Source organism: Phragmites australis, chromosome 7, assembly GCF_958298935.1.
Source record: "Phragmites australis chromosome 7, lpPhrAust1.1, whole genome shotgun sequence".
Taxonomy (NCBI): domain Eukaryota; kingdom Viridiplantae; phylum Streptophyta; class Magnoliopsida; order Poales; family Poaceae; genus Phragmites; species Phragmites australis.
In genome coordinates, this window is record NC_084927.1 from 38,566,212 (window position 1) to 38,635,982 (window position 69,771).

A 69,771-nucleotide genomic window follows, 5' to 3' on the forward strand; every position below is an offset into this window, starting at 1 on the left:
GTCCTACGACTGTATCTGTATCTGTACCACCATCCATGACCAAAGAATTGAAATGCCATATATGATCATCCTGCTGCCTGCAGTTTTGAAGGAGAGGATGGAAGAGCTAGAGAACTGACTGAAGGAACTAGGGAAGTAGTGACTGAACTTGACTGTGTCATGCATGGTTAGCTTGGTTCAGTTTTACACGACGATAAAACATATATACACGTACTGCTGAATTGTCATGGAGAGCAATGGCAATGTAGCATGTCTCTGTCCGTGGTCCTTTTTCAAGAGATGGATGGGATGTCTCTACTTGTACTACACACAGATGATCTTCGATCCTCCTCCAAGTGGAGTGGATGTGGATGGTCGTCTGAAGCAGTGGCGGAGCCAGGTCTGAGTGGAAGGGGGGGCTGATCTCCTTCTTCCTCCTCCAGCCCTCCTCCTTCCTCCTCCAGCCCCCCTTCTTTCTTCCTCTCCTCCTCAAGGGCAGCACAGCGTAGGGGGGGCTTGAGCCCCCATAGCCCCCCCGGTGGATCCGCCACTGGTCTGAAGCAACCAGTAGACGCGTCCAAGTTGTTGTTTTCCTCATCCATCCGATCCATCTCTGTGCTTGTTTGGTCGGTTTGTGCGCGCTCTCTCTCCCTCCTACAGCTAGCTAGGTAAAGCTGCGGGGCTTTCGGTGACTGGATTAGAGCATCTTTGTAACATTGGAGTGTTTAGAGGTGGTGCTTTGGTTTTTTTTTTCCTTAACTGTAGTAGTATAGGTGTTTAGATGAAGAGTAAGGTGTTTACTTAAGTATCGATATTTATTAGTGCTAATAAGATAGTGAAACATATTTCAGTACATAGTTTTTGTTTGTTTTGAAAATTACAATTTTTAAATATCTTTGTAGTCTTTGTTTGTTTTAGAAATTACAACTTTAATATAGATAATTAACACTCTTTTTTCTTAAGCATCTAGCATTTTTCGTGCCCTTCGGCTACCATTAATTTTCTGAAAAACAATTGACTATTACCCCGTAACATTACATTGTTTAGGGGAGTTAAAAAACTAGATGGTACTGGTGAAGTTTGTTGAGGGGCCGTAAAACAGAGGTCAAGGGCCTTGTTTGCAAGCAAGCCCATAAGGGTTCCTTGTTGGAACTTGTGTTCTCATACTGGGTTCCATCCATAAAGAGATGAGATAGAGTGGGCTGCTAGACTCCTTGCTGTTGGCCCATAAACAAACCAAGCAAGCAGGAACCTTATCACAAAGAAAGAAAGAGACAGGCAGGTAGATAGGAAATCAATTTTATTCTTTCTTATAATGACACGTGTTATATCTTTTTTCTCTTGGATTTAACTATTAAATTAGATGATATGTGATTGAATCTTTCATAAAAAAATCAAATAAAAATTGCTTCCAGAGAGATAGGCAGGCACTAGTAAGAAAGAAAGCAACCAACCAACCAAAGCAAGCCAAGTACTCCTCATTCATCCCTGTGGGCTGTGGCCGCCATGGACCCCTTTCTCGCCGTTGCCCCCCTCCTCCCCACCACGACGGGCAAGCCACTCGCCGGCGTCTCCGACTACCGCGGCCGCCCCGTGTACCGCCGCAACTCCGGCGGATGGCGATCCGCGCTCTTCGTAGTCGGTTGGTACGCCCACCCGTGTGTGTGTCTGTCTGTGTGTGTGTCTGATTCATTTCCTGCAATTGACCAACGGTGGCCGGATGGATGGATCATCAGCGGTGGAGATCGCGGGGAGCTTCGCCTACTTCGGCATCTCCGCCAACCTCATCACCTACCTGACGGGCCCGCTCGGCCACTCCAACGCCTCCGCCGCCGCCGCCGTCAACGCCTGGTCGGGGACGGCCAGCCTGATGCCGCTGCTGGGCGCCTTCCTCGCCGACGCCTACCTGGGACGCTACCGCTCCGTCATCCTCGCATGCTCCCTCTACGTCCTGGTAACCAACTGCTCTGCCCCTTCCTTCCCTTCCCTTCAATTTCAATTCCCAGACAAGCGATGCGATGCGATGCGAGGTCTTCAATCACATGCATGACGATTTACTTCCCAAAGTTTATCCCATCGAAATCGAATCACATCACAGTAAGATGGTACAGTTGTTGGACAACCACAGCAGACGTCAACGCGAATCACGTCGTTTCAATTTCTAAATTCCCATCTCCCTCGGCCAATCAATCCCTTATTATATAATAATAAGGTGACGCAAACAATACTCGAATGCGCTACTACGAGTATTACACATATACAAATAAATACTACTGATGGCTGTTGGCTGACCAAGGAGTACAAAATGACTGGCCAACCGCCTATTATCCTGCTATCCGTCCGTCGTTGTTGCCACGTTTTCGTTTCGATCTCATCCGACCCAAAACCAAATAGGAGTTTTTTTTTATTTTTATATTTTTTCGATTAAAAATTTAAATAAATAAATTCCTCGTGGAAACAATTGCAAAACTAGACGCCTACCGTCCTCTAAGGGGGCGGTAAGCAGTCCCGAAGTCTCTTACCGCACTCTCAGGGGGCGGGTAGCCTTACAGCCCACTGAGGGGGCGGGTAGCTACAGTACGCGAACAGTAAACCTCACTGAACAGTACTTCGAAGTTTAATTTTGTTATTATCTTCTCTGTTCAAAACAATGAACAGTACTTCGAAGTTTAATTTTATTATTATCTTCTCTATTTAAAATAGTGATGTTCTGTTGCTCCAAAAATCCTAAAACTTTTTGTACGTGTTACATAATACATGTGCAACCCATTTTAATTGAATTCACCCAAAAATCCTATGTAAAATTTAAACTAAAATTATCCAAAAAAGACTACTTTTATAAACTCTAGCAATTGTTAACGCCTCAAATAAATTTCTAAAAATCTGTTAAAATTCACTAATATTCTTCTTATGTGATGTGATAATTTCTAAAATTATTTTTAGCTCTAGGTTTATATATGTTTGAATTCAAATTAAGTTAAAAGAAGAATATCACATGAAATTATAAAAATACATATAAATAGTGCATCACAAAGGAATCCACTTTTTTACCATATAATCAGGCTAAAAATAATTTTAGAAATTATCACATCACATAAGAAGAATATTAGTGAATTTTAACAGATTTTTAGAAATTTATTTGAGGCGCTAACAATTGCTAAAGGTTATAAAAGTAGTCTTTTTTGGAGAATTTTAGTTTAAATTCTACACAGGATTTTTGGATGAATTCAATTAAAATGGGTTGCACATGTATTATATAACACGTACAAAAAGTTTTAGGATTTTTGAAGCAACAGAACATCACTATTTTTAATAGAGAAGATAGTAGCAAAACTAAACTTCGAAGTACTGTTCACTGAGGTTTACTGTTCGCGTGCCGTAGCTACCCGCCCCCTCAGAGCTACCGCCCCCTGAGAGGGCGGTAAGAGACTTCGGGATTGCTTACCGCCCTCTCAGGAGGCGGTAAGTCCCTTACCGTCCCCTCAGGGGTGGTAGGCGTGTAGTTTTGTAATTGTTTTCACGAGGAATCTATTTATTTAAATTTTTAATCGAAAAAATAAAAAAATAAAAAAAACTCAACCAAATAGACCTCCACCGTCCCTACTTTCTGCAATTGCAACTGGGCTTCATGGATCCATGGATGGGACTAAGCTAAGCCCATGCATATCCGCTCTTTATCACTTTCATGATGCTCCTAGCTGCTGTAATATTTACATTGCCGAGCGCTAATTAAACAAAAGATAAAAAAAATAACACACAAAAGACATATGATGTAGTCCGGTATCATGCCTCTTTATTATTCATTATATGTATAATTTGAGAATCACTCCTCTTCTTATATGGGTGCGCAGAGACTTCTTTTACATGAACTAACCATATGTGGACTAAACTTCCTACCATTAATGTTCTTAAGGCTCACGCACTTAGAAGGATATTTCTATTGTCTTATATTATCAAAATCATCGTTTCTTGATTGGGGACGACTACTTTCTCGTGAGTTTCAATGAACACACGAACGGCGCAAGGGAATAAGATTCTCTAACGTAACTATACCGTGACGTGACTACTGACATATGGGCTAACTCTTAGTGGACCCCATATGTCAGTGAAGAAGTCATCACGTGCAATTACGTTAGAGGAACCGCTTACAAACATAAGGTATAGTCTGATACCACTACTCTTTATTGATCATTGTGTTTGCAACTTGAAACCCCCTGGTCTCCTAGTATGAGATGATGTAAACCTTTTCCGTGGATAGGTTACTATCATTGATGGACTTGAAGGCCACTAATCCTGTTTCGCGGGTGTTCGTGCGTGCTAAGTAACGGACGATGGGCTGTCGGGATGCCCGGAAACCTAGGTAGAGGCAGGGAGGGGGGTAGGTCAAGATGGGGAGTGGCCTGCGGACTCAGCCGGACCTTGCATTGATTGAGCCGCGCGCAGTTGAATTTTTTTGCTGAAAAAATTTGTTAAAAAAAGCTTGTATTGGAAATTTTGTTCCAAAAAGTTTGTGCTGGAATTTTATTCTAAACTTTTCTCGTGCAAACTTTTTCTCAAAACTTTTGAGCTAGGCATTTATTAGATAGGCTATATTATGAGAACAGCGACCGCGTGTTAATATATTTAGCCACTTCCATGTCCTTCTAGATATAGCAGCCTACTCTACTCTATCTACCTTCACATTTTGGTAATCAATCAACAGGCACTCTGTAGCGTACGTACCTAATTGGACGTGCAATTAATCGAGGATTAGATTACCGTAAGAACGAGACTAATTACCACGCAATGCAGGGGTACAGCATGCTCACACTGTCGTCGACTCTGCCGGGGCTGCGGCCGTCGCCGACGTGCACGGACGGCAACTCCTTGCTCAGCTGCAAGCCTGGGTGGGCGCAGGTGGCCTTCTTCTACGTGTCCCTCTACCTCGTCGCCCTGGCGCAGGGCGCCGATAAGCCCTGCGGCCTGGCCTTCGCCGCGGATCAGTTCGACGCCGACCACCCAAAGGAGCGCGCCTCCCGCGGCTCCCTCTTCAACTGGTGGTTCTTCTGCATGGCCGTCGGCATATCTGTCGCCGTCTCACTCGTCGGCTACATCCAGGAGAACGTGGGATGGGGCGTCGGCTTCGGCACTCCCTGCGCCGTCGTGCTCTGCGCCTTCACCGTTTTCCTGCTCGGCACCCCCACCTACCGCGTCTACGCGCCCACGACCTCTGGTGGCGAGTCCCCCTTCGTCCGCCTCGCCCGCAGCCTCGCCGCCAAAACAGGAGGTCGTCATCTCCTTGCTTCGGACTCCCAGTCCCAGGAGGAAGAAGAAGAAGAAGCAGCAGCAGCAGCAGATGCCCGTTGCGTGCTTCGGCTGCTGCCCATCTGGGCGACGAGCCTGGCGTACGGCGTGGTGTACGCGCAGATCATGACGCTTTTCAACAAGCAGGGCCGCACCCTGGACCGCCGCATCGGCGGCGGCCTGGAGCTGCCACCCGCGGCGCTGCAGACGTTCGGGCCGGCGAGCATCCTGCTGTTCGTGCCCATCTACGACCGCGCGCTGGTGCCGGCGCTCCGCTGGGCGACGGGCAACCCGTCAGGGCTGAGCATGCTGCAGCGCGTGGGCGCGGGCATGGCGACGTCCCTGGCGGCGGTGTCGGTGGCAGCGCTGGTGGAGGGCCGGCGGCTTGCGACAGCGCGGGAGCACGGGCTGGTGGACGATCCTGGAGCGACGGTGCCGATGAGCTGGGTCTGGCTGGTGCCGCAGTACGCGATGATGGGGGTGGCGGACGTGCTGGCGGTGGTGGGGCTGCAGGAGCTCTTCTACGACCAGATGCCCGACGGCCTCCGAAGCCTGGGGCTGGCGCTCTACCTCAGCGTCATGGGCATTGGCGGCTTCATCAGCAGCTTCCTCATCTCGCTCATCGACGGCATCACCGGGAGGAGCGGCGGAGACAGCTGGTTCGCGGACAACCTGAACCGCGCGCACCTGGACTACTTCTACTGGCTGCTGGCGGCGCTGAGCGCCGTGGAGCTCGCGCTCTTCCTCTGCTTCGCGCGCTCCTACGTCTACAAGCGCTACAGCCTCATCTCCTCCTCCGTAAACCAAAAATAACTAGCTGGTACCCCGTCCGTTGCCACGGGTGTTAGGAGTTGTCCACATATTTATGTATCAATAATATTTTGACTAGCTACAATATATCCTATAATATACATGACAAAAGGTCCGTTGATATTAGAGGGATTTTTGGTCCATTGATATTGGGGGTGGGGGTCATGACGTCAGCTTTTCATTTCATTTGCGATTTAGAACATCATGCATATTTGATCCTGGTGATTGCGATATGACCATGATCCATAAATGCTGAAAAGTGTAGTCGTGCAAAAAGCATCACTGAATACTGAACCAAAGACTTGTTAATGGAGAAGCTAACTTTGGCAAATGCAAATAGCCAATCTAAGCTGGCCAATAGGCACTGAAGATGATGTCCGTATAATGATCTAGTTTTAATGGCTGTTCACCTGTTTCGTGACTACAAAACCACTGCTAGTAGTGAAGTAGCAACTTGCCGATTTGAAGCTGACTTAAAGATGTCTAGATATTGACTATATAATGAAATTAATTAACAGTACCATGACTACAAAACCCACATTTCAACATGTTTAAAAATCTCAGATATAGACATGATGTATTAGTTGACTAATTGAAGGAATATAATTGGCAGACAAATCCTCAATAAAAACTATATCTTTAATATATAAAAACTATATACGTACATAAATATGAGTGAGGCTCTAAGGAACTATTTCAAAATAATACAAATTTCTTTACTCAAATTTGAGTGTTATATAAAGCGGAATAAATATTTTGCGGCTCATTTTAAGCAAAAATCTCAGATAAAAACATGATGTATTAGTTGAGTAACTGGAGGAATGAAATTGGTAGATAGATCCTCAATGAAAACTATATCTTTAATATATAAAAACTACGTACATACACAAATATGAATACAAATATGAATGATGCTCTAAAGAACTATTTTAAGATAATACAAATTTCTTTACTCGAATTATCTTGTTATATAAAGCGGAAAAAATGTGTAGCTCATTTGAAGTAAAGAGACTAATGACTACCTCTATGCAACTTTATGATGCTCATGTAAAGACTTGATGCCAGTTGGCACTCAGATTATTGTCCAGGACATCTAGTGTACCTCTAGTACCATACCGATCCTAACGGATTGAGCCAATAATCTCATCATACGAATATCTAGTCTATATACTCACTCATCAAGATACACGCATTCAGAGTCTAATCAAGCGTGATACTACAATTGTTACACTGTGCGTATCAGCTAATTGATCCAGAGATTGATACATGAGGCCAAGGAGATCTTGTGTTTGAGGATCTTACACAATAGATTTAGCTGCAAGTGGACTTGTAGTGTCTGTCATGTGTGGAGGTGTAGCGCTAGAGTGGAGTAGTTGTAAACTTGGAATTTTTTATGTACGTTTTTTAGGTGTGTATGCTTAGTTGAGCGAAGTTGAATGGGGTGAGATGGTACTGGATGGATGAGATGAGATGGAATTGAATGAGGTGGTATAAATAGGCTGTTTGATTAGATGTATGAGATGATATGAGAATGTGTTTGGTTGGATGTATTGGATGCTACGAGAATGTAATTAGTTGCTTAAAAGTAATGTATTATATCAATTTATAACTTAATTATTTTATAGAAATGATAATTTTTATATTTATCAGCAAACTATGCTAATTAGTACTAATCATTACTAATTCCAGTTAGTTGTTAATAATTATCACTAAATACCTAAAATAATAATTAGTTATGGTTAATAACATTTGATTGCAACTAATGATTAACTAAAAGTCCTTAATAACCACGGATAGTTACTAATCATCATCAGTTGCAAGTGATTAGCGGAGTTGACGAAACTTGTACGTGATTGTTCGGCCGATTTTGCCGCATAGCTCAGTATCATATCTTCTTGATATATTTTAAAAATCTAAATCATCTTATCTAAACGAACTGATACCATTTAACAAAACAGATACTAAAATATACTCAGATCTCATATTAACTCATACATATATCAATTCATTCAACCAACTAAGCACATTAGGGAAGTCGGCTGTCATGGATCCATCCATCGCTCCAGAGTCAGACAAATTAGAGCCCCACACCAACATAATTCAGCCAGCCTCCTTGGCTGTCTGGCTATTTTATTGAAATTTGTTTCGTGATGCATACACACTCGTGATCTATTTGGCTATTTTATTTTAGCGTCAAAATCATGAGCGGATGTTGATTCTCTCACGGTCTCAGAGCATATCCGTTTGCACCAAAGGACATCTTCGGAGCATATTCATTCCATCCATTTTGAATAGCAAAAGGGAGTTACTAGTCAATCACTATTTGGTGCCAACATAAAATTAAGGAGGTTAATCATTATGAATTTAACGCTCTTTTCTTGTACTACTAGTCAGCAAAAGAAGGCAATAGTAAAAGAAGCTTTTCTCCACTGAAAAACTGATTTAGTTTCTGCCAGAAAAATGAAGCAAAAAAGGAAGAGAGAGAGAGCGATTTTTGTAGGAGTTGGCGGCTGGATGGGTGACAGCGGATAGATAGGCTCAACATCCACCCCGGTCCAGCTCACCACTGCGCGACGCGGCTCGACCCCGCGGATAGCTGCCGACTCGCTCCCCGACTCGTCCTTCCGGTTGCCATCCTCCTCCCGGGCGGCCGCCGCCTCCTGCTCCGCTCGTCTCCTCCACCACTGCAGCCCGTTGTCTCATGGCAGCCGACGTCCCCATTGCCGCTGCTACTCCAGGTCCGCATCCGCATCCGCATCCGCATCGATTCCACTTTTGTTGTTTCCATCGCCAGCTCTGTCGGATCAAAATCTGTCAAAGATTCGTGCTTTCCTCGTCAATTTCATGCTCTACAGGTTATGGTTTGCTATCCACTATCCAGGATGATTCTGTCATGGGCGATGATTTGGCTACTGGTTCCGAGGGTCAGGGCTTGGTTCTAAACGAGATTAGATGCGCCCACTCCTGCTGCGCCTCTGGAGGCTCGGATTCGAGATGCCTTCTCTAGCCTTCTCTTGCCTTAGGTTTCCGTTGCCGTCGAGCGAGCCCCCGCTTAGTTATGGTCATCTGTTCACCCGAATTTCCCTCTTCTGTGGTAATTATCCTACTTTCTGGAGTGTCATCATCTAGCGTTGTGGTGCTTAAGAATAATATTCCCGATCAGTGCTTCCTAACTTTTGGAAATTGTTAGTGGTTGGAGATTTGTAGTTCAGGACCATACCATGTCTCCTATCACTTGTTTCTTTTGTCACAATTCAATTCCCTTTTTGAAAGGCCACTTACTGGATTTATTCTTGACTTGTTTGATAACCACAGGATGGGGAACTTTCTCCCCTGACCCTTATATTTGGAAGGTCGGCTGTTGGTTCGCCAATTTTGGAAATTACAAGTGCATAGAATAATTTTCCTCCTTCTCATTGTGTTCTTCTACCTTGTTCCTTACTGAATTTCTGGGAGCTAAAGGTGTAAATATTACATCTTTCCAGCTTCTACGCCAAATTCCTGCTCTTTTTGGCTTAATGTTAGGGATAAAATGCCAAAAGAATCTCGACATTGTCTGTTTCGGTTGCCAGGAATAGTAGCTGATTGTTGCTTTGTGACTGCAGGTACAGATGTTGGTCGTTAACTGCATGCAGAGACACCGATTTGGAGTTTTGAAGTATTGAGCTGGTTGTCCATTTTGTCGATTTTGTTGCTGTAATTCGTAAAAACCAGCTGGCATTTCTTCTAGGGCTTGGAATTGCTAAGATGAAGGGTAGAAGAGGATCGATGATATTCCTTCTCTTTGTTTGTGGGATGGTCTGTCTCATGGCTCAGCTGGGAGCTGCTAATGTAGTGCTAATGGGGAATAATCTGACCTTGTCATTCGATGACATTGAGGCGAGCTTTGGTAAGTTCTGGACATCTTACAGCCATTTAGCTTTGTCAGTTACTGACTACTACTACCGGATGCCACTTCATGCAAACCTCTTTTTTTGCGTGCCTTGCCTATATGCTCAATTAATATTTGGTCTTCTTAGTTGCACCTGCTGAACTTTGGTTATGTGTGATTGCATTGCACTACCTCCTAGTCTGTTCTTGTTGTTTTATATCAATTCCCTGAATAAAATTAAGCTTGAATTTCTTCTTTTGATTTTGTAATGCTGCATTTGTGCAAGGTTCTCCTATCCTTTTTCACTGCCATGGAGTATGTATTGTATCGTATTTTTAAAGGCTTGAACATGTCATTTCAATTTTGCTTGCAGCTCCAGGGGTGAAAGGGTCAGGTGTTAATGGCGTAGTTTATACTGCTGAACCTTTGAACGCCTGCAGCCCGTTAACAACCAAAGTAGTCAAGGGTCCGCCATCTCCCTTCGCTTTGATTATAAGAGGTGGATGCACATTTGATGAGAAAGTCAGAAATGTGCAGGATGCTGGATTCAAAGCTGCAATAGTATATGACAACGAAAATAGCGGGGTTCTGGTTTCAAGTAATTTACCTTGTCACTCATGCTTGTTCCTTTTCCATTTTCTTAATTCCACTTGTGTAGCTGTGTGATGCTCTTTATTCATAGCATGGCCAACACAAATATATGCCCCTTTTTTTAGCACCTCTCCACGTTTACCTGTAGATAGCTATGCACTAAGTAGAGACAAGACAGATGCACAAGCGAATGCTTTCAGCTTTGTCCAAACACAGATAGTTATGCAGATCATGCCCAAATAAATAAATGATAAAAATCAACTGCACAACTGGATACATTTTCATTCCATCAATTTATTTTGACAGTCGATCGTATATTTTCTGTACCGTCTAACTAGAAATGTTACAGTGGCTGGAAGCTCAAGTGGTATTCATATATATGCTGTGTTCGTCTCGAAGGCCTCGGGGGAAGTGTTGAAGAAATTTTCAGGCCATTCTGATGTAGAGGTGTGGATACTACCTGCGTTTGAAAACTCAGCCTGGTCAATCATGGCAATCTCATTCATATCACTGCTTGCCATGTCTGCTGTACTAGCAACGTGTTTCTTTGTGAGAAGACATCGAATAAGGAGGGACCAGCCTAGAATTCCAGAAGTTCGAGAATTCCATGGAATGAGCAGTCAACTAGTTAAGGCAATGCCCAGTCTTATTTTCACAGAAGTGCAAGAAGATAACTGCACATCATCAATGTGTGCCATTTGCTTGGAAGACTACAACATTGGAGAAAAGCTAAGGGTGCTGTCTTGCCGTCACAGTATGTTTGGCTGACTTTATAACACCATAACTGCCTTTTTGTTGCACTGTAGTAACATGACTGTTTGGGCTCTGCCACATCCAGTAGATCTTTTGCAAAACTTGGCACATCAATCTGCTATAATGTACTTTTGAGTCTTCGAATTTGGAAAAAGAAAAGGAGAACCTGTGCAAGATCTGTTAGCACTTAGCACCATGTCGTGTAACAACAAACCCTATAATCTGTAAATCAAAATCATTTAAGCGCTCTCCTTTTTATTGATTTTGGCCATCTCTTGCTAAATGTCTGATACATCTTGGCAAGTTCTTCCTTTTAGTAGCCACTTCTTAGTCCTTAGGCATAGAGAATATTGCAAATTTTATTGATGAAAAATAAATCAATTTATGCACCGAATGAATTGTACCATCTGGATACACTCATCTATACAAAGAACGCTATGTTTAAGTTTACACACTGATATTTATGCTTATTACCTTGCAGAGTTCCATGCAGCTTGTGTGGACCTGTGGCTCACTTCTTGGAGAACATTCTGTCCTGTATGCAAGCGAGATGCAAGGAACGGAGTATTAGACCTTCCTGCCTCGGAAATTACACCGTTGCTTTCTTCTGCAGTTCGCTTACCTCCTCAGTCATCTTCATTCCGGTCGAGTGTGGCAGCATCCCCTCCCAGACCAATAAGCCGCCGTCCATCATTGCACTCCGTTTCCCATGCTTACTCTGTTTCTATTACTCCCCACTCTCCCAACCCCCTCAGATCTTACACAAACTCGCCTGCCATCAGTATAAGTAGAAGCAATGCGAACCTCGCAAACATGTCGTCTCCCCATCCTCGCATCTCACACATCGCCTCGACACACTCTTTGGTTGGCAGCCATTTATCTCCACCATTCAGTATAAGGTACTCATCACCCCATGTATCCCATTATGGCTATGGATCACCCAGTATACATGTCAGTTCATCCTATATCTCCAATTCTGGGTATGGGTCTTCAAGTTACTATCTTGGATCATCCAGCCAGCACCGCTCATACCTAAGGCGGTATGGAGAATCAGGGCCAAGCCTGTGTAGCATGAGCCCTCAATCGCCACAACAGTCCCAGCTGCCCCATGGTGAGTCAGAGACAAATCTAGCAGGCACATCATCAGCTCAGTCCTTGCGGCAATCCTACCTGAGACACTGCGCTGATTCAGATGCAAGTTTATCTGAAATGACGTCAGCTCAATCGTTGCCGGGATGCTAAGGGCTCTGGATCAGCTTTTTATCTGTACAAGATATGGTGTGTTTTGTGCGCACATTGAGGCGTGTAACATAGGCGATTACTTGAGAGAATGTGCATAGATTTGTTCCTTGTTCTTGTGCATATGCCCTCTTGTTTTTATTTTTTAGTGGTTAATAGTTTCCTTTTTGTGCTTCTGTGCATAGTACAAGTAACAGGGATGTGTTTATGACAGGAATGCTCTTAAATCCAGAGAAGTTTGCTTTCTTTATTTTTTTGGTTGAAAATTTGTGATGGCTATGGAAGTTAGGTTTGAGGATTCAGATACTTGGTCTTGCTTGTGCTGTATGTTTATTTTCTGGAGCTAGTTGTTTGATATGTTGCGAGTAATACTCCAATGTTTTGCATGTAGTTATGCACTGCAAATATGTTAGTATTTATCAGTAATCTGGTAGGGTGAAGTTATAGTTTGTTTTGATTATTTCATCGTGTTGTGTCCATTGAACTGGGTCTTGCAGTATCCAATCCAGTCTGGCTGGCTGGGCCAGTTGTGATGTTGGCTTGGTCCAGTCCAGGCTGCCTTGACCGACAGGGGACGCCCAAGCTGCTGTCAGTGAATTCTGCCCTAGGGTTGTGGATTTTTGGCGAAGCAACACTAACAGACGACTTGGAGACATGCTGGCTACTGCTGAGATCAGTCGAGGCTACATAACATTCAGCAGTAGGTATCATTCTGTTGGACTCTGCTTACTTGTCATCACTCTCCCGAGCATCCACCTATAGTATAGTGTAGTATAGTTGTACCATCATCATCATTTTGTGCTGCAAGTGTTCAAAATTCACAAGTCACAGGTTTGGTTATTAGCTTAATTAACCCGAGCCTGCAAACTGACCAAGTTACCAATAGAGGAGTTTAAGTTAGGTATCCTATGATTAGGATTTAGGAAGGAACGTGGCTGTATGTATCATTTTGTCTGGCTTTTGCTGCAGTGTACTCTTGAGATGAATATTGTTATTTCTTGCAGTGACCACTGATGAGTAGCCCTTGTTTATTTAGGGATGAAGTGATGAGTCCTTTATGCATCGATCTTTTAGTTTAGCGGGTGCTGTTTCTGACTGAGCCGAGCCAAAAAGAAGATGTAATCAGGGATGGATTAAAAACTTAGGCTTTTTTAGGGGCAGAAAAGGGATGGATCATAAAAAGGCAAGGCTGCCTGCCTAACAGTATCAGGTATGAGCTCAACACGAGCTGCCTTTTGCCACCATTGCATTTGCCTTCCGCTCTCTATCTGCGGTTCTGGCTTCAGCTTCAGTTAATTTATCTATTGGCAGCAGGCAGCAGAACAAGAAGAAGTAGAGCAACAAGCAATGGCTGGCACCAAACTCTCCACTCTGTCTAAGCATCTCGGAATCTATATATCAAGCTGCTGCTGCTGATGAGAACGCATTTCCTTTCCTTCTGTATATTATTTTTTGCTGGATCATATCTTTTGGTGGCTACCGTATGTGGTGTAGTGTGGTGCTGCTGCCCCTGCACTAGACTGGAGGAGGCTTTTGGCAAAAGAGGACCTGCTTTAGCTCAATCTTTTTGTTGGTATTGCAAGCCTAGTAGTAATACTAATCTCTCTCTGTCTCTCTGTGCCAAAAGGGAGGGGAGGCTTTGGTTTGGTGCGCATGAAGTGAACGAGTTAAACCATTGCAGCAGCAGAAGAAAAGCTGAAAGCCAGACGTTCTGCATGCAGCTGAGACTGAGAGAATTGATCGAAACAGTCAGTCTGCCGGTCTGTCTGCCCGTAATTAACCACCAATGCTCGTAGCGTACTTGATTATTACTCTCTCTGTTGCTTTAATTTTGGTCAGGCAATCTCTTTTCAGAGCCAGCGCCGTGAATATATATCGATCGAGATCTTCCCCGAATCAACTACTGCATGCTACCACAGTAGTACTGAACAATCAGCGTCAGTGGTTCTGATTGAATGCCACGCAGCACACCATACCATAGCATCCAGTCACGCAGGGGTGGTTAGTAAGGTTATTTCGGTTCGGTTTTTTAGGTTTATAAAAAATCAGTTTTTAAAAAACTAAAAACCGTTTTACACTAACAAATATAAAAAACTAAACTTGATTAACCTATTAATTTCGGTACGGTTATATCATATTTTAGTTTTAAACTGCGAAATCTTTAAGAGGAGGAATGGAGGTTTACCGTGCATGCGAGCAGCGAGAGAAGGGGACTGCGTGGGCATGAGTCGGGCGAGGGGAAGTGCGCTGATTTAAAAACCGAACAGAACAAACTGTTCATTAAATTAGTCTGTTTTTTAAAATTGAAAACCAAATTAAAAAAGAAAATCATTTTAAAAACCGAACAGAACAAATTGTAAAAGTCGGTTTTTGGGTTCAGCTTCGGTTTTCGAATATTATTTGGCCACCCCTACAGTCACAGTGTGACATGGATGGATGCATGCATAATACTGTGCTGGAGCTGAATACACCGACCGCAGCAGGTTCTGTTCAATCTTCATGTTGCTCAGTTCTTGTCTAGCAACGAGGGGATCAAGCTTAATTCCTTACTGACTTGTAGCTGACACAATCCAATCCAATCAACAGGAATCCATTTTCCAGTGGAGCAGCTGACGGATGTGTCACTTCCTCCTGCAGTGCATGCAGTAGTGCAGATGCAGACAGAGCATTAACATGGCATGCAATTGTCCATCGATGTACTGACTGATACCGATACTGATACTGATACTGTGCATAGGATAGGAGTATGTGCAGCTCAATGGCTAGTATCCCCACATGTCATACTTGCTTTATGGAAACTCTGCTCGTGTGGCTGCGCTGTAATAAGCATCGGGCGAGAGTGTTTGTGAGTGTGTATATAAGACGTGGAATAACTATTACTCAGATATTGAACTAATGATGTAAAATTACACGTGTGTGTATATATATATATATTAAATGAAAGTTTTATTAACTCTTATAGTTAGATGTACATATATATATATATATATTGTCAGTTAATTAATATTTTGATAGATCGATTAATTGGATCCACTAATGTCAATATGACAGACCGCATCATTATATATAATATAGCAGAGTGATAGGGGTACAAGTAAATGAGTGAATGCTTTTTTAGGTGGTGCTGTCGTAGTTATTGAGGACATCCCCTCAAAAGAAAAAAAATGCACCAACAAAGCGAGAATAATAAAAATTGAAAAAGTAGTTGGGCCCCTCCCCTGTCGTCTACGCTGGCAATGATCTGGTTACAAACACCAATCATATGCTCAAACTTACACCTATGTCCATAATCGCACATATATTTTTCCCCAAACATCTATCCTATTTGTTAGGAAGAACAGAATGCGCCAGTTTGCATCATCACTTTGGCACACGTTTGTTTATAATGTAAACAATCACAAATGATAGTGAAATGTGACATTGGAAAAAAAGAGATAAATATATTTGTGGTGAACATTTACAGCAAGCCCCACCAAACAACTAGTTTTGCCACTTTTCATAGTACCACCTGAATCTAACTGGAAGCATTTGTATTTTGCAAGAATAGAAGCCCTCCGGAGAAACAAAAGAAGCAAAGATTCTATTTAATCTCTACTATTTTAGTTCCGTGTCACATCTTTTCAATGTCCTCTTCATATTTAATATTTTTTTTTAAATTTAAATAATTTATTATCTTTTATCATTCATCTTTATCCTTCAACCTCTCCATCTCATTACTACATATGAATATAGAATTCGTTTTATTAATAAAAATAAATAAAAATTTAAGAGAAAAATTAGCACATAATTTCTTCTTTTTTTTGGATCCCATTATAAAATCAAATTATGATATGGCTCTCGACATATTCATTCGGCAATACTCCCCTGACATGTCCATATCTCTATATTTAATTTATGCTTAATATTTCTATATCTAATATTTATATTTTCATTTTAACAGTTAAAATAGTCTAAATGTAAATCTACTGGTGTGGTCTCTCCTCTGCTCTGCTATACTCTGGTGCATAAATAAATAAACGAAACCAAAGATAAGACTTCCGCCTCAACCCCTCCTGGTTTCCAATACTTTGGATTCGGACTTGCTCCGCCGGTTCCCTCCTCCTTCCCCGCACCCGGTGATCGTCTGCGGCGGCGATGGCGGCGCCGGCGCTGTGGCAGCCGCAGGAGGAGGGGCTCCGCGAGATCTGCACCCTCCTGGAGGCGCACATCTCCCCCAACTCCGACCAGGCACGCATCTGGCAGCAGCTCCAGCACTACAGCCAGTTCCCCGACTTCAACAACTACCTCGTCTTCCTCCTCGCCCGCGGAGAGGTCGGTCCGTCATCCCCTCTTGGCCCCTTCCCCTTGCCCGCTACCTCAATCGCTCGCATCTTCTGATCGCCATGCCTTCAGAAAAGGCTAGGGTTTTGGGATGCTCCGATGCTACTGGCTCTCTGCTGTTTGGGTCCCAAATTTTATTTATTTTTAAATCTTCGCTACCGATCAGTTGCTCTGCCTTTGAGTGTTCGATGCTTTGATTGCTAGGATAGACTAGTGCTCAGTCAATTTGTGTTGTTTCCATGCTAGCTGCCATGCGGTTCCAAGTAGCGTTCCAATTTAGTCGAATCATGATGATAGGTAAGTTAAAGCGTGTTACTTGACTCTGTAGATTCCAAGGTAGCGGCCGGAATTCAGTGCATGGATCGTGTGTGCTCTGTTCAAAAGAAAAATCGATGTGCCTGTGATTCGGTGTAAACAGTTACGGATGTTAGGCGTGTTATTGTGTACCAAAAAAAATGTGCTAACAATTAAGCTAAAAGGCGAATGTTCACACAAGGCTGCCTACCTATGTAGCGTTTCATGTTCCTCTGGCAGTAATTTAAGGTGTCATGTTGTATTGTCAAGTATGGCTTAGGCTATGCAAATATGCCCTGAAGTAGGTGCAGGGAAAGAATCTAGTACTTGCTTCCATGTTAATTTGGCTACTAGCAAACCTTTGCCACTGCAGTATGTCATATTGTGATCATGGTTTCTCAAATTCACACTAAAAAAATTGCCGATGAACCAAATTATTGAAAATGCGAATCAAGTGATAGACCAAAAGTGCCTGGTTTTAGCAGTACGAGAACTAACAACCGGAATAATGAGAACCCTTGAGCAGTTGTAAGTGTACTCTGGAAACTTGCTCACATGGCTAGTTATTCAGCCTAGTTGTTTGATCTCTAGTCCTAGTGTTTGTTAGTTTTGACCTGTGATGGTCCCATGGAGCTCTACATAAGCATTGAGAGGTGGGTGACCACTTGCTAACCGCTATTTAGAACATTTCTCTTTGCACTCTTGTTAGAGCTATTGATCATAGGACATAGCTATATTTTTATGCTTTGAGGGGTTTGAAGGAGCGAGCGTGTGATTTAATTGTCCACAATAGAAACCATATGGTAGTGTGATCTAGACTCTGGAACATGGAAGAAATAACACATTCAAGATGATCTGTTGGATTGCTACTTACTTTTCCCTACTGGCAACAATTTGTATTTTGCTATTGCTGAATTTAATTTCAGGTTTGATGGCAAGTATAATTAGTAGTAGTAAACAATGAATTGAGTCAACAGGACCATGACATCCATTTAAACAAGGCCTCAATATGGGATGAATATTGTAGATTGCCTGCTTCCGTTGCTTTTTCCCCCCTGAAAGATTCTTTTTAGAATTTTTTTTTGTGTTGAGATTGTTTCTAAGAATATATGGTTTCACATATCATGTAGACGTAGCCATGCAAGTAGTTCATAAGTTGTCAACCTTAGTTATGGAGCAAAATTTGCTCTTGATCCAGCTAGCGTTTTTTGTGGTCTAGCTTACATCTGCTTGAATTTCCTGTTTGCACCAGGGGAAATCTATTGAAGTTAGACAAGCTGCTGGTCTTCTGTTGAAAAATAATTTGCGAACGACTTTCACTTCCATGCCTCCTCCATCTCAGCAATACGTTAAATCTGAGCTGTTGCCATGTATAGGGGCAACCGATAGGGCAATTAGATCCACAGTTGGAACAGTCGTCAGTGTACTTTTTCAAATTGTTCGAGTCGCTGGGTGGATTGAGTTGTTTCAGGCCCTGCACAAGTGTTTGGACAGTAATGATCTAGGTCATATGGAAGGTGCAATGGATGCTATATACAAGGTAATATGCACTCCTGGCATACTTTACTTTTAGTTCTGATTTTGTTTGTAGAAAGCTTGAACCACTTAATAGATAAATAGCATGAGGGAGCCCTACTATATGTTGTACACAGTAAAGCAGCATGCTGTAGTGGATCTTACATTTTGCATGCTCAGATGCTTGCTTGCTGATGACAGATCTGTGAGGATGTCCCTGAAGAGCTTGATGTTGATGTTCCTGGTTTGTCTGAACGGCCGATCAATGTATTCATGCCAAGGATGCTGCAGGTCTGTTTTCGAGTTATTCATCCATACATAACCAATTACTTACCTAAACAATTGACACTTTCACTTCTGCTCTCTATAAATGGTCAATTTTTATGTGTTCGTACACCAGTTGCCTGTACTTCAGCTAAGCATGCTTCTGTGGAGGTGTACGGATGCTTGCACAGTCTGGTTTATCATGTAACGGGGTTTCATGTTAACACACATTTTGATTGATTTTTCAGTTTTTCCAGTCTCCACATGCAAGTCTTAGAAAACTCGCATTGGGCTGCATCAATCAGTACATTGTGGTGATGCCATCGGTAAGAGTCCCACCTCCATCTCCATCTTATCTTTCTCAATGCTTTTGACTAATTGTTTGGATTCACATGCAGGCACTCTATATGTCCATGGATCAGTACCTTCAGGGATTATTCAACCTTGCAAAGGACCCTTCAGCAGATGTTCGGAAACTGGTATTCACCATAGATAATTACGCATCATGATGCTATCTTATTTGTAAGAGAATTGAACATTATGGCACGTGTACTTGTTTGCAAGAGAATTTGAATTACACATTTGATTTCACAGGATTCAAATGCATACAGATGTAACTTGCATAATTGAAGTAGATTTTATTTCCTAGCTGACTTGTCTCAAGTACAAATTCTAATGATGATAACAAATTACATATTCCATCTTCATAATGATCCCTGTTTCTTTGGTAGGTTTGTTCGGCCTGGGTTCAGCTCATTGAAGTGCGGCCGTCAATTTTGGAGGTACATCATGTTTGCTGTCTGTTAGATTTGATTTCCTGCTCTCACCTAATAAATCTTGGCCGTGTAGTTAGTGTTCCAACTTTTCTCCTTTTCCTGTATCTTTTTTCCACAAATCTTTTGATGGCCCATATGAAAGATTTACTTTGCCATGACTCTTGTTGTATTATTTAATAGCTTACGAGTTGCCCTGTTGGGCTCAAGCTGTGTGCCATTCCATCTACGGACAATATGTGATTGTCCTAGAGACCTAGACTAGTTACTTGTTTGTCTGTAGAACTTACTAATCTTCATCGGTAGACTTTTCTGGTTACTATTAAGTTGCTTATGCCCTTGTAATCTTATGCTGGATCTGACATTGGATATTGAAACTGCAGCCACATCTAAAAAATGTTACCGAATTGATCCTTCAAGCTAATAAAGATTCAGATGATGAAGTCGCTCTGGAGGCTTGTGAATTCTGGTATGTTTTCTGTGAAAACGGTAACCCACATGTCATCAGAAACGAGTGTACAATTGACTGCACAAAGAATGCACCTCGGAATTCTCCTTAAAAAATGCACCTAGGAATCGCCATTGACTATCTGAATCTGAGTTGTATTGGCAGTACTAATGAGGGCTGTGCTGTGACGGCCACACCCCTGATCACAATTTAATCAGCTGTTGCTTCTAACTCTTGAAATTCAGTATTTTTTTTATGCTCACATTCTTTTAGTGACATGTTCAAATTGAAAACAAAGTCCGAATGATTAATGACACGGTTAGGAATAAAAGTCTTTTGATCTTTTTTAAACGCTGTGTTAGTGTTCTAACTGTTATACTTTTCAGGTCTGCGTACTGTGATGTCAGCATGCCACCTGAAGGTTTACGGGAGTTCTTGCCACGCTTAATCCCGGTACATGTCTCTCTTACTTCAAATTTGTGCAGATGTACAATTGGAGCTAGTTACAATTTCTTACGTTTCACTTTTGTTTTTCTAGACTTTGTTGTCGAATATGGTATATGCTGATGATGATGAATCACTTGCTGATGCTGAGGTGTGGTAATTTTTTTTGTATCTTGCATGTTTGACCAGTGGGTCATCAGTGGCAGTGTCTTATTCTGATAAATATTATATGTTTTTCAGGAAGACGAATCCTTTCCAGATAGGGACCAGGTTGGTTATGATCGTTTTTGAACAATTATCCTTAATGGCTTCATTTTATGAATGGCTCCATCGGGACCATCTATCATAGTGGTTAGGTCTGTGCTTGCTCAGCAGAATGGAGTGCATTCTAGCTTTAAATCATTTCACAAGAGGCAGGGAGGAGATTTATTTTTGGTTGGAGGTGGGGTGGTGCATCAGCAATGCATTGACCAAGCTGATTTCTAGTTTGAGGTCATTCTTTTGCTGCATTTTGCTTAACAAGAGAGCTTAACCTTGCAGTCCTGTACTGCTGAACTGTAAAAGGCATATAGCATATTGGGGATTTTTCAGTGGCTGTTTTTTTTTGGAAGTTAATTATCACTAGCATTATATAGAACAATGAGAGCCTCATTAACAAGTTTTCAGCGTTTATGTTCTGTTTGTTTTCTTGCTGTGAATGAGATGTAGACAATATGTAACAGGATCTGAAGCCCCGTTTTCATGCCTCTCGATTTCATGGATCTGAAACTGGAGAAGACGATGTGAGTTCAGATTTTTTTCCCCTCTCTTTTTAAGCAGCTGGATGCTTTTGCCAACCCAGACCAACTCATCAATTTATTTATTTTTTAAAAACTGGTAATTTGAACAGGATGACGATGATGCTGTAAATGTCTGGAACTTGCGGAAGTGTAGTGCTGCTGGGTTGGATGTCCTCTCTAATGTGTTTGGCGACGACATCCTTCCAACTTTAATGCCTTTGATTGAGGTAATTTGTACTCGTGGCACTTTAGCTATGATGTTTTTTTTTTTGTTGAAAACTATTACTCAAATGACTTGGAAGTTGGAACTATCCCCTAAAAAAAGGGCCTTGAACTGAGCCTTTTCCATGGCTTTTGGCAAAACATGTGGGTTTATCATTTCTTTTTAATGCACATTATCGTTTTCCCTCTAAATACTGTTCAGGCTTTGTGTTTACTTGAAAAACAATGTGAAACTCCTCCGTAACCACTGTAAATTGTAATTATTAGCACTAGTCAACTAGCATGACAGGAAAGCCCTGAAAGGCTGAAAGCCATTCCTGAAAGTTGCCTGGTCGTCAAAAGTGCAAAAACAATCTAGTTATTGCATTAGGTGTTAGTAATGGCTATTTTCGTAATGCTTTTCCTGATATTATTGGTTGGTTGTCGAAGTGTGTATACCTTTGGGTGCCTTTGTGTTATAATTGGTCTGATATTTATGGTTGCTTGCTGTTCCTAATCTTGCATCTTTTGGTTAAATGTACATCAATTTCTGTAATTTGCAGCAAAATTTGGCTCGGACAGATGATGATTCTTGGAAGGAGAGGGAAGTTGCTGTTTTGTCTCTTGGTGCTATAGCAGAAGGATGCATTGCTGGTTTATATCCCCACCTTCCACCGGTAATTTTAACGAGTAATGGATAATTGTTGCTATGTTCATATGCGTTGCAAGAATAGCAGTCAATTCTCTCCTCTTTTATGGTATAAATGTGTAAAGATCTCATTGTTTTAGCTGACTAGGTGCCAAATCATCTTGATACCATCATGTAACACAAGTTTAACATTCCTTAGACTTAGTTATCAGAGGCAATTATATAGACTAATTACTTTATTATGTCATGAATCCTTGAGAACATAGCTATAAGTTGTTTCACAATATGTGGTAATTTTGAAATGCTTATTGCAGAAGCATACTATTGTTGCAATCTTTAATATTTACAGGATGAACTTAATTAAAAATATTATTCAATAGTATTACCACTTTCAGTTATTTTTATTAGATTTTTTGTCTGCTATTGGCTTTAATCAATTTATTATCTTCCACTGTATGTCTATGCTGCTTGCTTGTTATATATGTTGTACATTCTATAAGATATCTTATTTAAATGCAGATTGTTGCCTTTCTAATTCCACTTCTTGATGACAAATTTCCTCTTATACGGAGTATTACGTGTTGGACCCTCTCTCGATACAGCAAATTCATTGTTCAGGTAATAGGGCACCCTTATTGCTACTGTTATTCTTATTCCTGCCATTCTAGGGTTTCACTGAAGGCTCATTCTGTTCATACTACGTTTTTTTAGATGTTCAGATCATGTTTTAGGAATGTGGAGTGTTCATTTATGCATCGTATTTTCTGAAGGGTCATTTATGCATTGTCAAATTCATATATTTATGGTTCTTATTAAACTGTTCTTTTTAACAATGCAGAGCCTTGGTCATCCAAATGGCCGTGAACAATTTGATAAGATTCTCATGGGTTTGCTCAGAAGGATACTGGATACTAACAAAAGAGTGCAAGAGGCTGCTTGTTCGGCATTTGCAACTCTTGAAGAGGTTATTTACATATCTTAGAATGCTTTTCTGCCTTGAGAACTTGTGTACAATAATACATATTTGTTTTCTGTTTTCAGGAAGCTGCAGAAGAATTGGTACCCTGTTTGGAAGTAATTTTGCAGCACCTCATGTGTGCCTATGGAAAATACCAGGTTCTTCAAAAAATGAATATTCTTATTTTGCAAACACACTGAATGTTACTGTTCAATGACTGCTACCCAGGGTTAACCTTACCGACCGGAGCTCGGTAGCTCCGGCGGTAACCGAAAATTCGCGGTTACCGCGATAACCGGTCAAAAATTCAAAAAAATTCGGACAAAATTCATTTGGCAAAATTTGAAATTTGAAAAAAAATTCACGATTTTAGCCGTTCGGTAACCGGTCGGTTTGGATCGGTTACCGAGCGGTTTTCTCGAATTTTCCGTATTGTCGGTAACCGCTTGGTTTTCTCGGTAACCGCTCGGTTTTCTCGATTTATCGAGCGGTTTTCTCGATTTTCAGTGAAGTTCAACAAAAAACCTAAAAATTATCTCAATCTTGTAAAATCAATAACTAATTCATCTGAGCTTCAAATCAAGTGAAACAAATTTTGTTGGTTTCCTTGTGACATGATCTACATGATAAAAGTATTTATACTCATAAAAAAGTTCAAAATTTTCTGTGAGAAATTGTATTTGTTAAATCAAGTTAAATGCATAGTTTACGCTTTGCTAATCCAAAAATCATGAAACTAATTTTGTTAGTCTTCTTACATGGTCCTATGTCTTTTAAAAATACATGAACTCATGAATTAGTTATTGTAACATGCATGATTGTGTAAATGTGTTGCGACTAGATTAATTTATAACTGACCCATCACACCTCAAAAATTAGTGAAACCACTTTCATTAGCTTATTTATACTATGATTTACGTAGGAAAAATAATAGTAGACATTAACAAGTTAATTACAGTGCTGTTTCTTAATATATTCACTTTATGCTTGTGAACTTTGTAAAAATCATAGAGAAATTAATAAAACTCTAAATAAAGTGAAATCAATTTTAAAGATTATCTTAAAATACGTTTTACACAAGAAAAATATGTGTTTGCATGTTACACTTTTCCTTAACATGAGTTAATAACTGAGCCGCACGCTTCAATTTTTTTTCATTTTTTTAAAACTTCCTCCCTATAGAATATGATGCAAATGACATTATTTTTGAAATTTTTCTTCACAGAAGGTCTTAGAATTGTGTCTAGTTTTTTTAAGGTTTTTTTTATTTATATTTTTTCGAATTTTTTGAATTCAAATTCGGTTACCGTTCGGTTTCTGAAACCGGACCGGACCGAGAAGGTCGGTAACCGCGATTTTTGGACGGTTACCGTCGCATTTGTGAACCGTGCTGCTACCTCAGCTCTCATATTTTTTATTCTAATTTTATGTGTTGCTTCTGAGCAGAGACGAAACCTCCGGATACTCTATGATGCTCTTGGTACTCTTGCAGATGCTGTCGGAGCAGAACTAAACCAGGTGCCAACAATTTCATGAATTCTTCTTTGTCTTATTCTTTTTGTCATAAAGCAAGCAATTTGGTTCTTCTGGGCTCCTTATCGGCATGTTCTTTTGTGTGCTGATTCCTTATGAAGATGCTAATTTTTCTAAGATGCTACGCAGGCGAAATATCTAGATATATTTATGCCGCCTTTAATCGCGAAATGGCAGCAACTTTCCAATTCTGACAAAGATCTATTTCCGCTGCTTGAATGCTTTACATCTATTGCACAGGTAATGTTATTTTAATCTGCCTCTGCAAACCATCTATGTGATTCTGAACATGCATTAAGGTGTTTAGCATCCATGTTAGAATTTTCTTTGTGATTATCTTGGTTATAAATTCAGTGCAGTCTATAAAATTGTCCTGATGAAAATTTGATATAGTTTATCTAGGGTTATTGAAGATTTCATTTGATTGTAACAATTTGGGAATAGGAGCTGCTTTCAGTTGCCTATCTTGATTCCAAACTAGAAGAATGTGAATGATTAGGACACTATCTACAATGTTGATTTTTTTTCCCTGAGCTGTTCCTGAAGTTATTCCATTATAATATTGAATCTCTAATGCCTTATAATATATTTAATCTTTTCAGGCATTGGGACCAGGATTTGCTCAGTTTGCTGAGCCAGTGTTTCAGAGGTGCATCAACCTTATCCAGTCCCAACAGCTGGCAAAGGTCTGTGCAATATTTTCTGAGATTCCATTTAACTGATTTGAGTGATGCTGTCTGTGAGTTGTTCATCTCACCCATCCTAAAGTAGTCTACTTTGTTTTGATACATAGTTCAGTGTCACATTTATTTGTTTGTTTTTTCATTTCAACCGCAGCTTTACTTTACAACCACACTAGCCCAATGCTCTACTTGCTAGGATAACAAATTTTATTTCAACTAGAACATGTAGCTGCTCACTAGAAAATTGGTTAACACTTACTGCTCAATTTATCTCTTTTGATTTTCATGTCGGAGAAATTAATGTGATATCAAGTTGGAGCTGTCCAATCATGCGAAACCCATATTGTTTTAGCTGTTTCTTAGAATTTATGGAAACCGAATATATAATGCACCTTCTTTGCCATTTTTATAGTTCATGGAAGCAATTAAATGTTTCACCTTAGTAGTTACATGCCATGTGAACAGTGTTAATACATTTTGATCACTCATAAGCACAGAAGTGTTTTCCCCATAGTAATATGCTGTCTGAGTACCCTGGATCTATGTCACCTGAAAGAAAAATTGATATGATATGCTATAAGGTCCAATTACATAAGGTATGAACTCATAAAATTTTCTGTTTCTTGATGGATATCCTTTCAAGAAATGGAATATCCCCAAAGAAATCCACGGATAGAAGCGCGTGGAAGTTAGCAATTCACATGCCAGAACCATAACTTATGCATCAGTCTTCTTATACCGTTATTACTTTTATTTTGTTACTATTACTAGTACCCAAGTCTCCTTATACCGTTATTATTTTTATTTTGTTACTATTATTAGTACCTTTAGTAGCATTATTGTTTTCATATCATCTTTTTAGTTGGATCTTGTGTGTTTCATCTCTAGCCTACCCCAACTTGCTCGGGACAAAGGCTGTTGTTGTTGCTGATGGATCTCCTTTCAAGGTGCAGATTGATCCTACTGCGGCTGGTGCGTTGTATGATAGGGAATTCGTTGTCTGCTCGTTGGACCTACTGTCAGGACTTGCGGAAGGTCTTGGCGCTGGTATTGAAAGCCTGGTAAGTTCTTCTCTTTCCATATGATCTGCTGCTGTTGTTAGATATAAATAAATCTGTTATGGGCCTAGGCCTGGCCCATGGACCTGCCGGCCCAGCTGTGATCCAGGGAGCCCTGTGGCACTGTTCACGCAAAGCAGGCGTGAACAATATCCGCGGGTACTGTAGCCTAAAGCGTGGTTACTTGACCATTAAGTTTGTAGGACTAGATTAGGTAGCTTCTGGATTATTCCAAATTGTAATAGATTACTTAGGGGTCAAGTTGTCCTCTCTCTATATAAAGAGATGCAGTCTATCAATAAAGGGCAAGCAGGTTAAGGGATAGATTGGTAGAATGGTAGAACCCCCCCCTCTCTCGCGCGCCGTTCAAGCTGCCGCACCTCCTCCCTCGCGTTCTCTCACTCCTCCAATCCCCCTCTAATGGATCCATGCCCATAGCAAATCTCTCCATTCTCTTTGAACTTATTAATGCCAGTACATTGACTGTCTCAATATCTATTATATTGTTTACAGAAATTACCAGTTTTGTTGTGCTCTAGGGGGTTGTACTACATGTGTTGGGTAGACAGGCCAGTCGGTGTCAATGTAGCAGGGTAGAGTTAGGCTTCAGAAACATGCTACAGTTTTGTCTGTATAGCAAGTAGTTTGGGTGAAGGCTACTTATGTGTGACTTCTCAGGCTTGAATCCTCACTTCTCACCAGGATGGTTGGATACAGTATTTTTTTTCTTTCTTCTGGAAAGAGCCAGTTCCACTTGTCCACTTGTTCTGTTGGCTTCACTGATTAATGGCATAAAGCGAACTTGAGTTTATTAAGACTAAGTACTGATGCTTGCCCATAATGTTTTGCTTTCTGAGGTATATTAAGACTTGATAAAAAACATAACGCAACTGTATGCATTGATTGATTGCTAGACTATGGAGTTATTAAAATAAGATTTTTCTATTTTAGTCAAGAAGTTTGTGTTCAACATTAAGTATGCATTAACTGGATGTTAGTCTATGGCATTTTCAAGGGATGATTATTCTGAATATTGCTCGTCCTCTCTTTGCTGATTAAGTACTTAATTTTAGTATAATATCAGCAGCACTTTGATATCTATGTCATCTTCATTTCGGTGTAGGTTGCACAGAGCAATATGAGAGATCTACTTTTGCAATGCTGCATGGATGAAGCAGCTGATGTTCGACAAAGTGCTCTTGCTCTTTTTGGAGACCTTTCTAGGGTTGGCTGTAAACCACCAAAGTTCATTATTCATTATCTCGAGACAATTTTCATCCTATAAAAAATTAACACCCTTCGTTGTACTAGGTTTGCCCAATACATTTGCATCCACGCCTTCAAGAATTCCTTACTGTTGCAGCAAAGCAATTGGTAAGCATATTCTGTGTGGTCTATTATTATCTTGATTCAGTCCTCACATATTTTTATTGCTGCAGAGCCCTCAATCTGTGAAGGATGCTGTGTCAGTAGCTAACAATGCTTGTTGGGCTATTGGAGAGTTAGCAATCAAGGTTAGTGTCTGCTAGTGCTCAAACCATTTGGCATGGGCTTCCTCTTGCTAGATGGCACTTATAAGTTGTTGTGCACTTGCCTCCACATAGCTCGTTTCCTTGTGCTCTTGGTTGTGTTTTTGACATACTAGTACTTTGATATTTGTGAAATTTCTTGCATGTATGTCACCGATTTCTTGTTTCCAGATTGGCAAAGAAATCTCACCTGTGGTGATCACTGTTGTTTCATGCTTGGTCCCCATTCTGAAATCCCCAGAGGTAAATGAATTTTAAGGTCTTCTATCATGTTTTCTAGTTAGATTTCAGCTAAACGCCTACTTTTTTTTTTCACGTTGATAGGGTTTGAACAAATCACTTCTTGAAAATAGTGCAATCACTCTTGGGAGGCTTAGCTGGGTCTGTCCAGACATCGTGGCTCCTCATATGGACCATTTCATGCAAGCATGGTGCAATGCCTTGTGCATGTAAGTATCCTTTTTCTTGAGTTTTTATAGTACATCCAAAGAGTTTAAGAACGAAGGATGTGGTTTTCAAGCGTTCATGACAACACGTGAACCAGAAGTTTATCTATGCTTTGTTGCATTATGTATGGAACTAATATTTTTTTTGGTCTCATGCAGGATAAGAGATGATTTTGAGAAAGAGGATGCATTCCATGGTCTATGTGCAATGGTACATGCACACTTCCTGACTAAGTGCTTACACTTACATTCTTCATAGCTTGTGACTTACCTCTGGAATACTCGTTGGGTTATATCAGGTGGCAGCAAACCCTTCAGGAGCTGTGGGTTCACTAGCTTACATCTGCCAGGCCTGTGCAAGTTGGAATGTGAGTTGCGATTCCTATTGGATACTGTTTTTGACACCAGTGTTCATATTCCATATGAGCTTATTTTATTTGTGTGCAGGAGATAAAAAGTGAAGGTCTTCACAATGAAGTGTACCAGATTCTGAATGGCTATAAGCAGGTAAAGTTGGTTTCTTTGTCAACGATGCCCCTTTGCAGTTGCGTTGTGCGATGAGAAATTAAAGTAATTGTTTTGCCGTAGATGCTTGGAAATGGTGGTTGGGAACAGTGCATGTCCGCCCTAGAACCAGCAGTTGTGCAGAGATTAGCTAGATACGGAGTATAAGGATGCGAAGAAGCTTGTGTGATTTATTCACCCACACCAGCGGAGAAAGAAGGCCATGATACTGGGCATGTCAGGGGTCGAGTGTGTGTGATTTTACGTTTGTGAGGTGATGGATTCTGCCCGGCTGGTATTGTATACACGTGACGTGAGTGGTAAGAATTACCACGACAGAATGAGAATGTTTTGGATGGTCATCGGACCATGTCGATTTGTATTGGCTGGTTCAGTCAGTGGACTTGGTTTTGTTGTTTTTTTTTATTCCACTGACAGCACTCGCGCGGCAACATTGGGTCGTTGAAAGGTTTTGTAGCTTGTAATTTTGTGGGAGAAGAGATTAGGTGTAGGATTGTGTTCTCAATCTCTTGTTGACAGGGTTGTATCGATTCTATTCATTCCCCATAATAAAGATTGATCAAGTCTCTCTGCGTGTGTTCTGCAACTGTGCACTGCCTATGATCAATTGGTCTTCTTCTGGTGACAGTGCATCACTCGATAAGTTTGTTTGAGGGCAGTCTTGCTCGAGGGTTCGTAGATGAGAAATATTCGTACGCGGGTAGTAGACAGACACATGCACTCTACTAGTAGTACTTAACCGCAGCAGCGCAGATCATCCAGAGAGAGAGAGAGAGAGGGGGAGAGGGTGGGTCCCACGCACACACAGATAAGAGGAGAGATAAGAGAAGAGATAAGAGAAGAGAGATAATCTCCAACGGTTTCCCTTCAGGGGCCAAAATCCCTTCACGACGGGATTTTCGTTCCCTTCAGCGCTCCAACGGTTTCCCTTCACGGTTCCCGTCACGACGGGATTCCCAGGGTCATTCTCTTCAGAACGGGATTCTCTCTCCATTCCCTTCGCGATTCCCCTCGAGGGGAAGCTGTTGGAGATGAGAGGAAATAAAGGGAATGAGAACGGGGAAGGGAATCGGGAAGGGAACGAAATGAAGGGAATATGGTTGGAGATGGTCTAAGAGAAGAGAGCTTGGACTGAAGCTGAAGCTGAAGCAACCTTATCCCTTGCCCGCCTCCCTCCCGAGCCCTTCCGCCTCCACCGGGTAATTCCGCTAGACAGCAGAGGATGCTGCTCAGCTCCCCCTTCGTCTCCCCACTGCAGCTCCAGCCTATCGCTCATGGCAGGGCGGGAAGGCCGTCGGCGCTGAGGATCGAGGCGGCCAAGCAGCTGACGGGTCGGGTCGTGACGACCAAGGCGAACAAGACGGTGGGGGTGGAGGTGGTGCGCCTGGCGCCGCACCCCAAATACAAGCGCCGGGAGCGCATCAAGAAGAAGTACCAGGCGCACGACCCGGACAACCAGTTCAAGGTCGGCGACATCGTCGAGCTCTGCCGCTCCCGCCCCATCTCCAAGACCAAGCACTTCCTCGCCGTCCCGCTCCCGCCCCGCGACACCCGCCGCAAGTCGCAGCTCCTCCCGCCACTCCAGTCCCAGGCCGACGACACCACCGCAACCCAGGAGCAGACGCCGCCGCCGCCGCCGTCCGAGTGACCTTCCTCCTGGAATCCATGTCATCATATCGGCTCTTGTGTTCACATATGCTTTGCTTCCCAATGTTTCCCTTCTTCCTTTCTTGTCCCCGCCACCAGCCGGAATGAACTAGTATAATTTCGGTTTGCAATTTTTCACTAGTATACATTCCCATTTCAATTTCATTTCTTCCAAGATGAACGTGTGCTTGTATCATGTAATCTAGTGTTCGAATTCTTTCGATGCTCGAGGATGACAAGCATGTTCCTCCGGCTGCAGTGTGCCTTTGTTCACTCAAAATAGATCAAGTTGCGAACAATTGGCACTTGTTTTAGCCGGACCTCTTTTTTTTTTTTAACGCGGGGATTCTTCATTTCCATTAACCGGAACAAACAGTACATATTTCAGAAGTTTATAGATAGGAATATTAAGACAGGATAAAACTGGATATCAAACAGTACCAACAAACCATTAGAGACACTTCAGGAACAGTCTATACCGATAGCGAAAGAGAACCCCTAATAACCAGATCACTAAGTTTCATCAGAAGACAAGTCAATTCAGGTGGAGATTCTATCAGATAGAAGTATCATCATCATCCTACTCCTGAAGATCATCATCCTGCATAAGCCTTAAGCGATCGTCAGCTGGAGCTTAAGATGATTGTTGTTGAGCCAGAACATGAGAGACAGTCTGCAACAAGCTTTGTGCTCCATGGATAAGATCCTCCCTGCTCTTCTCTTTCAGATAATCTATCCAAATATGTCAGAAGGAGCAAGCGTGAAAAACAATTTTACTAAAATGTTGAATCAGTTTTTTTATCAAAACATGCTCTGTCGTGGGCTTTCCAGATAGCCTAACAGATAGAAGCAAGACCAGCCGTGAAGAAGATCTTGCCCTTTTTAACATGAGACTCAACCCAATCAAAATATTGAAGAACAGAGCTAGAAATAGTTGCAGCCCCAATCCAAACAACCACAAAACCCCACACAACTTTGGCAATAGGGCATAAGAAGAACAAGGGCCTACCGCTCTCGGGTTGGGATCCCTAACCTATCTTTTTTTTAGCATATTATCTTTAGTAAGTAGAGCATCTTGTTCAAGAAACCAAAGGAAAAATTTGACCTTCATAGGAATCTTAGCTCTCCATATATGAGTAAAAGGATTGTTAAGAGCATCTCTCACCAACCACTCATACATTGATTTAACAGTGTAACCTCCCTTGGAGTGAAAGGACCAAAAAATACAATCCTTATTTTCTAAAAGGTTAACATGAAATAACTCTCTTTTAATCTCCTCCTCTCATTGAACATACAATTCACCAGAAAACCACCTCCTAAAAGAGGCCTGCCACAAATTCAAACACATCCTGTACAATAACATTCTTATTCTCACATAAATTATACATAGTAGTATACAGTAAAGAAAGAGGTTTGTTATTAATTCTGGAATCTTCCCAGAATTTAGTTTTTTTTGCCATCACCAACCTTCATCTTCCTACCTTGAAGATACATGTGTCCGACTTTCAAAAGGTCAGACCAACAAGTGGAGTCATTATGTTTGCGCTGCACAAGAGTAAAAGGAGTGTTCTTTAAGTATTTCTTCTTCATAATTTCTTGCCACATCCCATTCCCTTGTTCAAGCCTCCACCACCATTTGCATAGTAAGGCATAATTCAATTTTCTGATTACTTTGATACCTAGACCCCTTTTTTTCTTAGGTCTGTAGATTTTATCCTAGACAACTAAATGATACTTCTTCTTAGTGCCTCCCCCTTGCCAAAAGAATTTCCTACTAGCCAAATCAATTCTCTTAAGTACTATCTTGGGCATCAAATACATAGACATATGGTATATGAGGATTTTAGACATACTAGCATTAATCAAAGTAACCCTTCATCCAATAGACATTAAGCCTCCCTTCCATACTTCAAGTTTTTTGAAAAAAAATCCTCAACGTACACACAATCAGCCACATGTAATCTACTAGGGCTAACGGGAACACCCAAATATCTAATTGGGAAGTGACCAATTTGACAATGGAACAACTCTGCATATTCAACAACAATGAACTCATCACCTCCCAAACAAATAACCTCACTTTTCTGAAAGTTAATCTTGAAGCCAAATATCAACTTATATAAATACAAAAGTAATGTGAGATTATTAGCCTTGGCTATGTTATTCTCAAGACAAAAAATTGTATCATCAGCATACTAAAGAATGTCAATGCCATTTTCAAAAAATGCGAAGCCATCCTAGTAATTTTCCCTTGGGACTGAGCCAAATGAACCATCTTAGCGAAACAATCAATAGCCAAACTGAGAAGAAAAAGGGTCACTTGTCTCACCCCCATGTGACTAGTGAAATGAGGGTCAATCTGGTTGTTTAGCTTAACACTAAGGGTTCCTTCTCTGACCACATTTTTAATCCAAACTTTCCATTTAGCACTAAAGCCCCTTATGTCCAAACATTTAAAGAGGAAATCCCAACTTACTTTATCATAAGTTTTTTCAAAATCAATCTTAAGCACCAAACTAATCTGATGATTTCTTTTGGTTTCATGAAGCAATTCATGCAGAGACAAAACACCATCCATAATATTTCGATTCTTAATGAAAGCATTTTGACACTTATTAATCAATTTCTACATGAAAGGCTTCATTCTTAAGGTCAACACCTTAGTAATTCACTTATAAGAACATTTGAGAAGACATATAAACATATATTGTTGGATTCTTTCAGCATCTGAAACTTTTGGAAGCAAGGTGATAACACCATAGTTCAAATGACTAATATCAATTTCACCTTCATAAAACTTTTGGAACAAAACAATGAAATCCTACTCAACAATTTCCCAATAGTGGTGATAGAATTCTGAAGGAAAACCGTCAGGACCAGTTGCCTTGTTGGTTTCCATATGGAATAAAGCATTTTTAATTTCACTTTCCATAAAAGGTTTATCTACAGTCTCATTATCTAGATCATTCAACTTCTCATGATTTCCCCACACTAGCTGATCAAGCCCAATACCATTACTTACTTCCTTACCAAATAGCTCTTCAGAATAAGCTGTGGCATGCTGAAGTAAATTCTCATCCCCGTATATCTTGTCCCTTCATGTGTTAAAGAAAAAATAGTTTTTTTCTTCTTCTTCTACCATTAGCAACACTATGAAAAAACTTTGTATTATTGTCAACTTTTAGTGGCCAAGTGGTATGAGATCTTTTAGACCAATAAAGCTCCTCATCCAGCAACATTTTTTTCAACTCAGCACTGGTCATCATTTTTCTATTTGTAGTATTAAAATCAAGAGGGTCATTTTCCTCCATTAATTCTATTTGTGATAACTCTTCCCTCAAAATGTTCCTTTTCTTTCTGTTTTGGCCTGACAAGTTGCCACCCCATCCTTTGAGATGCTTTCTCTGTTTTTTCAACTTTTGAATAACCACATCCAGGATATTCTTACAAACCACCTTAGATTCCCAAATTTTATGAACCTCATCTTTAAACTGCTTGTTATCAAGCCAAGACAACTCAAATTGAAAATGTGGTTTATTTAACTTTTTATTATTGTTAGAGGAAATGAGGAGAATGTTATGATTAGATCTATCTCTGATAATTTTTTCGTGGAAGAATCAAGTAATTCTTGAAATACAATGACCAAATATATCTGGCATTAGGATCAAATTTCCTAAGATCACCAGAAGAAAAATCTTTCTTCATGGTTTCTTGAATACACACAAAATCCAGCTGCTGGGAATACAAAAAATCTACAAGACAAGAGCCCATCCCTTTCTTACAGAAGCCCCTACAGTTCCAAAAATAACCCTTCATGAATATCTTTTAGGTTTCTTTCTTACTCCCTCACATGTCTATGTGATTTGGAAACTCCTTCTTTTAAGGCTCCTGGTCTCGGGATCTTTTTTTTAATGCATAGAGAAGCAATTTTCATTCTAGAATTATTTCTCTTCTTGGGAGAGTAGCCCACTGTTTCATTATCAGAAACCAGAGACTTATTCTTACTTAACATAGTAGGAGAAGAGATTTTCTCAATAAAAGCAACCTAAGCTAAGGGGATAACAGGGGGTTGAGATTTGGAAGCTAGTGCAGCTCTAGCATCATCCATATTTTTATTACATTAATAATTTCAAAATCAGAGGACTTAAGCATCATACCCATTCCAAATGCTTTATCTATAATATGATCCACAAACATTGAGTTGAATGAATTATTGTTTTGAATAATACCAGAACAAATGGATGTACCCTCAAGGTTTCTTTTCTTTGTCCTTTGAACAACAACCTCTTCAATTGTGAGACCCACTAGATGAGCAGTTCTCTCACTAGTCCTTGTTGGAGCAGGAGCTTGAGGAAGAGGATTAACCACATTCCTTCCATGAAGTCCTTCATCCAGCTTGTCATCATTCTTCTGGAAAAAATATCCACACCACAACCTATTTTCTCCCCCTTAAAAGCTGACATTTCCTCCCCCTTAAAAGCTGTCATTTCCTCCTCTGCAATTTTTTGCATCTCCAAAGCATGACATCTGACCAGACCAGGAAAGTGGGAGTCCTCCTACATATGAGATCCCATTTTAAGAAACACAGAGGGATCCATCTCATTAGATGGAGGATCATCATCATCATCATCATCATCAAAATACTCAACTCCTTTAAGAGCATCAATTTTTTCTATATCCAGATCATCAGTGCCCCCACTTTTGTCTTTTTCAAGAGGATCAAAATCAGATTGATCCATGCTTGTTGCCACACCACAAGACCCAGAAGATGCCATACCAGACTTGGATTTACTCCTCATCATATGCTGATTTTTTTTGGGGGGGGGGGGGGGGGTAGACTTTGAACTATGAGAAATCAACCTCAAAGAGGAAGCACTTTTTAGGTATGTTTTTCCCCCACTTTTGAAAATTGATGAAGAAGAATCACCTTCAGTATTATCCATTCTAGCTTTCTTAGGAGATCTCTCATTAAGATCAGCAGAAGAATTATGTTTAGGTCTATCTTCATTAGTAGGAATAACCACGGGGGCAAGAATCACAATATTAGAATCAGGTAACTCTCTTTCAAACAAAAAAAATCATAAAATAAGTACCCATTTTGCATGGCCAAACACCCTCAACAGATGTAGTCACTTTTGCAACATCCCTACAACCAATTTTCACCCTGACATATTCTTGTTTGTATATATTGCTTTTGTCAATTTCAAGAGTCAATCCCACTAGAGAACCCACATAAGCAAGAACAGGTTTAGAGCGACTCTCATGTGGTATGCATCTAACTCTAAACCAAGCATATTGCAGAGAACCCTTAGTCCCCACTGTAGGATTCCATTTGGACACTCTGATCTCAGCTTGTGCCCTTCTTATCCCCATAGTTGTGAAATGAGCCTATTCCTCAATCTTGCAGGCATTTGGGAAACACATGCTAAATTGGTGCTCAGACCATTGTTTTGCATGACATCTCCAAGCAGCACAAAAAATATCCTGAAACTCCTGCTCAATTTGATGTGCAGTAACATGCCCTTAACAACAATTATCATGGCCAGACTCGCTCTCTCCTTCACCGCACTAGCATTAGGAACATTCTCCATGAAGAAAAATGTCTGGCCTTCACTCTGGGCACCACACATGGGCACCAAAAATTCCCACAAATTCTTCTCGGAACATAAACGAGACCCATGCCCATCTCTCCCGCATCTAACACATCTAATCGCAGAAGGGCATTCCCCAACACGATGATTAAATGATCCACATCCGTAACGCGCACCAACCTCAAAATTTGTACCAGCATCGCGCCCAGAAAAGGAGATGGGACGAGTGTACCTAGTAGATCCTTTTGCATTCCTGGTTTAAGGGGTTCACGTGCGCGAGAGGTGGCCTCACCTTCCAATTCTCCTCCTAGTACTCCTCCGTACCAGGAATGCGCTCCTGTCTCGTTTCCTCTCTATGATCCTAACAACCCCAGTTGGATCCAACCGTCGCCGCAACTGCCTAAGGATCAAGAGACTGAGATGAAGGATCTTGAAAATCATGTGCACGAGGATCAGGTCTAGTCCCACTAGCGCCTGGACTATCCGGGTTCTGGGGCAAAAATCTGTCTCTTTTGTCAGATTAAATCTTTATCATTTCTGATGCTGGGCATGTAAGACTTAATGTAATATGTGATGATCTATGTGTGGTGTGCTTGTTGTTGAAATTTAAATTTGTAAAAACTTAAGTTGTTTGTGTGAGATCTTCATGATATTCTATGGTGTAATGTTTGTTTCTCTCTTTCTTTATGTGATATGTTATGTTATACGTATCACGTTTATCATGTTCACTCAAACTCTTTGCACTCCACGAATTCTATGATATATGGGGAGCTCTCACAAAAATTCTTTTAAATATGTGCATTTGATGTCAAAATCAAATTACAATCAATGCACACGTTTACAGGGAGCTCACAATATATCTTAGAATTTAAAATCTTTAATTCAATTATCTTTTATAAGCTTTAATCGTGTTGTCATCAATCACTAAAATAGGGAGATTAAAAGTGCATCTACGCCCCATAAGTGGGTTTTGGATAATTGATGATAAACGAGTAAGGGACTAATGAGTTAAATGAGAATATAAACATGTATTAGTCCCATTGAAGATGTTAAAAGGCGTTGGCGTCCCTTAAAAAGAAAACAAAAGTGGCATATAGTTACTCAATAGATTTAAATTCATTTTATCTTTTAATTTGAGTATATGTTTGTCGTGCTATCAAGAGGGATGCATTTAGATTGACTTGAAGATGTCTCAGTGCTCAAAGTACTCATTTAGACCAAAGATAAGAGACACAAATCACCTCACGAACACCGGAAAGTTCTAAGTCTTTGTCGGTACCCGTATGTTCTGGTTGACCCGGATACTCCGGGTTGCCGGAGTCCCTGAGTTTAGCTCCGGTAGGGGGTGCTCGGTTTTGGTTGTTAAGCCAACCTGGATGCTCCGGATTGCCGGAGTCTCCGAACTTTGCTTCGAGCAGAAGTGCTCGGTTAAGATCTAAATGTCTTACCCGGATATTCTGGTTCTGGTGTTTCATCCGAACCCTCTGAATTGAGTTCCGGCCAAGGATTCTCGATTATGCGTTCAAGTGCCAACCCGAAGATTCCGGGTTGAACCCAGAGAATCTGAGTTAGACCAGAAAAGCATGTAATGACTAGTTTTTGGAGAAGGGTATAAATATGAAGGGTTGCGGGTAGGCTACACTAGCACAAAATAAATTTTCTCTACCGCATTCAACCAGGAAGCCATGCGAGTAGGGGATCATGAATCGTTACCACTTGACGAGCAGTGCAGCGGAAGAAGAGTTGGAGCAGACCAATCCAACGTCGTGCGCGTCAAGTAGTCGATCGTCAACCTTGTCCCGAGCACGTCCCGAGCACCTTCCGAGTACTCGCGGGTACGTCCCGAGTACTCCCGAGCAGATCAGCACCGCAATAGTAGCAGCGCCTCCACGGTATCCACACGTACAAGGATGAAATCGCCGTGCGTCGGTGTGCTAGCACCGCGCGCCCGGCTAGGGTTTCGAAGGGAGTTCGGGAATAGGAGGCGGCTAGGGTTTCTGAAGAACACAATGCGCCTTGGCCCCTGCCTATTCTTATATAGAGCACGCTAATGGGCCTTTAATCAACATTAAAGCCCATTATGACTCTAAACCCTAATGGTCCTTTAATCAACATTAAAGCCCATTAGCAGATCCAATCCGCAAACTCGATCGCCTCTAGGGCATATTACCAACAATCTCCCACTTGCACTAGAGTCAGCACAAGTTTTATATTCCATCCCCTTAAGTGTGTGACCCGTTAGGTTCATGTGTAAACGGCCGCTATCCGGAAACCCTTTTCCGAATTGCAAGTCAATAGCGGTACCTAGCAGGACATATTGACTCCCGAATGCACACAAAGATCATATCGGCTGAACCTTGATATACTCATGCACCAATCCCTTTACCACACGATACCAGTCAAGCTCAAGGCGAGATTCGTGCCACCCTTGTGATAGCTCGACCATTCACTCGATCAAGTAGTAGATTCACCATGATTAACTCTTTAATCACATTGGCATGGCCATGCACTTTCCAATCCAACTACCTCGAGGGGCCCAGAGATATCTCTCCCGTTATTTAGGAGGGGTAAATTCCATCTTGATCACTCACATCCCACGACATGTTTCATAACATACCCGAAAGCAACCTTTATAACTACCCAGTTACGGAATAGCGTTTGGAAGCCCCTAAGTGTGTTACTACATATTCTGGAATCAATGATGATCTCAGGTCAAAGGATTCTGTAGGTACACCATTTGAGATAACAACTGATGGCACATTAAAAATAACAATCCTAGCAGTATCTCAGGGTGGGTCTATCCAACATCATGTTCTCTAACATGTGTTCACATTACTGATTTGATATCTCCATATCTATGATCCGTGAAACATGATCATCATTCAGTCAAATGTGCTAATCTATAAATCATTATTGTCCCACACAATGATATGAGATTAGGGACTATTTAGAATAACATCATAAAAACAAAGAGTTTCACAAACAAGTCACATACTTGCTGATCAATGTAAATGATAATTATTCATGGAACCAGATAACAATTATCCAAAAGTACATTAGCATAGACAGAACACATTCTCTCACATGCACTAGAGTCTATCCCGCAAGTATCTAATATCCATAGAGCTCAAGTGTGCCTCATGCTTGGGCTGTGGGAGAGGCTTCGTCAACGGATCAGCAATATTCGAATCCGTGTGCACCTTGCATATCTTTACATCACCTCTATCAATAATCTCTCGAATGAGGTGATAGCGCCGAAGTATGTGCTTGGACTTCTGATGCGACCTAGGCTCCTTGGCTTGTGCAATGGCACCACTATTGTCACAATAGAGGTCCATTGGACTGGACGCACTAGGGACCACACCCAACTCAGAAACAAATTTTCTGATCCAAACAGCCTCTTTTGCAGCTTCCGAAGCTGCGATATACTCGGCCTCCGTTGTGGAATCAGCAACCGTTTCTTGCTTGGAACTCTTCCAACTCACCGCACCTCCATTGAGGCAGAACACAAAACCAGACTGCGATCTCGAGTCGTCCTTGTCGGTTTGGAAGCTAGCATTGGTGTAACCATTTACAACGAGCTCCTCCTCACCTCCATAGACTAGGAACATATCCTTAGTTCTTCTCATGTACTTGAGGATACTCTTTACTATAGCCCAGTGACATTCACCTGGGTTCGATTGATATCTGCTCGTAACACTTAGAGCATAGGAGATATCTGGGCGTGTACAAAACATAGCATACATGATGGACCCGATAGCAGAAGCATACGGGATCGCACTCATCCTCTCGAGCTCATCAGATGTCTTAGGACATTGATTCTTGCTGAGAGTGATGCCATGTGACATTGGCAAGAAACCTTTCTTGGAATCTTGCATATTGAACCGATTCAATACCTTGTCAATGTACGTGCTCTGGCTTAATCCGATTAGTCTTTTCGACCTATCTCTATAGATCTTTATGCCCAATATGTATGCTGCCTCTCCTAAATCTTTCATTGAAAAACTCTTTTGCAATGAAGATTTGACAGCATCGAGCATTGAAATATTATTTCCGATCAATAATATGTCATCCACATATAAGACCAGAAACACAAGTGCGCTCCCACTAGTCCTTTTGTAAACACAAGGCTCTTCTTCATTCTTGATGAAACCAAACCCTTTGATCACTTCATCAAAACGAATATTCCAACTCCGAGAAGCTTGCTTTAGTCCATAGATGGACTTTTGCAGCTTGCAAATCTTCCCAGCATTTTTCGGATTGACAAAACCTTCAGGCTGTGTCATGTACACATCCTCACTTAGGTTTCCATTAAGGAAAGCAGTTTTGACATCCATTTGCCATATCTCATAGTCGAAATATGCTGCAATTGCTAGGAGAATCCGAATAGACTTTAGCATTGCGACGGGCGAAAACGTTTCATCATAATCAACACCTTGAATTTGCCTGAAACCTTTCGCCACCAATCGTGCCTTATAGATGTGAACATTTCCATCAACGTCTATCTTTTTCTTAAAAACCCATTTACACTCGATAGTTTTCACACCATCAGGTGGATCGACCAAGTTCCAAACTTGGTTTTCTCTCATGGATTCTAACTCGGATCTCATGGCTCCAAGCCATTTTTCGGAGTCTGGTCCCACCATTGCTTCCGAGTAAGTCTTAGGTTCATCATTGTCCAACAATAATATGTCGCGCTGCCCCCTGGTTAGGAACATAAACCGCTCGGGTGCACGACTGAACCTTTCCGACCGACGTGGGGCTGGTGTCTCGACAACAGGTTCTGCAACATCTTGCATACCGAGTTGTGGTTCAATAGGAGCTGAAACACTTTCAAGTGGTTCCCGAATTTCTTCGAGTTGCACCGTGCTCCCACTAACTCTCTTCGCGAGAAACTCTTTCTCAAGAAAGACACCATTCCGGGCGACAAACACTTTGCCTTCTTCCCGGTTATAGAAATAATATCCTTTGGTTTCCCTAGGATACCCCACAAAGAAGCATTTATCAGATTTGGGAGTGAGCTTATCAGACGACAAACGTTTTACATAAGCCTCACAACCCCATATCTTAAGGAAAGACAATCCGGGATGCTTCCCGGTCCATATCTCATATGGTGTCCTCTCTACAGCCTTAGATGGAACCCTGTTTAACGTGAAAGCAGCAGTTTCTAGAGCGTATCCCCAGAAGGACAATGGAAGATCAGATTGGCTCATCATCGACCGGACCATGTCTAACAAGGTTCGGTTCCTCCGCTCGGACACCCTATTCCATTGTGGCGTACCCGGTGGAGTCAATTGTGGAACGATTCCACATTGCCTTAGATGATCACCAAATTCATGGCTCAAATATTCACCTCCACGATCTGATCGCAGAAATTTAATTGTCTTGCCTATATGATTTTGTACTTCATTCTGGAACTCCTTGAACTTTTCAAAGGATTCAGACTTGTGCCTCATTAGGTAGATGTAACCATATCTACTAAAGTCATCGGTGAAAGTAATGAAATATTGAAAACCACCTCTAGCTGTAGAACTCATCGGTCCACATACATCTGTATGTACTAGGGCCAATAATTCATTTGTCCTCACACTTCGACCAGTGAAAGGCGTCTTAGTCATCTTGCCAAGTAAACAAGACTCGCATGTATCAAATGATTCGAAATCAAATGAATGTAGAAGACCATCTTTATGGAGCTTCTGCATACGCTTCTCATTTATATGACCTAATCGACAATGCCAAACAAAAGTGGGATTCAAATCATTAAGCCGAGGCTTCTTTGTATCAATGTTATAGATAGTTATATCCTCAAGATCCAATATATATAATCCATTTACTAATGGACAATTACCATAGAGCATACCATTCAAAAATATCGAACAACACTTGTTCTTTATTATGAATTCATAACCATCTTCTTCCAAACATGAAGAAGAGATAATGTTTTTGCCCAAGGCAGGAATATAATAACAATTATTTAATTCCAAAACTAATCCTGAGGGTAGCGATAAGGAGTAAACGCCAACGGCCAACGCAGCAACTTTTGCACCATTACCGACGCGAGCATCCAATTCGCCTCTTGCACACTTTCTAGTCCTTTTCAGTCCCTGCAACGATTTGCAAGTATGAATCATTGATCCGGTATCAAATACCCATGAATCATCAGGACGAGTAGCAAGATTAATTTCAATAACATTTATACCTGAAGAGGAAGTCTTACTTCCCTTCTTCTTTTTGAGTTCTTCCAAGTACAATTTGCAGTTCCTCCGCCAATGACCAGTCTTATGGCAGTGGTGGCAAGTGTCAGAAGCGGCAGGGCTAGCCTTGGGCTTTCCAACAGGTTTAGGCTTAGAACTCGAGATCTCATCCGAAGTTTTAGCCTTGTCCTTGCGCTTTCTCTTCTTGCTATCCTTTTGAACCATCATCACATGACTAGAGCTCTTCTTAATGCTTTCCTCAGCAGTTTTTAGCATCCCATGCAATTCAGCCATGCTTTTCTCCATGCTGTTCATATGAAAGTTCAAAATGAACGGCTCGAAGCTCGCAGGGAGCGACTGAAGAATTACATCCGTAGCCAACTCAGGGCTAAGGGGAAAACCAAGTTTTTCCAGGCTTTCAATGTAACCAATCATTTTGATCACATGAGGACTGACTGGACTGCCTTCTGTTAACCTGCACGCAAACAAGGACTTTGAGGTGTTGTACCTCTCGGCCCGAGCTTGGTTCTCAAACATGCCTCGGAGTCCCACAATCATATCATGGGCATCCCTGTTCTCATATTGCTTCTGAAGCTCAGAGGACATACAGGCAAGCATGAGGCAGCTAACATCCAGTGAATCGTTGGTGTGCTTCTCATAAGCCCTCCGATCCGCGGCAGGAGCATTATCAGCTGGTTCATCAGGATAGGGGACCTCTAGAACATATTCCTTTTTCTCTTGTTTGAGAACAATTCTCAAATTTCTATACCAATCAATAAAGTTTGTTCCAGAAAGCTTCTCTTTTTCAAGAATCGATCGCAAATTAAAACTGGAAGTGTTACTAGCGGCCGGTGCCATGATCTACAACAGAAAATGCAGGTTCAGCACTATGCCTATGTGAATCTTCTATTAAACAATTTAACAAAAGATACTCCACTATATGTGTTTTCCCTATAACAACATATAGAGGATCAAGATCCATATTCAACTAAGTTCTAGTGAGCTTTGGCATCACTGCTAGAAACTTAGTGACATAGGTAAGCAACGCCTTGCTAATCACATCCATATGTGACTCTTGTTTGTTGGGTGGCATCGAATACCCCGGCGCCCAACACCATGCCCCAAAGCCCAAAACCGTTTTGATAGCTTTATTAAGTAAACCAATACTATGCGTGTGGATGTCCGACATCCACTCTAACTGGTTAAGATAAATGATGGCACCCTGCTTTGGCAGACCTACCACACAATGATCAAAACCTTTGTAGGTGCAGCTATTGGAAGGGCATCAATTACTCTTGATTTTTCTGAGGGAAACTACTCAATCATGAAAATCATATCCATCACATATAAAACATGAAAGAATAGTATGACAGGAACATAAAAACATCACAGGCAATCATATTAACTGTGACATAGTATGGCCCCTTCACATGGTGATCTCCATCGCCACGGTTCCTGTCCTCCGGGTCATCATGCTTCAAATCTCCATGATCTTGTTCTAGTCTATTACACCTAATAGCACTAGATAAATTACATGAGAAGAAGCATCACAAGTCGACACGCAGGCCGTTATACAATAACATGACAGCCTTGGGCTGCAATTAACCATGACTCGCAGGCCATGAAAAATTACACATATGCATCACATATCACAAGGCCATACCAGTCACAACATTCTCTGCAAAAACGAGTTAAGCGTAGAATCGAATTCTAATGTTGTGATGGGATCATGTTATTACAACAATCTATGCGTGTACACGACGGCGGTCCGATCGATCGATCGCATCTATGAAATCGCTATGAAAATATCATCGGATCGATCGTATCGAGCCAATTCCGAGTCATTCATAATGCCTCAATTTCCATTAGATCAATCCCATTGATCATCGCGTGAGGTTTTTCCAGAAACGATGACAGCACACACGACCTCGATTTGCTGTTCTCCCGACCATGTCGCGATGCACGCAGTTAGCCCCGATGGTGATTCCAGCCGGTAGGGGCAAGTCGCACGCAAAAACAGGTGAGAGATCGAGCTAATCTTTTTGGCTATGTGGTTTCATCGACTGGCATCTCATCCGATCTCTAATTCACCTAACCAACCGTGCATTGATCAATCCATCATATGAACTGATCAAAAACAATAGATCTAATCTATTTCTATCACATATCTTCTATATGTGACTGATCCAGATCGAAAACTACGCAGGATGGCTCTGATACCACTAAAGGGTTGCGGGTAGGCTACGCTAGCACAAAATAAATTTTCTCTACCGCATTCAACCAGGAAGCCATGCGAGTAGGGAATCATGAATCGTTACCACTTGACGAGCAGTGCAGCGGAAGAAGAGTTGGAGCAGACCAATCCAACGTCGTGCGCGTCAAGTAGTCGATCGTCAACCTCGTCCCGAGCACCTTCCGAGTACTCGCGGGTACGTCCCGAGTACTCCCGAGCAGATCAGCACCGCAATAGTAGCAGCGCCTCCACGGTATCCACACGTACAAGGATGAAATCGCCGTGCGTCGGTGTGCTAGCACCGCGCGCCCGGCTAGGGTTTCGAAGGGAGTTCGGGAATAGGAGGCGGCTAGGGTTTCTGAAGAACACAATGCGCCTTGACCCCTGCCTATTCTTATATAGAGCACGCTAATGGGCCTTTAATCAACATTAAAGCCCATTATAACTCTAAACTCTAATGGTCCTTTAATCAACATTAAAGCCCATTAGCAGATCCAATCCGTAAACTCGATCGCCTCTAGGGCATATTACCAACAAAATACCCCTGCACCCTTTCCTTTCTTTTCCTGCTGAACTACCTTGAAACAAAAGAATTCATAGCCCTTCAATAGCTCTCCCCACTCCTCTAGTGCTTTAATTCTTGCAAGGATTTGAGAGTTGGGTGTGAGAGCAAGACATTGAGTGCAAGTGAGCCAAATTTAAATCTTGAGCACTTGAATTCATCATCAAGCTATCAATTCGTGTTCATTACTCTTGGAGCTTAGAACTCCTAGACGGCTAGGCATCACCCAGAGAGCACCTAAGCTTGTAGAGTGCCCTGAAAGTTTGTGAAGGTCATCCTCACCTCCGCAAAGGAAGAGGAACACTTGAGTAAGCCCAAGCTCAATCTTTGTGGTTGCTTGCTGAGGAATAGTGTTGAAAGAGACCCATCAGTTTGTGAGCACAAACACGCATGCGTAGGATCGTTGGATCCAAACTTCAGAAAACAAATTCGTCTCTTTTGCTTTCTCGAGTTCATACTTGTTCTAGTTGGTATTTTGGACGATTTGCCCCGATCTACATGTTTGTGAGTTTGTGGCTGTAGGTATTTGGTTGAAAAGCCTGTAGAAAATCTTTGGAACCTGTGATTACATTTAGAATCAACTAAACTTGCTTAGTTGTTCTTAGTTTTCAATTTCGTGTTCCAGCCGGACTATCCGGTTGAGCTCGGAACTTTCAGAACCCGGAAGTTCTAGATTGAACCTGGAGTATCCGGATTCTGTTAATCCGCTGTGAAGTTTTACTTTTTTTAGGAAACACCTATTCACCCCCTTAGGCGACACATTCAATCCGACGTGTGGAACACTTAACTCCTTCTGGAATGCTCCGGCGTGCACAACTTCATATCGCCGGACCATTTGGCGTGTACAAAACACCTGAGAAAACACCCCGGCATATGCAACTGCCTCAATGCCGAACTATCCAGCATGTACATTTTTCCTAAGACTTCTCCAATTCAATCAACTTCTTCATGTATGACATCCATAAGACCTACTAAGGCATATACTTGACAAACATGTTAGTCCCATTGACTATATTGTTATTAATCAATAAAATCGCATACATGCCCTAAAAGAACCATGTTTGCTACACTGGGCGATCAAGGCAATTGACAAACTTCATCGCGCTTTCTTATGGAAGGGAAAGAGGTAAATGGAGGGCATTGTTTAATCACCTGGTGGAAGGTATGTCTCCCACACAATCTTGGAGGCCTTGGCATTCATGATCTTACTTCTTTGAGCTGAGCTTTACGTATGAGATGGTTGTGGTTGCAAAAAACGTAACCGAATAGGCCGTGGGCCGTATTCAAGTTGTCGTTGCACCCCAATGTTCATACCTTGTTTGCTATCTTGGTGATAACCACTGTTAGGGATGGGAGTAACACTATGGCCTGGACTGATAGATGGGTGGATGGGAAGGCGATTTGTGACTTGGCCCCAACCTATCGGCTCTTGTGCTCAAACGGATCAAGAATCGACGCACGGTGCTGGAGGCTTTGATTGACTTATGCTGAGTCTTTGACATTCAGGGTTCTCCTTTGGTGGCTACCCTCTTTGAGTATCTTGACGTTTGGGATTTGATCTCTAACATCACTCTACTGCCGGGTGTCCAAGATGTGCATCAATGACGGCATTTAGAATCCGGCCAATACTCAACTAGGTCAACATATGTTGCTTATTTTCAGGGTGCTACTCGTTTTGCACCTTGTAAACACATATGGAAGTCATGAGTTCCAACCCGCTCCAAATTTTTCTGATAGCTTGTGGTGCACAATAGATGTTGGACATCAGATTGTTTGGTGCGAAGGGGACTACCACATCCAACGAGCTGCCCTCTTTGTGATCAGCTGGGTGAAACAATTCAACATCTCCTAACGGATTGTATCTTTGCTAGACAGATCTTGTTCTCCCTATTTAGGCAGTTCAGCATGCTTGATATTACTCTGCGGACTGACAACATATTTTGTAATTGGTGGATGCAAGCAAGCGCTAGGATTATGAAACCAATGCGAAAAGGATTAAATTCATTGGTGATTTTGGATGCGGGTTGATTTGGAAGCATCACAACAATTATGTTTTTAATGGTGCGGCTCTAAGCGTGCACGCCATCCTCCAGGAGGCGGGTGAGGAGGCCCAAATGTGGACTGACACTGGAGCAAAGGGGTTGGCGCTACCGCAAACCGGTTGTAGTATTATGTCAATTTCTTAGGGATCATTTTATTCTTGTGTCGAAGGCACACTCATTCATGTAATACCGGGAGTGTTTTGTGGGTGCATGTGTGGCTTGTATGACTATTTTTTTTTCCTCTCTTAATGTAATGATGCATATCTCTCCTGCGTGAAGCAATTTTGCATGTCTAATCCCACCACTGACTCCATCCTAATAAGCTCCCACTCCCAGTCTCAATTGCTGTCAAACTTTTGCATAATTTGGAACTCGATCGGTTCTTACAGTAACTGCCTAGAAGAGTTTGTATCACACCCCTGCTGCAAGAGCTGCTGGCGGCTGCTGTTGAGGTTTGTATCACACCAAATATGCACCCAAGAGGATTCGAATGGATCATAACAAGACTGCTACCGCCATCCACAGGGCACCATTGTTCGCATCTCATGAATAGACTCAGCTCGACAGCTTTGCCGCAGAAAGTCCCATCAGTCCTGATACAGAATGTAGATAGTGAGGAAGGTCAATTATCTTCCAAAATAAATAATAACGGCTAAACAAAGTAAATTTGAAGGAAGACCAAGCTAGAGGCAGGTGTGGAAATTCCCTTTTTTTTCGTGAGTGCACAAACCAAACAACCAATTCTGAACTATAATTCCGTAACAGCTAAATCCAGATAAATCCTTGAAGAATGAAGCTGTAAAAGTATGATATTTTCTCTTTTTTTTTTCCGAATTTCACTTTTGCATTGTCCGACAAAGGATTAATAATACCAAATTATGAACCATCTCAACAATATGATAATGGATCAACAAGTGCAATGTCATCTAAGATTGTTGTGCCCTTAACCTAAATATCAAACCAAAACTGAAGGAAAGGAGGGGAAGGGAAAAAAAACAAATAAATCTGATGGTAGCAAGCAAAATATGGCATGCTCATCTGACTTTAGTGGTGAGAGGTCTTACTTCACATCATCTCATCAGTACTCGCATCCAGACAGGATTGCATCGGTTTATCTGTTCTGCAGAATCACCAAGAAAAGAGTATGGCACTCATGTAATTTCCAGTCTGGCAGTCTGCCCCATGCTGTACTCTTTTTCCCATGCCTCAAACAGCATAAATGGCTTGCTAGATGCTATCGTCCATATATCTCGAATCAAAATGTTTGCCATGTTTCTGCAGTACCCCTTTTATGCCTAGCAACCAGCTTAGATAACCTCCTATCATGAACAACTTACAAAAGGGTTGAATGTATTCGCCTTCATACATTATCAGCTCCATTGTGTTCAAATATTTCCTATATTTCAAATGCGGAAGCAATCTCAAGTCAGGTGTTGAATATGTAAGGTAATTCTGTCTCAGAATCAGATTGACCACACACAATTACCCTATCTCAGGAGAGCACTTCACACGGGAAAGACAAAATAGAGTTTCGCATGGCATCTGTAACTTTCAATTTCTTGACGCATAACATACTAGGGCATACTGTGGTTTGTTGGACTTTTAGCTTAATTGTCTTCTCTCCAATTCAATAAAAATTCTTGGATATCCATTTCCCAATAATCTGATGAGAACTGAATGAGAAAGGAGCCATAGTTATCATACATGAAACCTTTTTAAAAAGGAAAAAAATGCTGCGGTTTACTGCACAGGGCAAGGCTATAAAGGACGCTAAGATAAAACAAAGTTAAAAACAATAAATATCAAACCATTAGAAATTGGAGCTGGTGAGTTACTATCATCTACAAAACACCAATACGTCACTGATCGAGCGTATCCGCATCGGATATGGTATCCGATACAGATACAGTATCCGATACAGATACGGCTAGGATACGTATCTGTCGCATATCGGGAAAATAAGAAATAAAAATAAAAATCAGATACATCTCCGATACGCGCATCCGAAGTGCCGTCGCCATGTTGGGAGAGGAGGAGACGGAGGCGGCGGAGGGGCGAGAGGAGGCGGTGGCAGGGATGAGGGGACAGAGGAGGTGATGGGCCGATGGGGGCGAGGAGGCGGCGGGCCGACGGGGGCGAGGAGGCGGAGGCGGCGGCGGGGGCGAGGAGGAGGCGGGCCGGTGGGGGCGAGGAGGCGGCGGGACGGCGAGGGCAAGGAGGCGGGAGGCGGTGGCGGGGCAGGGGGAGGAGGAGGCAACGGGGCGGCGGGGGAGAGGAGGCGGCGGGCCGGCGGGGGCAAGGAGGCGGAAGGCGGTGGCGGGGCGAGGGGGAGGAGGAGGCGGCGGGGGAGAAGAGGCGTTGGGTCGACAAGGGCAAGGAGGCAGAGACGGGGACGTGGGCGACAAGGAGGCGGAGGCGGGGGCGAGTGGAGGAGGCGATGGCGTCTGGGTGATGACTGATGAGGAGCCCCGGGGGGTGGGGGTTATTTAGGGTTAGGTAGATGGGCTAGATATCTATATGGGTTGAATAGCAGTCCAATACATCTAACCCTTTATTTTTTCTTTTCGTTTTTTCTTATTAAACAAGTGATGCATTTTCTGCTATTATTATATGCACCATATTAATTATTTTTTTTAAAATCAAACGTATCCACGTATCGGGGTTTTTAGAAAAATGGCGTATCCACGTATCCGTATCGGCCCGATACCGATACGCGTATCAGTATCGGTGCTGCCTAGACTATCATCATGCTGTCACTATGGCTGTCTGACAGGCTAGTCATTTCAATTGGTTTGAGCTTCATTACTTAGAACTTTGTTAAAACTAAAGGCGTTATCTTAGATGACACATATACCTTTTTTACTAAGGTTTAATTTATAGCTTGGTTAATAAGTTATGTTGGGCATCAAATGTCCTCCCCAATGCATTGAATTCTATATCTTGAACATTGGGGCATATATCAAACACAGATGCATATTCAAGTAATGAATAAAAAAAGGTCCAAAAAGGAAGAAGAAAGATGGATTAGCTATGCTGACATGGTTGAATGGTATTTTGATAACCTAGAGATAGTTAAGCAAACAATATGCCAAAAAGAAATAAAAATAGCATACATGTCTACTGCTTCCATTACCATTTATACATATATATAGTCAGTAAGAGTAAGAACGCATGCAAAAAGGACCTGATTGAACGTACAATCCTGACTCGGAGTAAAAGGGTTTACTGGGGAGGGTACATATCTAGTGCAATCCTGACCTTTTGTTTCGGCCTTTTACATATCAAATCAACTAGAAAGATGCTCAGAAATATTGTGGAAGTAGCCCTCAATGTGATCTACCAACCAATATGATTCAAGTTCAAACTAAATTCGTGCTTAAAAGGTAAAACAGAAGGAATGTGGAGAAAGGGTTACACTGCAACCCAGACGCACTGCCAAAAATTCCAAGAAACAAAAACACTGTAGGCATCTGACAAATAAATGGAATACTAAAAGTTGCAAACGCTTTGCAAATACCTGGGAAGAGTTGTCTGCACACATCAGTGAGCTTCTGTACAATTTTGCAGTTACAAATTGAGTTGAGCAGTAAATGGGAAGACAAGATTGGCCAACACAAAGCAACAGGTAGCAATGGAGTGCAACAGACCAGAAATTTAACACGTAAGAATATCACACTTCCCCAACAGCTAACTGCAGAACATAATACACGAATAAGTCATCATTATATCGTACATCTTTCGCAAAAATTGAGGACAAGATAAAAGAATGACATGCTTGCAGCTACAAATTTGTAAGATTTGACCAGTGATCTCTAAAATTGGAAACGGACTTTATGCACATGCAAACCTCACACGAGTTACCAGTAAATCAAGACAATTGAAATGGACTACACGCATGTGCAGAGCTCACACAGGTATACAAGTAAATAGGTATAGTGGAAATGGATATGCATTTGCAACCATCTAACCATAATGTTATAGGAAAACATTAGTCCTTTTCTTGAGTGATCAAAGAAAAGCTTAAAATCTCTGGACCAAACCTTAGTAGACTGAAACCATGCTGCCGAACCACATTCATGTTTCAGTGTTCTGAATGGACCACTCACTGAAACCTCAGCTTTAAACTCTGTCCCGGACAAGTCAAGGTCTTGGAGTTCAAGATGCTCGCTTGCTTTCCCATTAGGCATAAACTTAGCATTAGGTGATCCAGAAACATCATTTACATCCTTTTCCTCACCTGCATAGTTTCAAACGTTTGAGTATTATAAGCACACAAATAAATGGAAGGCATACATGGTACAAAAAATGTCCAAACTCATAAACCAGAAGGCACAAATGTAGCCACTGGTAAGCAGGCAGATAATTAACCTGGTTTTGTAGCCATAATTACATCCAATCTCTTTGTTAGTAAGGACGTTCCAGGAAACAACATCAAGTTTACATTATGGAGTTGTTTCCTTTCATCGTCTTCAATAGGTTTGAAACCGAATCCTGACACCCATGTAGTAACCAACTCTGGGATGGCAGAAAGGACCAACATCTTAACATGAAATGATCTCAGCATCTGTATTAGAGGAAAGGGGAAAAATCACATGGTGAAATGTAGATATTATTATATCAACAACATAAAAAAAGAATGTTGACTCAGTAAGAATTTTTTGGATTTCACTATAAAATTAGCAAAGAATGGACCCAGCAAGTATTTAGATGGAGGAAGGAAGTTATCATGGTAGACAATCATGAGAAGTCCATAACTTATTTCGGTACAGTTGTAAAGTTTTGTCTGTTTTCCTATTCCAATGTACCTTTTCAATGATGTTCATTAGTCTTCGGCACATCCCTTGACGTCGACAGTCTACAGAAGTAGCAATAAAAGGCAGCTCGGCTGCTTTGGTTCCATGTATCCTGCATGAGAAAGAAATAGAGAATTCTTTAATATAATACTCGAGGAAAATGGAAGAAACAATTGCCATGCTTACTATTATTTCCTGACATAAAACTTTCAAGTATTTGTAAATTTTCTGATAGCTAACATTCATGAGCTCAAAATTTGCACTTTGTTAGTTGTAAAATATATCTTAAACCGACAGAAGCCATCAAAGCAGTCAATGACAAGCAAGTGGATAGAGATAACAAGCATCAAATTCAGTTAAAGAATACTTCAGACAGAAAAGAAAATCCAATGTCTAACAAAGACTTGATCAACAAAAGGAATTACCTGATAGAAGCTACACATAAAATCTCATCACCTTTCTCCAGGGTTAAGGTATAGAATCCCTGATAATCTAAGCGAGTAAAGTTTGATCTGACGAGAAGTGCTCCATGTTAGTAAACTTCAAAATTGCTCAGTAAAATTATCGATACAGATTCAAGGTTCCTCTGTAATATCAAGAATTGACCCTATATCAATTGAAGTGCATTGAGAAGAAAAATATAATAAAACCAGCTACATTATTTAACTGAACATCTCAAAGCCTGTCTCTGTAGTTTAGCATACCAGCAATTTTGTCAGTTCAATTTTCCAGTATAACATGAAGAAATTAATCACCAATTCCCCATAGTATAAGTGTTCATGCTAACAGTGATATACACAACATTAGTGTGTGATATCTTAGCCTTGTACTTCCCCATATTGCGCAAGAAAATTTTATAAACTGAAAAAGATGTAATGAAGATATGGGGAAAAAATTACAAGGGAAGGAGAAGGAAACTTACCCCTTATTGTACAAAACATGAGGTATCATGTCCACACCAGTTCTAGGATCCACCATACGAATGAAACATTCCTCCAATAGAGTAAGAGCCACTGCTAGTTTCGTATTACACTCTGTCAAACGGGCAATCCTCCGAAGAGAATGTAACTTCTGCCCATCACTGTTGCACCTCAATATGGACCATGAAAGCCCATTGTCGAGGATATTATCTATTCCCACATGATTGTGCAGTCCTATGAATATCTGTTAGCAACAAGGGCAGAAAAATGCTTTAATAGGAAAGAAAATGAAGAGTAGGAAACAAAAATATTTGAAACCAAGAACTGCAGTATGTTAAGTGCGCAAAAAAGGTGCTAAATAATATGGATATTTCCAGTGTTCCATGAGAGGTTGATTACTTTTATCCTACACGGCCATAAAAATTGGCATTTGAGTTTTGAGGATTCAGAAAACAAGATATCCAAGAGGTTAATCAAATTCTAATATCCAGGTTGGTTTGATTCTTGTGAACCACATAATATAGATGTACTAGTGTCAGTCAGTCCTCGGTACTAATACACCAACCTAAGCATTCAAATATATGAATCCATTGTGTCAATGACAAAGAATGAGAGCTAAAACGTAACTACAATTTCAACGGGTATGATAAATTACAAGTTGGATATATTGACTAAAGCATCTTGCACAATTCACCATCATCTCGACAGAAAAATAAATAAATATTACCTCCTTACAATCTCCCCCACAAAACCATGTGTCCGATCTTTTGCCCTCAAAAGTTAGCTTCTCTTGCTCAACGCAAGTGTCATGGTCTGCCAGTGAAAACAAAAGCATATCAAATCGAATTAAGGATAAGCATTGGAAGATTTCATATGTAATGCACAATGAAGAATTGAAAATTGGTTAAGTTAAACAAGACAAGAAATTATCCTATGGCTTTTCTTCTCAGGCCTTGGGAGGGCTTCAGCTTCACCTCAAAGCAGCCAGAAGCTTAAGCACTAGCCAACAGAGCACAGCTAGAGGGGCTCAGCCCCTTTTACACTGAGAACTGAGAAGTTGAATCCCCTCTAAAGCAGCTTCTGTGATAGCTGAGAAATCAATTTCTGGAAGGAGATATTTTCACCAAATAGTGCCTTACTTAGATCAACGCAGGCAAATGAAAATCGTTCCATAAAACAATGTGATGATTAATGAAGTTAAGCAACAAGTTAACATAAACTGGCAAACTACCCATCCAACTCTCAGGCTCTCAGCTACTGCACCACAAAGCACTATATAAGGATAGCAGTATAGAGGAAATGGTGCAAATGACAAGACAAGGCGAGGGATAATAAAATTTTACATGCATCTCCGCACTGTAAACATTTGAAGATAGCCGAGAATGTTGAAACCTCCTTTTCGCTAATGGATCCCCCACAGATCTGACAAGTGCAGTTATGGCAGTACCAACTACCTTCTGGAAGCTCCTGCATTTGTAAAGGAAGAAGCACAAATAACAAATTAGGAAACAACTTCACATATTGATTAAGTGTTACTCCTATAGATACACAATTTTTGGAACAAAACATTGCAACATTAAGGGACAGCAACCTTTGAATCGAAACATATCTCTAATCAGTGTACACATAATGGTACCAACAGGAAGCTAGATACCTTAGCAGACAAGCAAGCTTGATGATATGTTGATGGGCAATTGTCACAGCAAAGTAATTCACCACCATCTCCACAGAAACCACAGGTATCATCATTTTCATCTATTGCCTCAACTTTTCTACCACATGAATTGCTTCTCCTGCTCATAAATTCAGCAGACCAAGCCTCAACCTGGCACAAAGTGTATGACTTTCCGGACTGTAGAAAGAGGCCCAAGGATGACTTTGGCAGACTGCAACCAGCATGAGCCTTGAAGTCAGATACAGATAAGGTTTTTGTGCAGCAATTGCAAATAATGCCTTCCCAGGTAAGCCGCCCATCCTTTACAACTTTATTGCTCTTCGGATCACGGTACTGTATAACATCTTTTACAGTAAGAAAGCCAGTGGCAATCAACCAGCAGATAACAGTTTTTCGGGCCAAACTTATTCTCTTCCCACCCAATAGGTTTGTGCCTGCTTTTCCAGTTGTTCTTAAAAGTAGCTTGTTACCTCTCTTTTGGCATTTAAGCTTCTTGAACTTCTTTGCATCTGAAAAGCCCGCAACAAATTTATGGCAGGAGACAAGATCCTTGTTTTTCACTATAGCTGTGATCAAAAGGTCGTCATCATTGATCCGCAGCTCACGGGGTCTTTTCTTCACATATTTCTCCCAACCTTTAAGTTTCCTTTTAGCAGTGACTGTCTTGCAGGTTTGTGACTCACAGGTTTGATCAGTTTCCAGAACAGCAGCATTGCATTCATGGGATGATTCAACAGGAACAATATTGTATGTTGGACCATTTTGTATACCCTTTGAGAATTGTCCATGGGATGACAGCAACTTTTCTTGGACCTTGTCAGTAGGGCAGGACACGGTGGCATCTGACTCCCTTCCAGTACAGTGGGTTTCTGAGAACACAGTGCATTCTCTAAGTTCTTCAATCCTCCTCTCACTCTGTAATGTACTCAGTTGCTTGCACTCTGAATGCACAAACATGTCACAGTTGTTGCTTTGGTCATTTCCATCTAGCTTTTCTGATTTCCATTCAGCTTTCAAATAACTTTTCAGTGTGCCAACACCTGAGCACATACCATGTTCTTCAGAGTTATTAATGTTTGCTGCGTCAGACATGTCCGCGGTTGCTACATAGGCCTCATGGTCAAACACATTTCCCGTAGAAGGTTGCACAAAGCTTTGAGAACACAGCCCCTCTAGTCCATTTGCATCAATATCAAATATCCTTTTGGACTTCTTCCTTACCATCTTTACAGAACTATCGACAACCTTTGCTTGAGCATAAATTTGCCTTGTATCATCACCTTCATAAACTTGATTTTCTGTTTGGTCACTTGCGTCACAATTCAGACTCTTGGTGCAGCAAAGCTTTGAGTTCATATCCCTATTGTTGATGTCTTCCGCATCATGGCAGCTCTGTAAAGCCTGCTGCCCATGGTAGCTCTCAGTTGCTAGTGTGCTGCAGTCAGAGTCTGTGATCACTGGAGTAGATTGAATCATTCGGCTGGCCAACAGATCACCGGCTTTGTGCATGCTCTTACTTTCTGATGACAGATCCGTGATGTCATCAAGAACAAAGGTTGAACTGTCGACAGCTCTAAGAGTTTTACGTTGCTGCAGAGCGGTGATTTTCCTACTGATGAACACAACAGCTATGAAAGGGTCCAAAATCTCCCAGCGCTGAAGCAGCGTGAGTGCATTTTGCTGGTTCACAAGCATCTTATCAATGTAGGCCATTGTATCTGTTAGGTCCTTCCAAAATGCATCAACATCTGACCACTCCTTTGGATACCTTCCCCTTTCTGAATCTGCGGAAGCTTCATACAATTTCTTGCCACAAAATTTCCAAGCCTGAGTTAGTGAGGTATGAACCGCTTCCCTGTTTGGTGCTGTGAAATAGGATGCCATCTTAGCCCTGTCATTCCTTTTTCGTGGCTTGATAGTCCATCCAGCATCCTTGAAAAGGCGATGTGCGTGTGCTTCCAGCTGGTCAGGAAGATCCCTGCCTAATGTCTTCTTGGAAACGACAGCTGCCGAGCCGGAGTGTTGGTTGCTGCATCCATGAACTTCAACATCATCCATCGAACTAATGTTTGCGCCAGGCGTACCATTCTGGCAAATGGCCTCAAGTTCGGCAAACTGACCAGGGCTGAACCAATATTGGGCTTGCTGAGGTACCGTTGCAGTATCATGAGCTGCTTTGCTATAAAGTGGGTATTGTTCTACTCCTCTATGAGATATATCCGCTGTACTTGTACATAGGAGATGGGTAGCGTCAACCATCTGCCCTTGGTCATAAGTTAAGCACGTGTTACTCGGGAATTGCTGCTGATCGCTGAGCCATTGATGCAGAAAGGGATCAGAAAGAGTGCCACTTTGGAATTCTGAAATCCCCGCTAGTGCTTCTATGTAGGAAGGCATGGGATCATCAACGGCGCTAGTGCTGCTGCTGCCACCCAACACAACCGTGTTGCACATTCCAGCTCTGACGTCTTGAGGTGCTTCTTGCGTGTGCACGTCCAAAATGTTGTCAACAAGATCTGGACTGAAAAATTGCTGTTGGTGGTCACAGAGCCCGACCAGATCGGTTGCACACTTAGCACAAGCCTGCCAGTAACCAATGAATCCCTGCATCGCAGCATCCAGCTGGGCAGATGCCCCATTTTGTGCAGCATGAGAATGTGCATGCTCCTCGACCTGGAGATCCACCTTGGGGTCCATCTGATGAGGCCCATTTGGCTGACTATGACAATGCGTGTGCTCTTGATCCATGCTGAGGTCCACTTGAGGCTGTGGCGCAGCAGGGATACCAGCAGGCTGCTGTGGTGCATCGAAGCGAGCAGAGGAAAACATGGACGTCTCCGCCACCTTGAGCTGCCTGGTGTTGTCCATGAATCCGAGGTCCATTTCGCCGGGCAGATGGGCCTCACAGAAGACCTCCTTGAATACTTGAAGCTCCATGAGCGATCTGTCGAAGGTGCTGTCATCCTCCATTCCCGTGATGTCCTCTCCGAAGATGAACCTCATGGCGTCGTCCTCCTTGAACCCCAGCATCTGGTCCGCGTTCCCTCCCCCGGTCATGTCCTCGCCGAAGATGTAAGAGCTAGGGACGGCAACGGGGAGCGTTTGGAGGGTGGCAGCAGAAGGGGCAACGTCAGCAGCAGATCCAAGGGGTGCCTGAAATCCGGGTGGCAGGCAGCAGAATTGGGTGGGATGGAGGGGCGGAGCAGCTGAATTCCAAGCACAAGCGGCGGGATTCGGGAGAGAAGAGGGGGTGGAGCGGAGCGGAGCAAATCTGTGGCGAGGGGCGGTGAGGAGCAGCGAGATCCGAGGCTTCCCGCGGCGTGGCTCCACTAACTAGGGTTTGAAGGGAGGGGAGGTGGGCGTGGACTCGATGGCAGTGAAGCTCTGCCGAGTCTTAGGGGAGGGCGCGGGGAGAGGAGATGAGATGAGATGAGATGCACTCGTCTGCCTCAACGGAGGAGAGCAGCCAGCAAGCCAGCTCTCTCTCTCTCTCTCCAAGCTTTCAAATATGGCACAGTATCGTGTGGATAGTGATTAAAAATCTCAAAAAAGTTTGGTTGGGCGATATTTTTGTTGAAATGTTATTTTTTTAGTTTCTGGTTTTTATTTCTAGCTGTTGATTTTTTAATAATTTTTTAGCATTTATCATACTAAAAATTAGAAAAACTCGTCTCAACTAGCTTATCAGCTTTTAATTTATTTTCTAACCAGACAGTTTTTTTAACTTTTTAAAAATTAGGTTTTCAACTTTTTAAAAACCAGCTTAACAATTGGTATGTTTAGTTCGGCTTCTGGTTTCCGAAAAATTAAAACCAAAATAAGCCAACCAAACACACAGCCTTAGTATTTTCAACTCGAACAAACCCTAAATAAAACTTTTATAGTAAGTAGTAAGAAATAACAGGGAGTATCTTCCTTTTTAATTTCTGAGAACACATGGTTAGGTTAGGTGCGTATGGAAGTCAACAAATAAATCCTAGTAGTAATTGTAGGAAAAGAGAGGCCCGCCCAATATGTAGTGTAGCTAGGACCGGCCTAATGAACTAGAGCAGGCCCAAATGCTACCATGCCAAGCCCAGAGTAATCCTCTAGGACCGGCTGGCCCATACATACTCTCTATCTTCTCTGTTGAGTGGGCCTGCTGATACATACTGCAGTGTTCGACTGTACATGTATGACCAAGGTAAACATGCATGCGTACTGACCTGCTATTATTTATATATATTGAACGCCGACAAAGCAAGTGCAGCGACAGCATTATATATACTCCATTCACGCAGTAGCTACCTATATGGAGTATATATTATTGTGCGCGTGGTCCAACTCCAACAGCAGGAAGCGGTTAAGTGCGGATCTCCACCAATTCCCGAGTAGTGGCCGACGGTTATCCTTCTTCTTCAGAATTGCATACTTAAAAGTCAATACTAACGGCAAAAGGCAAAAGAGGAATTGATGGAGTGTTAGGTGTGTGTATATATATATATTACTTCCTCCGATTACAAATGTAGGTCATTTTAGACTTGTATATAAGGATTAAAAAAGCAGATTAAATAATCTGGTTACTCTTTATTTATTCTGCATTGAAAAAGATAACTTATTCATTTGTGAGAGTGGTAGCATTTATTAAACAAGAGCAAGATGAGAATAAAAGAGAAACAAATGTATAGAAGTTCAAAAATGATTTATATTTAGAGTATATTTGAGGAGGCTAAAACGACTTACATTTACAACTAGAGGAAGTATTACTCTAAAATATGTTTTGCATAGAGATTACGCAGGGGAGCGTATGCCCTCGCTCCTATTTTTATTTTTGTTTTATTGCAGTTAGGTAGCATGTGTCTAAAGACGAATATTATATATATCTATACTTTTATAAAATACGCAAGTTATGTAAGATCCGATCGATCTATATCATCTATCTAAGTTGATTAAACGGTCATCATATAAAGATGAACACCGTTTCTCCTTTAAAAATACATTTAATCTTTCATTATTTATTTTCTATACCTAGACATCCAATATTTATCTCCTATACATTCTAAAAATACATTCAATCTTATATTATTTACATTCTATACCTAGACATCTAATATTTACCTTTCATACATTTACCGTTAGATTCTCCAGATGATGCGTTGTCTCCTGCATTTCACCTATAGCATCGGGTTTCTCTAGATAGTGCGTCGTCTCTCCCACTTCGCCTACAGCGTTAGATTTTTTCAGATGGTGCGTCGCCTCCCACACTTCGCCTACGATACTAGCTTTGTTTGAGAGACAATCAACCAATTAATTAAGCAGCTAGATAGCGTTTTCAAAGCAGGTCACATCTCTGATTAATGGTGACAATCGACACTTAGAACAGCTAGATAGCTCCATTCCATTCCATTTCAATTGAATTGAATTATACTCCATTCCATTTCATCAACCTTTTAATTTCTTTTCCGACAACTAGGTAGAGAAAATGCATATTCCAGCCAAATTGAAGGGCCGGGTTAATTTAATTTTACTACTAGTAGTAGTAGTAGTACATGTACGTTGTAAATAAGTACATGTACTCAATATATATAATTCTGCTTGCTAATCAAGGTTAAATTAGGTTTCTCCTCTCTTTGCTGTTAACTGAAACCACAGTCTGCACTGCACCCTAAGTACTGATCGAATAATGCAGGCACAGTACATCCACGGAAAATGAATCCAAGGATAAGAAGCAGCAGGTAGATAGATAGCCACCAAACAAGCATGCACGCAGCAGTACTAGGGATTGGATCGGAGCAAGTTCCATTCGATGGTCCAGTGGCAAAGATGAGTTTTTTCGGTGTCTCGTCGTCTTTCAGCAAAAAGTCTTAGGACCATACTAGCTAGTGGGAGGATGCTGCATATAATTTATCATGACAAATGCATAATTGGATGGGAGTTCCTGTTCCTCAATGCAATGCATGATTCATGATTGTGCTAGGTGGTAATAAACTAGAGTAGAGTTTGAACGAATGCAAATGCAAGTGAAATGCAAGTGCAATGCAATGCAATGCAATGTAATGCATGATTGGTTTGGTTGCTTTGAATAGTAAGGTGGATCCACCCAACTGACTCACGAGCCGAGTCCAGCCGAGTGTACAAGTATAGTAGTATAAATGAAGTGGCTAGGACTAAGGAGCCGACGAAAGGAAAGGAAAGGAAAGGCAAGGCCTTTGGTGTTGGTGAATGCCATTGCCATCCATGGTTTCTCTCCTCTCCGACGCCGAGAGGAGCAGAGCACAGCAGAATCCTCCAAGCAACAACAGATCAGTTTCCTTCTTGCTCTTCTTCTTCCATTAATTCCATCGTCTCCTCCACCGCCGCCACAAGAAAGAGGCCGGCAGCCTTTGCTGAGCTGATCGAGCGAGTTGGTGATGATGATCATCAAGAGCAGCAGCCTCCCCTCCTTGTAACCGCCACCCACCCTTCCGTTCTTCCGCGCACCAACCGCTTTCCAACCACCCCACCACCACCAGAGGACACATAGATTCAGAGATGAAGCTCGCCGTCGAGATCTCCGACGCCGCCGAGCTCGCCCCCAAGGACGGCGCCGGCTCCTGCAACCCCTTCGTCGAGGTCGAATTCGACGACCAGCGCCAGCGCACCGCCACCAAGCCTGCCGACCGCTCCCCTTACTGGAACCAGACGCTCGTCTTCGACGTCCGCGACCCCGCCCGCCTCCCCTCCCTCCCCATCGACGTCTCCGTCCTCCACGACCGACGCCTCCACGACCACAACGCCCTCCGCCCCCACACCTTCCTCGGCCTCGTCCGCATCAACGCCGCCGCCGTCGCGCCCTCCCCCGCCGAGGCCGTCCTCCAGAGATACCCTCTCGAGAAGCGCGGGCTCTTCTCCCGCGTTTCCGGCGACATCGCCCTCAGGCTCTATCTCACCCAAGATTCGAATGACGACCGCGGTCCATCTTCTTCTCCCGCCGTCGACACCAACGTTCCGGTCCAGCCACCCAACCAGCAGCAGGACGGAGCAGGCGGAGACCCCGAAAGGATCGTCAGGTCCGCCTTCGCCGCCGCGGTGGCGGCAGCCGGCGGTCAGGCAGAGCAGGCTGCTTCCGCTTTCGCAGAATCCAAGGGGAAGAGCAGCCACGACCACGAGCCGCCTCGCGTCTTCCGCTCCGTGCCGGCCTCAGGAGGAGGAGCCGACCAACAATCACAGCCGAGGAGGGCTACGCTTCACGCCGTGGCCGCGCCACCTCCGCCGCCCGGGCAGACGGTGGTCATGCCGCGCCCCGCCGGCCCTGCCCCGGGGGGCCCGCCGCCTCCTGGCGGGGCGTACGGGTTGGTGGAGACGAAGCCGCCGCTGCCGGCCAAGATGGGCCCGCGCGCGGCGGCGGCGAAGATCGCGTCGACGTACGACATGGTGGAGCCCATGTCGTACCTGTACGTGAGCGTGGTCAAGGCGCGCGACCTGCCGACCATGGACGTGACGGGCGCGCTGGACCCGTACGTGGAGGTGAAGCTGGGCAACTTCAAGGGCATCACCAAGCACCTGGAGAAGAACCCCAACCCAGTTTGGCGGCAGACCTTCGCCTTCTCCCGCGAGCACCTTCAGTCCAACCAGCTCGAGATCGTCGTCAAGGACAAGGACGTGCTCAAGGACGACTTCGTCGGCCGCGTCGTCTTCGACATGTCCGACATCCCGCACCGCGTCCCGCCCGACAGCCCGCTCGCGCCGCAGTGGTACCGCCTCGCTGACCGAAGCGGCGACAAGCTGCGCCACGGCGAGATCATGCTCGCCGTCTGGATCGGCACGCAGGCCGACGAGGCGTTCCCGGAGGCCTGGCACTCGGACGCGCACTCCCTGCCATTCGAGGGCCTCAACAACACGCGCTCCAAGGTCTACTACTCGCCCAAGCTCGCCTACCTCAAGGTGGTCGCCATCGCCGCGCAGGACCTCGTCCCCGCCGAGAAGGGCCGCCCGCTTGCGCCCACCATCGCCAAGATCCAGCTGGGAGGGCAGATCCGTCGCACGCGCCCCGGGCAGCCGCAGGGGTCGGCCAACCCGGTGTGGAACGAGGAGTTCATGTTCGTGGCCGGGGAGCCGTTCGACGAGCCACTGGTGGTGACGGTGGAGGAGCGCGTGGCGCCGGGGCGCGACGAGCCGGTGGGCCGCGTGATCATCCCCGTGGCCGCGCCCTACGTGCCCCGCAACGACCTCGCCAAGTCCGTGGAGGCCAAGTGGCTCAACCTGTCGCGCGCGCTGACGGTGGACGAGGCGGCGGCGGGCGCCAACAGGGACAAGACGTTCGCGAGCAAGATCCACCTGCGGCTGAGCCTGGAGACGGCGTACCACGTGCTGGACGAGTCGACGCACTACAGCAGCGACCTGCAGCCGTCGGCAAAGAAGCTGCGCAAGGGGTCCATCGGCATCCTGGAGATGGGCATCCTGAGCGCGCGCAACCTGGTGCCGATGAAGGCGAGGCAGGGGCGGCTGACGGACCCCTACTGCGTGGCCAAGTACGGCGCCAAGTGGGTGCGCACGCGCACGCTGCTCAACACGCTCGCGCCGCAGTGGAACGAGCAGCACACGTGGGAGGTGTTCGACCCCTGCACCGTGATCACCGTCGCCGTGTTCGACAACGGCCATGTGTTGGGCGGCCATGGCGACGCCAAGGACCAGAGGATCGGCAAGGTGCGCATCCGGCTGTCGACGCTGGAGATCGACCGCGTGTACACGCACTACTACCCGCTGATGGCGTTGAGCCCGTCGGGGTTGAAGAAGACAGGCGAGCTGCACCTGGCCGTGCGCTTCACCTGCACGGCGTGGGCCAACATGCTGGCCATGTACGGCAGGCCGCTGCTCCCGAAGATGCACTACACGAACCCCATCTCCGTGCTGCAGCTGGACTACCTCCGGTTCCAGGCCATGCAAATGGTGGCGACGCGGCTGGGGCGCGCAGAGCCGCCGCTGCGGCGTGAGGTGGTGGAGTACATGCTGGACGTGGACTCGCACATGTTCAGCCTGCGGCGGAGCAAGGCCAACTTCAAACGGATCACGTCACTGTTCTCGAGCGCAGTGGCCATGGGAAAGTGGATGGACGGCATCTGCAAGTGGAAGAATCCGCTGACGACGATCCTGGTGCACGTGCTGTTCCTGATCCTGGTGTGCTACCCGGAGCTGATCCTGCCGACGGTGTTCCTGTACCTGTTCATGATCGGGGTGTGGAACTACCGGCGGCGGCCCCGCAAGCCGCCGCACATGGACACGGTGCTGTCGCACGCGGAGCTGGCGCACCCGGACGAACTGGACGAGGAGTTCGACACGTTCCCGACGAGCAAGCCGGGGGACATTGTGCGGATGAGGTACGACCGGCTGCGCAGCGTAGCCGGGCGCGTGCAGACGGTGGTGGGCGACCTGGCGACGCAGGGGGAGCGCGCGCAGTCGCTGCTGAGCTGGCGTGACCCCCGGGCAACGGCCATCTTCATCGCGCTGTCGCTCATCGTGGCGGTGGTGCTGTACGTGACGCCGTTCCAGGTGGTGGCCGTGGTGGTGGGGCTGTACCTGCTCCGGCACCCGCGGTTCCGGAGCAAGCAGCCGTCGGTGCCGTTCAACTTCTACAGGAGGCTGCCGGCCAAGTCAGACATGATGCTATGACGACCGAGGCTCATAGGCAGCAGCAGAAGCATGCATTTTCTTTCTTCCGCCTTCCGCGCCAAATTCCAACAGGTAGATTGTATTGCAAGTACAGGCAGCATGTTGTCTTCTCCTTCAATTCATTTGGTAATCACGTACATACGTTGCAAATCCATTTGCAACAACTAGATTGATTGCAAAGGACTGGAGAGCTTTTGTTTTCTTTTGTGTCAGAAGAGAAGATGAGATACTGTGGACATTCAGAAGCGAAGGTTCCTGTATCTGTCTGCCTCTCTCTCAACATTCAGAAGCGGCAGAAAAAGGGGTGGGTGTGGGTGTGCAGGTATATTCTTGTGTTTGGCCTGTGTGCCATGTGATGTCGTAAAGCAAGACTTGTTCTTTCTTTATTTGTGGTCTCCTTTTGTTTTTGTTTTCTGGATACATGCGTACATACATGTAACAAGCAGAATAGTGTCTCTCTCTCTCTCTCTCTGCTACTGCTAGCTGGAGTATATAGCTTGTTGATCAATCATGGACCGACAAGGAGGACCATCATCCATGGTGGCAATTCAATTCCAAGTGGAATGAGACATGCTAACCGACGACGGGTGGGGCATGAAATGATAGAGGGGAGGGGAGGGGAGGATCGGAGGAATACTCTACTGAGTCGCTTGCTATCAGGCGAATATGGAGGAGGGTGGCAGCATGTGCGACGATGATACATACTTCCATCCCATGCATGATTCGATTCACAACAAAGCAATACATTTAATTTGCAATGGTCTGATGGTCGGTGTGATTGGACTGGAAGCCACCTAGAAATGCTACGAGAGAGACGTCACTGGAAACGAATGACAAGACGTCCTAGTGTCAGATTAGATCAGTATATGCATATACATATACTGACTCTGACATGGACGCGCTACTAGAAATTATTAAGATTCTTCCTTCGTTTTGGGGATTTCTCCGTTGCTTGCTTATCGGGCCTATATTTGGGTCCAAGAAAGCGGAACTCCTCTCTTTTGTTCCTTTCCAGGCCTTCAATTTGGGCCAGACTGACCTAACTGTAAGACTGAGACTGTACTTCATGTTAGTGGCTTTTCTTTCCATGTCGATTACATCCTATCCCACTACACACCCCACTGCCCTCACACATCCTATGATCCTATCCCACGCTTACAAATTAAACTACTGAAATTACTCTAAAGCTCTTTCATCCTACAAAAAACATCATATTGATTAGAGTGGTGCGGCTATTTTAGTGACCTTGTAGATAGATAAGATTGTACATTATTAATTGTTTCTCTTTTGAAATTTAGCGTGCGTAATTGTGTACATTATCAATTGCTGTTTCGTTGAAGCATGCATGCGGTGCATGAGTGGACAAGTTGGAAGGCCACGTCGACGATTAACAAGAATGGGGATTGAGAACTTAACGCCACCAGATATATACTCCAAAATCAAAACTGATCATTGATCAATAGCCTAAGCTAGGTGGCAGGCAGGCAGCCTCATCATCCATCTTGCATTAGCTAGCTAGCCACCATGATTCCATGCATGCATCATCTAATATTTCGTCTTAATTCTTTTTTGCACGGCAAATCTACGTACAAATCATGCATCTAATTAATTTCATGACGGACGGGTGTGCATAATGTTATTACAGCGACATGACAGGAGAGTAGACGACCGATCGAGAAGACACGATGCAATGACACACAAGATCGATCAAGATGAAATGGTATGCATGATTGATCGGTCGCTTTCTTCTATATATTCCAGCCGTGTGAGTTTGCAGGCCTGCCTCTCGATCGATCCATTATGTATTTCGTTGACGTACTGGTACGTCTCTCTTTCATGTACATGTACCTCCTTGTCGATCCAAGGATCATGTCGGCCTACCATATATTATATCATTCACTTCCTAATGATTGAAATTCGAGCTGATTCCAGATGTTCACAAATTAATCATCATCATCATCATCATCATATATATATATATGTACCTAACTGAACGGTCCATGCATGGTTTAGGATGTTTATTCTTTATTTCAAAGAAATCATTTAAATTTTTGATCCATCATTTCATTCAGGCTTGCACTACCCAGAACAATTTTTCCGTCAGGAAAGATTTTCTGTGACGATCCCCATTAGGGGTGCACCATCAGGGACTGAGTGTCAGGGAAAGCCAGCCTACCCTGACGGTAATCCCTGGTGGAAATCGTCCAGAAAGTTCAACAGCGTCGGGTCCAGCATCACCGTCAGTGTATCTATTTCCTGACGGTTATCTAATCGACAGGAAGTACAATGCAGTACTGAAAAGTTCATAATGCTTGTTGACTACCATGTTTTACCCATCAAGAAGACACTGCTAACCATGTTTTAGCCATCATTATAAATTTGGTTGTGTACTGATGATAGTGGCTAGGGATTTCAATTTTGTCTTACGATTTTTTTCGTTCATCGATGAAAAGATCAAATTTGCGAAATTTTGATTAATTTTTTTCCCTCTGCTCCATAGATCCTACATATTAGTGAAAGAAAATTCCGAAATAACATATTTCGTTCACTGTCGAAATTACCGAAATTCAATTTTAATCCATGATAGTGGCCCACCGTTCATCTAAAAGTCATCTCATAACATCCGCATTCATTTAACATGCATCAAGATTGCTCAGGCATTAGACAAATCATATCCACTCAAGCAAATTATTTTCATTTAAGATGCTAAAATTTGTACTAATCTTGTGGGTGGATGTAACGGACAGGGAAAGAACTTTTCAGTGACGGTGCATAACCAACCGTCAGGAATAGCACAAATCAATTTGGAAAATACTGATTTTGGGTAGTTGTGATACCGATCCAAACAACTTCGGCACCAAAGCAACTTCCGGAGGCTCTGGTGCTATTCTCGAGATTTTTGGTGAAGTCTTGGAGGCTTCATCTTGTCTCGTGCTTCTCATCTTCTTTGACTTCAGACTATGTGTGAGACGGGAAAAGCATAGTAGTAGATATATATTGATGTAAATTAAGTATTCTAGTAGATTCGAGATATTGTAAATATTGTACACATCAATTTAATTATTTGTTCTTGTTTCTAAAAAAACTTAATTATTTCATTAGCTATATAAATCTCGGCGTCCAATGTCCTCGACTAGTGGACTTATTGGATCCATATATGCTGGCTAGCTAGCTTTAATTACGTGGAGTACATACGTACCAGATTGATGTATCTTCTTGAGAAAAGCTGATAATTATTGTTATTTTTCTCAATGAAGAGCAATATTTCAGGAGGCAGGGAATACCCCTGCACAATTAATTAATCGATTATTTTATTAATGATGCGGATCCTCTGTGAGAGAAAAATTGTCGCGTGCCGACGAATGATTTGAGTCGTAGCTACATCGATCATTGCGAAAAGCACACCTGAATGAATGATTGAATAAACGCTGTTCTGTTCTGTCTACCCCTCCGTTCCGACATTCCATTGGCCTGGGCTCCTACAGCTAGCCAGTGCCTATGCCTATTTCATCCCTCCCTCCCGTTGCGCCTCCCTCCCGTTGCGCCTCATTGCCTTCTCCTCACCCCTTCCCTTCCTTCTTCTCACAAGTGAGAATCCATCCAATCCAGATCAACCACGATTTCCTTCCTTCCGTCTACCGTTCACTAGCTCCAGGTCCTAGTTTCCCCCCTGCTTTTAATTTCTATCTTTCATTTGAATCGAATGCAGTCAAAAACTGTTTTTTACCTACTGACACCCGTTTCCATACTCATTCCGTCTCAGTGGTTCAGGGATTTTCCCCCCTCTTTTTTCATTCAAAACGGAGGGAGGAATTTCAAATCGGTTGCGTTCGTCCGTTTGGTGGGGTGGCCGGGCAATCCTAATCGCGTTTCACCCACGCGTGCTAGCACAACAATTAACTAGGACTACACAAGCGTGGAGGAAATTAAAGGAGGGATTTTGGGTGGGATTTCCTTTCCTTTCATTTCCTCCAAGCCTCCCACTCCCAATCGATCCCCTCCCTGATTCATCTTCCAAATCAAATACAAAATCATTTCAAATTCATTCAACTACGTCATCACTGTTCGATTTGCCTCTTCATTGCCTCTAGAGCAACCGCCGGTTTCGAGGAGCTCACCACTCTGATTTTGCTTGCTTTGCCTTTACCCAGGCACGAGGGGGTCCTTCCGGAGATCTCACGCATCCTGCATCTCTTCTCTTGCTCGAGTTGCCCAACGGCATAACAAGGTCATGCCAAACTGCTGCAATCTGGACTGCCGGCAATGATTCTGCTGCACAAAAGGTACCTTTCTTCCATGCCTCTTCTCGTCCCCTGTGCAAACCCTCATAATTTACTCAATTCTCTAAGCTTCAAATAGACTTGGGGGGATACTGTACTAGCATTGTGCCAACGTGCTTAAAAAGAAAAAAAAATCCTTTGGAGGTGATACGTTGCCACATTTACAGGGATGACGGCATGGATGCTAATCGAAACCATCTAGCTTCGCCACACCATGTGGATCATCCATCCGAGGATGATCCTTTTGTCCCCAAGGCCCATGATGACACCTCCGGTGATAGGTCCACACATTCTGTCGATGAATGGTCAGTCGTATTCGGTGATGATTCTGATGGGGTTGGCAATGCCAATGGCACTGAATTCACCAGCCATGAGGATGATGCCATCTGGATACCGCCTGAGGCAGCAGACAAGGAAGATGAGACCGGCCATGTGGGTGGATACATAGACGATGACGATGAGTGTGATAATGATGATGGTATCAAGTGGGGGCAGTCCAGCTTCTTCACCAATGGTGGCGACTCTCACCCCAGCCCCAACCACAGGGAGGAACGGCAGAATGCCATGCTCAGAGCCATGAACGGTCAGCTCAAGATACTCGCTGGTCGGTTTCTAGAATCTGCTGGCATCTCCTTTCCCGAAGGAGAAGGTGGTGAGAGCTGGCTTGATATTGTCACCTCTCTGTCCTGGGAAGCTGCACTTCTCATCAAGCCTGACAGCAGTGTGGGGAAGGAAATGGACCCTGGGTCTTACATCAAGGTTAAGTGCATAGCATCTGGTACCCGGCGGCAATGGTAAAACATGCTTCTATTAAACCTTTTTGCTGGTCCATACAAGATAATGACCGCAGCTGCAGTTGACAGTAATGGAGCTTTTTGTGTCTTCCACTGCAGTGAGGTCATAAAGGGTTTAGTCTTCAAGAAGAATGCAGCTCATAAGCACATGCCGACCAAGTGTCACAATCCCAGGCTGCTGCTTCTCAGAGGAGTCCTTGGTGATTCTGATGTTGGTTTTTCATCATTCAATTCCATGGAACAGGTTGGACTTATATACCGCTATCCTTCAGATAACAACTTCACATATTTACATTGATGGTCAGCCTAAAAAATATTTACATTGATGGACAGAAACATTAATACGATCCTTTTTGTGTTCTACTGTTCTTTATCAGGAAAAAAACCATCTAGAAAAGGCTGTCAGTAAAATGATTGAGATATGCAGCCCGAATGTTATTCTGGTCGAGAAAACAGTTTCACGTGACA

General features: G+C 43.0%; 7 protein-coding genes across 18 annotated transcripts in view; 6 read left to right on the forward strand and 1 right to left on the reverse strand.

Moving 5' to 3' along the window:
• Nucleotides 1-1,390: 1,390 nt before the first annotated feature.
• LOC133925334 (protein NRT1/ PTR FAMILY 5.10-like) lies at nt 1,391-6,200 on the forward strand. Of its 2 annotated transcripts, none has more exons than XM_062371267.1 (3): nt 1,391-1,621; nt 1,716-1,933; nt 4,771-6,200. In XM_062371267.1, exons 1-3 carry the CDS (start codon nt 1,486-1,488, stop codon nt 6,073-6,075), a joined length of 1,659 nt encoding a protein of 552 aa, XP_062227251.1. In that variant the 5' UTR covers nt 1,391-1,485; the 3' UTR covers nt 6,076-6,200. The 2 variants fall into 2 exon arrangements, with proteins under 2 accessions (XP_062227251.1, XP_062227252.1); XM_062371268.1 differs by having other exon boundaries at nt 1,486-1,625.
• Nucleotides 6,201-8,595: 2,395 nt separating this feature from the next.
• Nucleotides 8,596-12,776, forward strand: LOC133925335 (receptor homology region, transmembrane domain- and RING domain-containing protein 1-like). 6 transcript variants are annotated; one of them, XM_062371271.1, is made up of 6 exons: nt 8,604-8,810; nt 8,954-9,166; nt 9,678-9,961; nt 10,317-10,541; nt 10,884-11,288; nt 11,769-12,776. In XM_062371271.1, exons 3-6 carry the CDS (start codon nt 9,820-9,822, stop codon nt 12,527-12,529), a joined length of 1,533 nt encoding a protein of 510 aa, XP_062227255.1. In that variant the 5' UTR covers nt 8,604-8,810; nt 8,954-9,166; nt 9,678-9,819; the 3' UTR covers nt 12,530-12,776. The 6 variants fall into 6 exon arrangements, with proteins under 6 accessions (XP_062227258.1, XP_062227253.1, XP_062227255.1 ...); XM_062371273.1 differs by lacking the exon at nt 8,954-9,166 and having other exon boundaries at nt 9,678-9,730; nt 9,803-9,961; XM_062371274.1 differs by lacking the exon at nt 8,954-9,166 and having other exon boundaries at nt 8,596-8,810; nt 9,803-9,961; nt 10,884-11,269; nt 11,769-11,906.
• A 3,763-nt stretch (nt 12,777-16,539) lies between these two features.
• On the forward strand, nt 16,540-29,513 carry LOC133925337 (transportin-1). The gene is made up of 29 exons (XM_062371275.1): nt 16,540-16,837; nt 18,393-18,680; nt 18,857-18,946; nt 19,168-19,245; nt 19,318-19,398; nt 19,651-19,701; nt 20,076-20,161; nt 20,527-20,593; nt 20,679-20,735; nt 20,825-20,854; nt 21,307-21,366; nt 21,474-21,590; nt 22,128-22,241; nt 22,733-22,831; nt 23,052-23,177; nt 23,255-23,329; nt 24,618-24,689; nt 24,834-24,944; nt 25,307-25,390; nt 26,341-26,448; nt 27,569-27,670; nt 27,757-27,819; nt 27,885-27,959; nt 28,146-28,217; nt 28,299-28,423; nt 28,580-28,631; nt 28,720-28,788; nt 28,868-28,927; nt 29,009-29,513. Exons 1-29 carry the CDS (start codon nt 16,661-16,663, stop codon nt 29,090-29,092), a joined length of 2,673 nt encoding a protein of 890 aa, XP_062227259.1. The 5' UTR covers nt 16,540-16,660; the 3' UTR covers nt 29,093-29,513.
• A 549-nt stretch (nt 29,514-30,062) lies between these two features.
• Nucleotides 30,063-30,813, forward strand: LOC133925338 (small ribosomal subunit protein uS17c). The gene has a single exon (XM_062371277.1). The coding sequence runs from the start codon at nt 30,168-30,170 to the stop codon at nt 30,591-30,593; it is 426 nt and encodes a 141-aa protein (XP_062227261.1). The 5' UTR covers nt 30,063-30,167; the 3' UTR covers nt 30,594-30,813.
• A 16,743-nt stretch (nt 30,814-47,556) lies between these two features.
• Nucleotides 47,557-58,091, reverse strand: LOC133925339 (increased DNA methylation 1-like). Of its 5 annotated transcripts, XM_062371278.1 has the most exons (12): nt 54,582-58,091; nt 54,271-54,394; nt 53,655-53,740; nt 52,930-53,171; nt 52,433-52,519; nt 52,020-52,119; nt 51,583-51,778; nt 51,255-51,451; nt 50,732-50,905; nt 48,701-48,887; nt 48,279-48,610; nt 47,557-47,807 (listed from the first exon to the last, which is right to left on the reverse strand). In XM_062371278.1, the coding sequence occupies exons 1-9, from the start codon at nt 57,657-57,659 to the stop codon at nt 50,885-50,887; spliced, it is 4,131 nt and encodes a 1,376-aa protein (XP_062227262.1). In that variant the 5' UTR covers nt 57,660-58,091; the 3' UTR covers nt 47,557-47,807; nt 48,279-48,610; nt 48,701-48,887; nt 50,732-50,884. The 5 variants fall into 5 exon arrangements, with proteins under 5 accessions (XP_062227262.1, XP_062227263.1, XP_062227264.1 ...); XM_062371279.1 differs by lacking the exon at nt 48,701-48,887; XM_062371280.1 differs by lacking the exons at nt 48,279-48,610; nt 48,701-48,887.
• Nucleotides 58,092-60,726: 2,635 nt separating this feature from the next.
• LOC133925340 (FT-interacting protein 7-like) lies at nt 60,727-64,690 on the forward strand. The gene has a single exon (XM_062371283.1). It carries the CDS (start codon nt 61,113-61,115, stop codon nt 64,227-64,229), a length of 3,117 nt encoding a protein of 1,038 aa, XP_062227267.1. The 5' UTR covers nt 60,727-61,112; the 3' UTR covers nt 64,230-64,690.
• Nucleotides 64,691-67,762: 3,072 nt separating this feature from the next.
• LOC133925341 (1-phosphatidylinositol-3-phosphate 5-kinase FAB1A-like) overlaps nt 67,763-69,771 on the forward strand; it is a 7,268-nt gene continuing 5,259 nt past the window's right edge. The window contains exons 1-6 of one of the 2 annotated variants that reach the window (XM_062371285.1): nt 67,763-67,884; nt 67,993-68,173; nt 68,381-68,512; nt 68,677-69,303; nt 69,403-69,547; nt 69,681-69,771. The exon at nt 69,681-69,771 is cut by the window's right edge and continues 257 nt beyond it. In XM_062371285.1, coding sequence (XP_062227269.1) covers nt 68,493-68,512; nt 68,677-69,303; nt 69,403-69,547; nt 69,681-69,771 — 883 coding nt within the window. In that variant the 5' untranslated portion in view covers nt 67,763-67,884; nt 67,993-68,173; nt 68,381-68,492. The remainder of the gene's footprint in view (nt 67,885-67,992; nt 68,174-68,380; nt 68,513-68,676; nt 69,304-69,402; nt 69,548-69,680) is intronic. The other variant, XM_062371284.1, reaches the window with a different exon arrangement.

Coding starts and splice junctions, on each gene's coding strand:
- LOC133925334 (XM_062371267.1), top strand. CDS start 1,486: ATGGACCCCTTTCTCGCCGTTGCCCCCCTCCTCCCCACCACGACGGGC. Junction 1,622..1,715: donor ATCCGCGCTCTTCGTAGTCG/GTTGGTACGCCC, acceptor ATGGATCATCAG/CGGTGGAGATCGCGGGGAGC. Junction 1,934..4,770: donor CATGCTCCCTCTACGTCCTG/GTAACCAACTGC, acceptor CACGCAATGCAG/GGGTACAGCATGCTCACACT.
- LOC133925335 (XM_062371269.1), top strand. CDS start 8,774: ATGGCAGCCGACGTCCCCATTGCCGCTGCTACTCCAG. Junction 8,811..9,802: donor CATTGCCGCTGCTACTCCAG/GTCCGCATCCGC, acceptor CATTTCTTCTAG/GGCTTGGAATTGCTAAGATG. Junction 9,962..10,316: donor TGACATTGAGGCGAGCTTTG/GTAAGTTCTGGA, acceptor TTTTGCTTGCAG/CTCCAGGGGTGAAAGGGTCA.
- LOC133925337 (XM_062371275.1), top strand. CDS start 16,661: ATGGCGGCGCCGGCGCTGTGGCAGCCGCAGGAGGAGGGGCTCCGCGAG. Junction 18,947..19,167: donor TCATGCCAAGGATGCTGCAG/GTCTGTTTTCGA, acceptor TTGATTTTTCAG/TTTTTCCAGTCTCCACATGC. Junction 21,367..21,473: donor CTGAAACTGGAGAAGACGAT/GTGAGTTCAGAT, acceptor TAATTTGAACAG/GATGACGATGATGCTGTAAA.
- LOC133925338 (XM_062371277.1), top strand. CDS start 30,168: ATGCTGCTCAGCTCCCCCTTCGTCTCCCCACTGCAGCTCCAGCCTATC.
- LOC133925339 (XM_062371280.1), bottom strand. CDS start 57,659: ATGACCGGGGGAGGGAACGCGGACCAGATGCTGGGGTTCAAGGAGGAC. Junction 54,395..54,581: donor AAGCTTGCTTGTCTGCTAAG/GTATCTAGCTTC, acceptor TTACAAATGCAG/GAGCTTCCAGAAGGTAGTTG. Junction 52,520..52,929: donor CATGTTTTGTACAATAAGGG/GTAAGTTTCCTT, acceptor ACTTCTCGTCAG/ATCAAACTTTACTCGCTTAG.
- LOC133925340 (XM_062371283.1), top strand. CDS start 61,113: ATGAAGCTCGCCGTCGAGATCTCCGACGCCGCCGAGCTCGCCCCCAAG.